This window comes from Bidens hawaiensis, unplaced genomic scaffold, assembly GCF_021521415.1.
Source record: "Bidens hawaiensis isolate Kalapana, Puna unplaced genomic scaffold, B.hawaiensis_p1.1 tig00041291_1, whole genome shotgun sequence".
Classification (NCBI taxonomy): Eukaryota; Viridiplantae; Streptophyta; class Magnoliopsida; order Asterales; family Asteraceae; genus Bidens; species Bidens hawaiensis.
Window position 1 is genome coordinate 73817 of NW_027497318.1, and position 72089 is coordinate 145905.

At 37.9% G+C, this 72089-nt stretch overlaps 1 pseudogene; it reads left to right on the forward strand.

Moving 5' to 3' along the window:
* The first annotated feature begins 14766 nt into the window (after nt 1-14766).
* Nucleotides 14767-25886, forward strand: LOC143592840 (glutamine synthetase leaf isozyme, chloroplastic-like; annotated as a pseudogene).
* Nucleotides 25887-72089: the final 46203 nt, after the last annotated feature.

A 72089-nucleotide genomic window follows, 5' to 3' on the forward strand; every position in this document is an offset into this window, starting at 1 on the left:
GAGAAAGGGGAGCCGGTGGACCAGCATGAATATAGGGCCAAGATAGGATCACTGTTGTATCTTACAGCATCAAGGCCAGATATTATGTTGTTGTGTGTGTATGTGCTAGATTCCAAGCTAACCCAAAAGTCTCACATATGCTAGCAGTTAAGAGGATCTTTAGATATCTAAAGGGAAAACCAGATTTGGGGATTTGGTATCCAAAGAACCCTTCCTTTGACTTGATGGCCTACACAGATAGTGACTATGATGGTTGCAACATGAGTAGAAAACCAACCTCTGGAGGATGCCAGTTTCGAGGGAACAGGCTGGTGTCTTGGCAATGCAAGAAGCAAACTACGGTGTCAATCTCTATTGCTGAAGCTGAGTACATTGCTGCTTCTGCCTGCTGTGCACAGGTTCTATGGATTCAGAATCAACAACTGGATTATGGTTTGAATTTCTTTCTTACACCTATTTTAATTGATAATACTGCTGCTATGTTCATTGTTTAGAATCCAGTCCAACATTCTAAGATTAAGCACATTGAAATTAGACATCATTCATTAAGGACAGTCAGGAAAAAGGCTTAATAGAAATGAAAAGGGTAGATACATCTGATAATTTGGCTGACTTATTCACCAAACCTTTAGATAAAACCAGGTTTCATTTTCTGTTAAAATGCATAGGAATGATAAATGCTGATGAAGTTTGATTTAGGATGTGTGCTTAAGTGAGGTGCTTCATGATTATCTTTGTTACTCACTTTGAATGTTTGCATGATGATTTGCTATGATTAATTGATCATTCTAAGTGCATGAATCATGTATGTGACTGTCCTTGTGTATAAATTTTGTTAAAACTGTTAATTATAACTTTTGGTACTTTGATATGTGCTTACATGATGTGTTTCTGTGATTTTAAGTACTTCGAGCATGAATCTGTGCTTGATATTGTGCTTGGTGTTCTTCGTGCACAAGCAGAAGGTACTTATAAGACTATTCTAAATCTTTCGAGCACAGATGTCATAGCTCAGATGCTCGAGCATAAGAATCTTGTCTTGAAAACTTTCCAAGTATTTTGAGCATGACTCTATTTTTAATGGTATGTTTGATGTTCTTCGAGCACAAACAAACCATACTTGAGAATTCTTATCACTGAAGACAAGGAAAAAACTCTTATCATCTTTAGAGATGATCTGAGAAAATTTTCAAAAGAACAATTAAAGAAGGTGGCTACCTGGATCTTCATGACTATCAAAACAGAAGTCAGATGGCATGGCAACAAAGAAACGATCTTTCTAAATTCATCAAAGAGCAAGCAGAAAAGGGCTTCCCATTTCTAAACCAAAAAAGAAAAGAGATACGGAGTCAGGAAGAGAGGGACAAAAGAAACAAAAGGATTAATGAAGTTCACACTCTTGAACTCTCTCTCTTTGACTCCAGAAGAAAGAAAACTCAAGCAAGCGGCTCACATGGCAAAAGGAAGACCTTAAAGGAGTGCTTAGCTATGAGGGAGGAGATGAAAGAACCAAATTCGGTGGTTCAGATTAATGGAAGAATTGCCTTCATCTCCTACAACCAGCACAATGACTCAATTTCTTTGAGAAATGAGTCGGGAATACCTATTGCTGTAATCAGGAATGATAGGGATCTTCAATTCATGCATCCTCAAGATCTCCAAGATTTAATTGATGCAGAATTTCAAATCGACTCCTCTAACGCTGTGGAGCTTGATATGATTAAACAAAAAGCAGCCCTTGTCAAAAGAATGAAAGAAAAATCTGACACAAGGAGCAGGAGGAGGAGATAGCAGAATGGAGCTTAATGATGATTAATTTTATTTCTGTTTATCTTTGTAATTTTGTTTTATTTTGTATTTGATGTAAAAATTTTAATGTGTAATGCCGAAGAGGCAGAATTCCTATTTATGTAATGAAATGACATGTTCTTGAATGATATATCTTTGATGTCTGATACATGTGTAACTCTATGCAGGTTTGTTTTGGTGCATCTGAGCTTGTTCCAATCTAGGGTGGAGATTGTTAGGTTAGATTTTTGATAAGGAAGATTGGAATCTTCTCAACCTTCTCAGAAAACGGCTAAATATGGATTTCGAGCAAGCTTAGACGATCGAGCATGGTCTTACTACTTCGAGCAAGGTCTTCAGAACCTTAAACTGTTGATTCTTCTAATTGTTAAGGCTTCGAGCAAGCTACACTTCAACGAGCAATAGTATTCCAATATCGAGCATGGATTGCCAATCGAGCAAACAGCTTGATCATACAAGTTTTAACCAAGTCTTATGAGCACAGGATGATTGAGCACATGGGGACAAGCATGGATGCAATAAGAAGATGTCACGTGATCAAAGCAAGGACTTCGAGCACAGTTCAGTTCCTCGAGCAAGATTTACAATCGAGCCTGATAAAGATTGATGAATAAGTCTAAGGACAAGACTGAAGACATCAAGAAGAATGAGCTTGCTCATGGACTAGTTCGAGCAAAGCATGGATTAATCAAGAAGAATGAAGCTTGCTGGAGGAGAATATCTTCACTGAAGATACTCTAAGTAAAGTATGCTCGAGGACAATCATCGAGCATACCTAGCGTAGTGAGTCTGCTCGAGCAGGATTGTTATCTTGCTCGAGGACTCAACACTTGTAGTATTTTGTCTTTCATTATGTAATGATTAGGAACTTCTAGAAGGAATGTCAAGGTCTATAAATAGGGTCCTAGGTTTCCATTTAGAAAGAGGATAACGACGACGCACGGAATACGAGAAACATTCTAAAAGAATATTCTATTTGTTTCCTCGTACAGTCGCCGCTTCCGTCACGCACGAAACCCTAGACATTCCTTTCACTGTTACATTAATGACTCATTTAATATAATGAATCTTTGTCTTTGAATGTGCTATTATTAACTATCTATTATCGTTTCGTGTTTGTTATTTTCACTCCTTCGTTCCCACTTGTCGAATATGTTGATTCCGCCGGGTTATTCAATTGGCCTTTGGGTTACAGAGTTGGTGTGTTCTTGTCAACCTTTTCTAAGGTTTCACCCGACTCACGGTCCTGACAGAATTAAAGACAAACAGCTGCTAAAAGACATGGGAAGCTTTGCTAAAGTAGAGTGTGATGCCAATGGACATCACACTGATTCATGTTGGATTGTGGAAGAGACATTTGAAATTCTTGATATTGTTTGTGGATTTAACATGAAAGGATACAAGCAAATGTATCAAAGATATTTGAATGGTGAAAAGAATCAATCTGATGATGAAGATCATAGACTGAAGATGGAGAATAGATTGAAGTCAGTTATGAAGATTAATGAAGCATCAAATGAATCAGACAAGACTGTCAATGGAAGAAGGTCAAGCATGAAAGGAAAAAGTAAACTGAGACCAGGAGTGTTGAATGGAGATGAAAAATTTCTCCTGAAGCAGGGTTTTGAACCAAGAGGCTTCAAATGGAAAACAAAAGAGAAGGTGATGATAGAAAAGGAAACTATGATTGAGCAAGTTGAAATTGAGAATGTCAAGGCACATGTTGTGTATGGATATGAATCTAATGATTCATGTGCAGTAGTGCATGAAGATCCAGTTCCTGACTCTCCAGTAGTGTCAAATGAGTCTGATGAGCAAACAGTTGATGTTTGCAAGTCAGACACCAACTAATCATCTTGTCTTGTGTATGTGCAGGGACAAACCACTGATTTGAATGATATATGGTACATGGACAGTGGATGTTTTAGCACATGACTTGTGACAGAAGTGCACTAGTCAATTATGATAGCAAATTTGAAGGACAGTAGCCTTTGGCAGTGATGAAACGGAGGGAAGATTGTAGGAAGAGGCACACTGACCAATGGCAAAGTAGCCTTTGAGAACGTGCTGCATGTTGAAGGACTACAATACAATCTGCTCAGCATCTCTCAGGTGTGTAATAAAGGATACAAGGTTGCCTTTAAAGGTGCACATTGTTTCATCCTGAATCCTAAATTCATAATACCACCAGAAATGATAATGATGATGGCTCTTAGAAATGGAAACCTCTATGAACTAAGAATGAAGAATGCTGTTTCTAGAGGAGGTGCATGTTTTTTTTCCAAGGCAATTGAAAATGAAACAAAGATGTGGCATAGAAAGATGTGCCATGTAAATCTCAAGAACATGAACAGATTGGTGAAAAGAGAGCATGTTATAGGACTTCCTACAAAAGAATTCAAGCTGGAAGAAAAGTGTTGTTCATGCATCAAAGGGAAGCAACACAAGTCCTCTCACAAAAGCAAAATGATTAACTCAACTGATGAGGTACTTGAACTGTTGCACATGGATCTGTTTGGACCTGTTAGTGTCCCAAGAATAGGCAAGAAGAGATTCACAAGGGTATTCTTCTTGGGAACAAAAGATGAAACACCTGAATTGATCAAAGGATGTGTAATCAGAATGGAAAATCTTCTTGATAAAAGGGTAAAGGTGATAAGAAGTGACAATGGAACAGAATTTAAGAATGGAATAATGGATGAATTCTGCACATCTAAAGGCATATTCCAGCAATACAGTGCACCAAGGACATCTGAACAGAATGGAGTTGCAGAGAGAAGAAATAGAACACTCATTGAAGCTGCAAGAACCATGATAGCTTATGCAAATATGCCAGTGACTTTTTGGGCTGAAGCAATTAATACTGCATGTTATGTTCAAAATAGGGTGCTATTGAACAAGACTCACAACAAGACCCCATATGAGATCATGTTCAAAAGAAAACCTTATGTCAAGTTCCTTAAGCCATTTGGATGCAAATGATCACTACTGAACACAAAAGACTATCTCAACAAGTTTCAATCCAAATCTTTGGAATGTTTCTTTATGGGATATTCATCTCAATCCAAGGCTTACAGAGTGTATTCTAAGGAGCATATGTGTGTCATTGAGTCTCTAGACATTGTTTTCAATGAAAACCACTTTAAAAATGTTGATGGACCACAGTGGTTGTTTGATTTAGAGAAGTTAATCAAGTCATTCAAGGTCTACTCTGAAGACATGGAAGAAAGCCTGTTCAGAACAAGTTTGGAAGAGAAAGGGAAGCAAAAACAGATTAATCTAGATAGACTATGGTCTAAGGTAGCTTCTGATGACAAAGAATTCAACTTTGAAAAGAACACACATAAGTCAGATGAAAGTGAACGTGCTGGACCTGATCCTGAGGTTGAAATTTCAAATGATGGTCCAAGTGCAGAAGAAAGGGATCAGATACAAAGTCATTCGGAAAAGACAAATACATTTGAAGACTGGTTTCAATCACTATTTGATTCTTTGCATATTGGAAATGCCGAAGCATCCACATTAGGAAATATCAACAACCAATCTGCTAAGAATGAAGAAGAAACTCAGGTTGTTGTTCCTGATGAAAACATCTCTAACTTGGATGCTAAAATTGTGGCACCTCAAATCATACAAAGCTCCTCAGTTGAAAGAAATCATCCTGCACAAAATAATTGGTGACTTGCATGAGAGAGTGACAAGAAGTTCATCTGAAAGAGCAAACATTTGTCTTTTTTCTTGCTTTCTTTCCCAAGTTGAACCTAAGAATATCAATCAGGCTTTGAAAGATAACAGCTAGGTGGAAGCAATGCAGGAAGAGTTAGCTCAATTCAGAGACTTACATGTTTGGGATTTTGTTGATAACCCAGAGAAAAATGTGCAATTGGCACCAAGTGGGTCTTCAGCAATAAGAAGGATGAAAGAGGGATTGTCGTTAAGAATAAAGCAAGACTGGTGGCTCTGGGATGCTTACAAGAAGAAGGAGTAGACTTTGATGAAGTGTTTGCTCCAGTAGCCAGATTAGAAGCCATCAGAATCTTCTTAGCATATGCTGCATCAATAAATATCAAAGTCTATCAACTGGATGTTAAGTCTGCCTTCCTGAATGGGAAGATAGATGAAGAAGTATATGTGAGTCAACCTCCAGGATTTGAAGACCCAAACTATCCAAACAAGGTGTACAAATTGAGCAAGGCATTGTATGGACTACATCAAGCTCCTAGAGCTTGGTATGATGAGCTCTTAAACCACCTTTTGGATAATGGTTTCATTAGAGGATCAATTGACAAAACCTCGTTCTACAAATGGAACAAAAGAGACATACTGCTAGTTCAAGTGTATGTTGATGACATCATATTTGGTTTACCAAATGAACAAATGTGCAAGGATTTTGAACAAGTGATGAAGTCAAAATACAAGATGAGCTCTATGGGAGAAATGAATTTCTTCCTTGGATTGCAAGTGCGGCAGAAGACAGATGGAATCTTCATTAATCAATCCAAGTATGTTCAATAAATTCTGACCAAATTCAAGTGCCAAGACTACAACACAGTGTCCACTCCAATGGACACACATGAGAAGATGATACCAGATGAAAAGGGGGAGCCAATGGACCAACATGAGTATAGGGCCAAGATAGGATCACCGATGTATCTAACAGCATCTAGGCCAGGTATTATGTTTGCTGTGTGTGTCTGTGCTAGATTCCAAGCAAATCCCAAGGTCTCTCATATGTTAGCAGTGAAGAGGATATTCAGATATCTAAAAGGCAAACCTGATTTGGGAAATTGGTATCCAAAGAACCCCTCATTTGACTTGATGGCCTACACAGATAGTGACTATGATGGTTGCAACATGAGCAGGAAGTCAACATCTGGAGGATGCCAATTTTTTGGAAATAGGCTGGCGTCATGGCAGTGCAAGAAGTAAACTACAGTGTCCATCTCAACTGCTAAAGCTGAGTACATTGCTGCATCTACTTACTGTGCACAGGGTTTATGGATTCAAAATCAACTGCTGGATTATGATTTGAATTTCTTACTTACTCCTATCTTAATTGATAACACTGCTGCTATGTTTATTGTCAAAAATCTTGTTCATCATTCTAAGACAAAGCACACTGAAATTAGGCATCATTTTATTAGGGACTGTAGTGAAAAGGGCTTAATAGAAATGAAAAGGGTAGAAACAACTGATACTTTGGCTGAGTTGTTCACCAAACTTTAGACAAAACCAGGTTTTATTATCTATTAAAATGCCTAGGAATGATAAATGCTGATGAAGTCTGATTGATGAAGTGTGCTTAAGTGAGATGCTAATTGACTATATGTTTGTTACTCACTATGTTTGATTGCATGATTTGTTGATAGATGCTTAAATGACTATCTGTTTGCATGATTCTTGCTTATTGGTTTTGTTTGTGTGAAATGTGAAGTTTGGTTACTGATTATGACTTGTATGTTAGATTGTTTGCTTGTTTGATCTATTTTGATTGATTTGAGTGCTTCGAGCATGAATCTGTGCTTGAAATTGATTTTGTTGCTCTTCGAGCACAAACAATATGTCTTGAAAACCTTTATAAGTATTTCGAGCACAGATAACATGTTTCTACTATTCGAGCACAGACATATGTATTGAAAACCTTTCTAAGTATTTCGAGCACAGGTTTGTTGCTCGAGCACAAAGAAATGTCTTGAAACTTTTTCTAAGTATTTCGAGTACATGCATTGAAATGATTGATTCTGATTATGATTGATAGGATTCATATGTGCTCGAGTGAAATATTCTTCATTTTGATGAATATGCTGATTATGTGAATCTTAGGTGCTGTTTGTAATTACATGTTCTTAAATGACAAAAATTGTTTTTCAAAATCAAGTGCAAAGTGAATTTTTCAAAGAAAGTGATTTTTGAAACAATTAATATGGTGTTTGATTTAACAAATAGTTTTTGGTGAACTCATTAGAGAAATGATAATACTATTCAGTTACAAGCTTTGTAGAAACTTAAATGTTTTTAAAAATAGGGATTGTATCCAACCAATGGGAAATGATATAAAATTGTTTAATCTCCTAACACATGGATTATAGGCTTAGAAGATTTCTGTTCAGTAATTGACAATTTGTATGGTACCTTTTCATGAGTGTAGTTTCCTATGTGATACAAATATAATGATCATGCAAAGTCTGATGTGGTGATATATTTGAAGATTAAGGTATGTTCCCTTACACATCTCTCCGAATGATGGGCAAAAAAAGTAATTATCCAGTCATACACGAGCCTATTGATGTTTTGGTAACACAAAAATTACTTTCTTTTGTATCTGAGCAGCAATAATAACAACTACTATATAATAGATTATTATTAAAAAAAAGAAAAAAGAAAAAAAAAATTTAATTACAAGCAAAGTATTATAACTATTATAAGTTTTAAAATAATCAGACTTAAAGGGGCACCAAGGGAACTATAGGGGTGGGGCATTCAAATAAGTCCTAAACACCCTGAATCTAAGGCATGTAAGTCCGGATGGCATGTAAGTCCAACGTTCAACCTTAAAGTCTGTCTTTTAAATAAACTGCTCAAATTATCAAAACTATTTTGACCAAGGCATCAGGGGGTTGAAGTCAAATTGACTTGGAATAAGTCTTGAGAAGAGATTAGGGACAACCCGAAGTCCATAGTGTTTACCATTTTGACCTTATGCATCAATTGAACTTTAAGTATATAACAGAAATCCATGATAATCATGATAGGTGCTAATACCTAATGTCAACCTGACTTAAGTCATCATAACGCCAACTATGAAATGGTGTGAAAGTTATTGAACAATATGATCCCATGTTGAGATCTCTCTAGAAATGTTTTGAAATGAATATCAACTGAATTTTGATCTCTTACTCACCTTAAACTTTTGTTTAAGTCAAAACAGTGTTCTTAAATGATATATCTTATTGATTTAAGCAAAGTTTGAGTGTGAAAGTTGTCTAGCTTGCTAGACTAATGATGTTATGTTTTGAAATGAAATCTGAAATGATACAAGTGTTTTCGAGTATGTTAGAGGTGATAGATTTATTCTCAAAAATGCTTCGAGAATGACCTTATACTTGAAATTGTTGTTTGCTGCTCTTCGAGCACACTGATATACTTTGAAAACTTTTCTATAAGTGTTTCGAGAATAGATGTCTCATTTGTTGCTCTTCAAGCATAATGATATGCCTTGAAAAACTTTTCTAAATATTGAGGTAATTGTAATATGTATTTGATTAGTTTTGATCCAACAAACAAAACCCCTAGTGTAATTTAAGCAAACACAATGTAAATTAAAGTTGTTAATCCTAGGGTTTGTTGTTGAAGAAGATGAATCAAAACTAATACTTATAAATAACCGGTTTCATATCTAATCTGAACATCAATGATAGCCCACTGGTTAACTCTGTAGCGTTGTAAACATCAGACCCAGGTTCGAAACCCGGGTCAAGCTCTTTATTTTTGGATTATGTTATTATTATTATTATTAAACCATATAAAACTAATGATATATATATTTATTAGAAACCATGTTCTTAACGAATGTCCTACCCAGAGCAGTTGGTTAACACCGTAAACCCGTATCACCGAGACCCGGGTTCGAAACCCCGGGTTAGAACCTTTTTTTGGTTATATATATGTTTTTATAAATTATTATTTATTAATTTACTCTAATCATTTAAAAAAAATCATTTAAAAATCAAAATAAATTTATAAAACCCTTTTTAAATTACATAAAAATTATGTAAATTAACTATAAAAAATATCTCACCATTTTACGCTTAAAAACCAAGTTTTTCGTTTTCGTAAACCATTATTAAAAATCGTTTACTTATCATAACGTAAACTTTAATTTACTAAAAATTGTTTCGTTAATGCAATAATTATATTTTCGACTTGTAAACAATAGTTCAAGTATTTCGAATGTTTAAACTTCATATCCTCACCGTTAAAATACTTAAAATCATATTAATAACCGATTCTCGTTAAAACATAAATAATAATTTAATAATCTAAGAGACATAAAATTTGTAATGAATTATAATAAAATGATAACTAACTTCTAAAGTTATTCATGCAATTAACCAACCTTAAAATCCCGTTATAATATTCGTTAAAAAGTCGTGTTTATTCTTGTTTATAGTTCGTACGGATTGACCGCTTTGGTTCCCTTTGACGCCTCCGAGTTATTCTTATTTCTTTTTCACTTCAATTACTAAGGTGAGTTTTTCACCACCCCTTTTTAATGTTTTAATGTTTTGGGGTAGCATATGTATCCTTATAAAAATTCAAGCATTGTTTCTTCTATTACAAAACTACAATTCGTATATGGACTTGTGTGCGACTTGTATTACTTGTACGATTGGGAAGCCTCATTAAGTATGATCATACGCCCCCCTTTGCACTCTGATCCATTTGTATCGAGTGGAAAAGGGCCTCATATCCAAGTACGTTGGTTGTTACCAATTGGAAAGGACCTTTCTTGCGCGATTATCCAAGTACGTTGGTTGTACCAACAGGAAAGGACTTACTTGCTCGTTTATCACATGTCTATGAATTGTATGGTTTTTAAGTACGTATTTAAACTGTGGAAACTCACCAGCTATATTTATAGCTGACCATATTTTATACATATGTTACAGGTACCGTGATTAGAGATTGAACTATTGAAGACACTTAGATAACTAGGTTATTTAAAAAACGAGACATTGGTTTTTATTATGATTTGACTTCAATTTGTATTCTTATTTGAACTTGTGTACTTGGAAATTTAATGAATTAATGTTATTATGGTCACTTAATAGTGCCACGTGTGTTTGGGCAATCTGTACGTCACACTCGGGCGTTTCCGCTTAAGCCGGGGTGTTACAATGACTGTAGCTATATTGTTTCGCCAATCATTCAATTTCTCAAGATTTATCTTCAATGGGTTGTTGAGCAATGCTGAGAAGGAAGGAAATCAGAAGTTGCTGATGTATGCTAGGTTCTTGCAAATAATCATTAATCGATCTTTGAACGGTCTGAATTTGGCTGGAGAACTGCTAAGGGTATAAGATCCAAACATATGCAAGAGAATCAAGGGAGCAAGAAGTCTATTTAATGAGAATGCTGAATGGGACATCCTTCCTTGGTTGCTTGATCCGAACATTGCAGTAATGGAAGTTCCTCTCTCACCGGATCAAAGTGAAGAAGAAGAAGAAGACGAAGAAGACGAGAGTGATTTTGATTCTGATGATAGTGATGACCAGGGTGATGACAATGATTGTGTTGATAATGATCTTGCAGTTATTGAACCACAGGCAGAACAAGTGTTAGATGAGCCTGCTGTAGAACAATTTGACCATGAAGCTCACAATGATGAAGAAATGGGTCATGATGATGAAGGAAATGAACCAGTTGTTGACCCGGTTGGTAATGAAGTGGTTGTGTTCGTGGGTCCTGATCCAGATGTTCATATGGAAAGTCTTGAGGGTGTTAATGAACCAACTGCAGAGGTTAAAGAACCAATTGAAGAACCAGCTGTGGGTTCTAGTGAAATGGCAACTGCACAACTAGATGAAGATGTTTTTGTTGCTAATGTGTTTTCAAATGTAACTGAAACTATCCAAAAGATCACACCACCAGACTCCGCGGATCCTGTTGAAGACATGGAAGATACATCCTCTCTTGGATCTGAACCTGCAGATGATACAGTTCCCTCATCCCCTGCCACTACTGAACCAATCTATTCAAGCCCTAAACCTATTCAAGATACATCATTTCCAACACCACCAATTTCACCAACACATGAACCTACTCAAGAACCAATCATTTCTTCACCACTCATATCACCAACCAAACAATCTACCCAAGAAACATATGTTCCTACACCACCAACTTCACCTTTAAATGAACCTATTCAATCTGAAACTATTCCTACATCCCAAGACATCCAACACGCAACAGAAGCATACACATTTCCATCACCTGAAACTTCTTCACCTGAACCATTTTCTGAACCTGAATTCAAGCCTACCCAAGAGACACCACCTTCAAGTCCAAATGTCTATGACCTCATATCTGAAATTGCAGAATTGGAATTTCAGAACATTATGCTTAATGATAAAAATGCATTTCTAGAGAGGAAGAATATGGCCCTAGAGCAAGCTCTGCAACATGCCCTTTAACAAATTCAAGCCCTAGAGCAGGCTGAGGTTGAGAAGACCTCAGATGCACCAAAACAGGGGGAATGATCAAGAAGCTAATGCTCTAAAACTAATCAATGAAACTTATATTGAGCCTAGTGATGAAGAGGCTGAAGTGGGAACCTCCAATGCTTTAAAGATGATTAATGAAGAGTATATGGGAGATGCTGGTGAAGAGGGGGGAGACTGAAATTGCAGAAGAAACCCCAGAGCAGATAGAGAAAAGAAAACAAAAGGGGAAAGGGGTTGCTTTGACTGAAGAAGATTTCCAACCAAAAGCCACTCCAAAAGTGACCTCTGGAGATGAAATACTCGAGAAAAATGAGGTGAATGACCCATATATAGCTGAAGTAGAATAAGTCAAAATAGTGATAGAAATGATGAACGAAGAAAGAGCTAGAGTTACTGTTGAAGAAGAAGAAGAGGAGATTGATTAGCAAGTCCTTAAAACCTTGATTGCTATGAAGAAGAAGGATGAAGAAGAAGAAAGATTGAAAAAGAATGGCTGATAAGGCTATAGGGACAGACATAGAGGAATTAAAAAGGAAACAATCTGAAGAACCAACTCCATTGGCACAAACTGAAGATGAGTCTGAGCTTGAGGCTCCATAAACAGAGTAGAACAAGCTTGAGTTAGTCCCAACAATTCCAGAATCAAGTGAACAACAATCTACAGGGCTTACTTATGGAATGCTTGTCAAATTGGTTGTATTAAAAACTCATCAAGATATTTTAAAGAACCCTGAAAGACATGCTCCTGATATTGTGACTGCTGCTAAAAAGTCACAAAAGGAAATACAACAAAGATGCAGTGAGCCACAAGCTGAAAACTAGAGCCTATATTTGAAGAAGTTGTTGATGATGAGCCTCACATTACATAGCCCAGAGTTGAAGAGATTATTGATGATGAACCGGCTGAAGTGGTTATTGAGCCTATGGTGACTGAACCAGTTATAAATGAGCCAGAGCCTGAGGTTAGAGAATCTGTGAAGAGAAAAGAAACATCAGAGATACAGATCCCAAAGGCCAAACGACAAAAGTCAATCAAGAAGTTCTACAAGAGAAGATTTAAGATCAAAGTTGTTGATGAGCTAGTTGTCACTCAAACTGAAGAACCGATGATAGAGGCTCTACATAACTTGGATGAATAGTTGGAAGTTGAAGAAGATGAAGAAAGGGCAAAAGACAAAGAAAATGAAGATAAAGCCTATCTGTTGAGCCTTAATTATGACCCAAAATATTTACAGAGGATGTCCAGAGAAAGCATTGCATAAGAGGCAGAAGGATGGAGGAGCAAAGAAACTAAAAGAGCCTTCTTGTTGAAAACTGGACATCGACCTTCTTTTCTTAATCTGCAATCGTTTGACACATTTGATAGAATGTACAGGAATGCACTAGTTGATGATAGAGCAAACTTTGTACAAAAGGTGAAAAGAAGAGAAGATGAAGGAAAGATTTTGTTTGAAGAGATGAAAATGAAACACAAGATATCAAGTATCTCAGAATGCATGGATACAAATATGACCACATCAAAGATTTATCCATTGAGGAATTAAAGGAGAGAGTCAATAAAATGGAAGAATCACATGAAGATAAAGAATGTCCCATGGGGTGCAACAAAAGGAAGAAAGAGAAGGAAAAACAAAGAAAGAAAGAAGATGAGGCAAATCAGAAACGTCAGGAAATGGCTGAAAAAGAGGCTCGTGACAAAAGAGATTATGAAGAAGTGAAAAGTAAACAGAAAGATATCAAGTTCCTGCAATTGCATGGATTCGATTATAAATCTCTCATCGACCTGACCCTTGAAGAATTAAAAAGAAAAGTGCAAATGGTGAAGGATTCACATAAAGATGCAAAATGCACTGAAGACTGTGAAAGGGAAAGGAAATTAAAGATGAAGATGGATAAAGAAAGAGAAGAAGCTGAGAAGAAGAAGAAAGCAGAAGCTGTGAAATGGTTTGAAGATCCAGCTAGAGTGCAGACCTTAAAAGCCATATTATTAGACAAAGGGATGCTGAAGCTGAGTTTGATAGCATGCCTCATGAGCAACTGATTGAAACATATAATAGAGGAGCAGAGGCTATTTTTGAAAACTCAAAGACAAGTATTGGCAGACAAATTGAGAAGAGAAGAAAAAGAAAGAGCTGAAATGATAAGCATACTGCACAAAAGAGGTGCAAACATGTTAAATTTGGTAGTACAAACTGGTGAAACAATCAGAAAATGGTTTGAAGAATCTGAAAGGAAGGTTGGGAAGAAAGTCATATCAACAAGAACTAGAGGACCTGTTATAAGATCTGAGATTGTAAGACCTGAGGTCCCACAAAGAAATCTAAACTTGCCAACAAATCTCTATTTCGACAAGAGATCAAAGACCTTGAGGGTAATAACTGAAGATGGTAAAGAGACTCATAACATATTCAGAGATGATTTCAGAAGTTTCTCAAAGGATCAGTTAGAGAAAATGGCTCAGCTGGACTTACATGACAATCAACAAAGAGATACATTTGCTGGCCAACAAAGGAATGATCTCTCTACGTTCTTAAAGGAATAATTTGAAAAAGGATTTCCATTCCTCAATCAAAAACGAAGAGAAGCTCACACTGAAGCAGAGAGGGAGAGAAGGAGGAAAAGGCTAAGTGATGTCAGATTATTTGAGCACTCCCTTTGGGAATCAGAGAAAGCAGCAACACTCAAAGCCAGCAGCTCAAGCTCAAAAGGACAAATATTAAGAGAGTGTTTGGCAATGAGAAGAGAGATGCAAGAGCTAAACTCACATTTTCAACAAGATGGACAAATTGTTCATCTTACATATAACAGGCAAAGTAACTCTGTATCACTCAGAAACTCCTTGGGAAGAACTATTGCTGTAATTGAAAATGATGATGAGTTGCAGTTTCTACACATCCAAGATCTTCAAGATATTGCAAATGTAGAAGTCCCTTTGGAATCTCAGGATGGTGTTGAACTTGAAATGTTTAAGCAAAGGGCTACCATAGTAAGACTCAGAAAGAAGAAAGCTGCTGAAAGGAGCCAGGGTAGGAGATAGCAGGATGGAGCCTATGGATGATCAAACTTTTTCTTGCTTATCATTTATGTTTTGTTCTTATTTTGTGTATTTTGATTTTTGACATTTAATTTGAATTTGATGTGTAATGCCCAAGTAGCATAATTCCCTTTATGTAATGTAGTGACTCTTTACCTAAGTTGACTATCTTTAGAAAATTGATACATTTGTAACTATATGCAGGTATGTTTTGGTGTATCTGAGCTTGTTCCAATCTAGGGGGTATTGTTGAGTCGGATATTTACAAGGAAGATTGGAATCTTCTCAACCTTCTCAACAAATCGGCTAAGTATGGACTTCAAGCAAGCTTGGACCATCGAACATGATTCTACTACCTCAAGCATGGTGTTTCAGACTTACTTTAGTGAATTCTTCTAAGTGTTGAAGGCTTCGAGCTAGCTACACTTCGCCGAGCAAACGTGTTCTTCATCTAGTATGGATTTCCAATCGAGCAAACAACTTGATCATCTAGCTTAAACTAAGTGCTCCAAGCACATTGGTGGGTCGAGCATGGATGCAATAAAGATGATGTCAAATGTTCTAAGTATAGACTTCGAGCATGGTTTAGTCCTGAGCAAGCTATACATCTGAGTATACTGAAGATTGTTCAATAAGTCTATAAGGCAGGATTGAAGACATCAAGAAGAATATGCTTGCTCGATGGATCTATTCGAGCAAAGCAAGGATTGGTCAAGAAGATTGAAGCGTGCTAGAGGAGAATATTTTCTATCTGAAAATATTCTAAGTAAAGTATGCTCGAAGTATTGCATCGAGCATGCTGGGCATATCAAGTCTTCTCGAACAAGATACATCATACTCGAACACTTGTTTTACACTTGTATTTATTCTGTCACTCATTATGTAACGATTAGGGTATTCTAGAAGGAATGTCGGGGCCTATAAATAGCATCCTAGGTTTCCATTATTATATGCATGGTTAGGCACGGAATACGAGAGCACAAACATTTCAGCGAATATTCCTTTTGTGTTTTTCTTGTACAACCGCCGCCGCCTTCACGAAACCCTAGACATTCCTTTCACTGTTACATTAATGATATATTCGATGCAGTGAATATTTGTCTCTGTTTATTGATATTACTGAATATCTATTATTGTTTCGTTTAAATTTCATACCTTCATTCCCATCCCCTGAATATACTGATTCCGCTAGGATATTCAGGAGGCCTTTGGGTTTATTAGATCTGTGTGTTCTTGTCAACCTACTAAGGTTTGTGCCAGGTCCAGTCCTGACAGTCCTAATCCAGGAGCTCCACATATTCCTACAAAGTTCAGCATTCCTCAACGAGTAGCTCCGGGAGGTCCTAATCCAGGAGCTCCACACATTCCTATAGAGTTTAGAGTTCCTCAATGAGTAGCTCTCGAAGGTCCTAATCCCGGTGCCCGACGCATTCCTACAAAGTTCAGCGTTCCTCAACGAGTAGCTCCCGGAGGTCTTAATCCAGGAGCTCCACACATTCCTACAAAGTTCAGCATTCCTCAACGAGTAGCTCCCGAAGGTCCTAACCCAGGAGCTCCACACATTCCTACAAAGTTTTTCGTTCCTCAACTAGATGTTCCATCAGGTCCTAGTCATAAAGGTCATGGTCGCTAATAGAATTTATTTTGTGTATCCTATTTTAATGAAAGTGAAATAAAGAATTATTCTTATGTTTTCCTTGTTATATCTAATTATTGTTCGTCGTGATAGATATAAACATATATAATCCAAGGTTCCTTTTATTCTCTTGATTTATCCGGTTGAGGTGGAAGGTGGATATATTCATCTCCGAACCCTATTTCCTCCACCACATCCATGTTTAACCATCTCTATAAAATTTTAAAGTATATGTCAAAAGACAATACTGAACAACTAGTTTTCTAATTGAGGTATATAGTTTTAAAGTGACCTTTTGAATCCAAACTTTTCGTTGTGTTTGACGGTTACGTAATGCCCAAGTACAATTTTTTTTTAAATTATCGCGTAATGGCTAGAAATTAAATTGGTTAACTAGTGATAAAATTAGAACTATTAGTAATAATATGATAAATTAATGGTTGAGCAGTGATCAAAACTATTAAAACAATCGTTTGTTAAGATCACAACATCAATAATAATAAAAAACACAACTAATTCGTGGTAAAATAAGTAACAAAAATAAAAAATGTATACTAATCATAAAATTAAACTATTAATAATAATAAATAATAATTTAATGCTCAAACAAAGACCATAACTATTATTAAAAGGATTTTAAATTAACATACTAGCGTTTCCCTAGTCACTTTTTTCATGGGAAGGTCGTTGATTTAAGTCTCATTCGTGACAAAATCTCTTAGGTGAGCCAATGATTTATAATAGTGGTCGAGTGGTGGGATGTTATGGAATGATAATGGGTCGGTTCACCACCGATGTCTATGATCGCAGGCATGGTAGCCTTTTTCTATTGGGCGTACCCGGCGGCCAAACTTAACTTTGTTGGTTGTAAAAAATAAGAACATGGTAATAAATTTGTGTTCAAGCAATGGTCAAATGAACAATAATAAAACAATAATATAATTAAGTATATGATCATAAACAAATCAATAAAGTTATAGTGTTATTGAAAACTTCTCAAGAGAGAGGTTTAGTAGGCGTCTGCGTCGCGCTAAATAACGCTTCAATCCAAACTGGTTATTTAGACAAGATAAAACGTAATGTACATGGGTGTGAGACCTATCCTAGAGGCTAGAGTGTAGGGCCCAGACCTCGTCACCCTCCATAACATTGGATTTACACATGAAATCTGTTTAAAACAGTGGAGAACATTCAATTTTCAAAGGGAACTAAAACTTTTACATTAACTCCTCTTTCTCTAACTAACTTTTAAATATGGATAGTCTTGTACGCCACTCAAGCTCCCCACGACATCGATGATACCTGCATGCATACTAAAAGTCAGCTATACCACGAAATCAATGAGTTATTCTTTTACATTCATTTCATAGAATACGACTAAGAATAAAATCACATCATTCAAACACTCATACATAACTTAACATTGGTCATTCATTATTTACTTATAGTATTTCTATCTATCAATCAATCCACAACTGGGTTCAGACATGCTTCCTCATAAACGATCCATTTGGGCTTGCCTATAGCCTATCTATATATGCTTGTTCATAACGAGCCATATATGCTTGCTCATAACCGAGCTTTCTATGCTTGCTAACAACCGAGCCATCTATGCTTGCCCATAACCAATCCTCCTATGCTTTCCCATATCCGATCCTCCTATGCTTGCTTATAACCAAGCCGTCTATGCTTGGTCATTACCAAGCCATCTATGCTTGGTCATAATGAGCCGTCTATGCTTGTTCATAATCGAGCCGTCTATGCTTGCTCATAACTGAGCCATTTAATGTTAGTGGGATTTGCTGTCCTAACTTGTTGTTGATATTCTTCATGTGAAAAAAATAAAAACAAAAATAAAACTAAATAAAAAAAGTCAATGTAATTAACATATGCAATAACGCTGTATTACATCTGTGCATTAGTGTGCATTGCGTATGTGAAATAGTGATGTTTTGTATATGTGGAATAGTTTGTATTGTACATGCATAATAGTGATGTATTGTATGTAAAAATAAAAACATATAAAAAAAGTCCATGTAGTGCATATGTACAAATGGTTATATCGCATAACAGCAATAATGAGTACTGCATATGCGAAATACTGTTCTACCATATGCAATACATACTATTGAACCCATGCACTACTCTAATGGGTTTGTTTTTTTTTTTTTTGGGAACATTATTAAGATATAAGAATAATGAAAGAAAAAAAATTATACTTTATTTTTTTAAAATTAAAACAAATTCCCTGTTAATTATAGAGTTCTCTCCTTAAGAGGTGCCTTCTCTTGATTACACCCTGATATACATCTGAGATATAACAAAATGTGAAATTTGTGTGACAAGTGTGTGAAAAGAAATTGGGCAACTAATCTCTTTAATTCAATTGTTAAGAAAAAGAGGGGACAAAGACATAAAAAGTAGTAAAAGTTTATTGGTTACCTTTTTTATATTTCTATCCAATATGACCACTTTTTATACTTACATAACCGTCGTAAATTGATTGGTGGTTTTATAACATAATATAAAAACATGAGAATTAAATAATTTAATTAAAGTACACTAATGATGGATATTTAAAGTGACTTTTATATATAAAAAAACAATGATTAAATTTTTATTATAATAGTGTGGAAGTATATAAATATAATTAAATGATTAGCTGCATAATTATATGTAAAACGAACCATTATATACACATGTTGTGTTATTATACACATAGTGATGCATTTTGCATGCCGCATTGTCATCATCCACATATGGTGCGTAATTATTTATGTATGTCATCTAGTTATATGTAACATGTATATACCTCACCTCGAAAACAAGTGTTGCGTTTGGAGTCTCGTTTGCTTCACGTGGAAAATTTAATTTTAGCAGATGCGTAAACTATAGGATTATTATTTTAAGACAAGTTTTATGACTAATATTTTTAGCAATACACATTTTACATATTTTTATTGTATTTTACAGCATTTATTAAACATATCAAAATGCTAATTCGCTTGTTTCAAATTAAAAGTACACAATTAAATTTTCATATTTAGTTCATGAGTTAGTTTAACTAACAACAAATGATTTACGTATATCGATGTTTTCAAACACCGTTACGTTAATATCATTCTAAAGTTTTATTGCTATATAAGACCTTGTCCAGCCTTCCTGTTTACCATAGACGCCATGGGTAGTTTTTATAGATCAATCCTCTGCTTGTTGCTAGTTTTATCGACCTGTTTATCAAAATCGGAAGCTGAACCATCTTCAAACTACTCGTCTCTTGATATAAAAACTAGTAATGATATATGTGGTACGCTAGAAAACTACGGGTTCATGACTTGGCATTAAAGTGTTATAAGAGGAGGGTCATGTCTGAAGTCGTTCCTCAACGAGTAGCTCTATCATGGAGCTCCACACATTCCTACAAAGTTCAGCGTTCCTCAACGAGTAGCTCCTGGAGGTCCTAATCCAGGAGCTCCACACATTCCTACAGAGTTCAGCATTCCTCAACGAGTAGCTCCCGGAGGTCCTAATCCTGGTGTACCACACATTTCTTCAAAGTTCAGCGTTCCTCAACGAGTAGCTCCCGGAGGTCCTAATCCTGGTGCACCACACATTCCTACAAAGTTCAGCGTTCCTCAACGAGTAGCTCCCGGAGGTCCTAACCCCGGAGCTCCACACATTCCTACAAAGTTTATTGTTCCTCAACGAGATGTTCCATCAGGTCCTAGTCATAAAGGTCATGGTCGCTAATAGAATTTATTTTGTGTATCTTATTTTAATGAAAGGGAAATAAAGATTTATTCTTATGTTTTCCTTGTTATATCTAATATTGTACATCATGATAGATAAAAACAAATATAATCCAAGGTTCCTTTTATTCTCTTGATTTATCCGGCTGAGGTGGAATGAGTGGATATGTTCATCTCCGAACCCCGTTTCCTCTACTACATCCATGCCTAACTATCTCTAAAAAATTTTAAAGTACATTTCAAAAGACAATATTGAACAACTAGCTTTCTAACTGAGGTATATAGATTTAAAGTGAGCTTTTGAATCCAAACTTTTCGTTGTGTTTGGCGGTTACGTAATGCCCGAGTAAAATTTGTTTGTTTTTAAAAATTATTGCGTAATGGTTAGTAATTAAATTGGTTAACTAATGATAAAAGTAGAACTATTAGTAATAGTATGATAAATTAATGGTCGAGTAGTTATCAGAACTATTAAAAAAATCGTTTGTTACGATCACAACAACAATAATATTAAAAAACACAACTAATTCGTGGTAAAGTAACAAAAATAAAAAATGTATACTAATCATAAAATTAAACTATTAATAATAATAAATAATAATTTAATGCTTAAACAATGAACATAACTATTATTAAAAGAATTTTTAATTAACACTAGTAGGTGTGCCCGCGCATTGCGGCGGTGCACGATGGGAATTCCATCCGTATGAGTTTGGTTTGCGATGCTACGGTGATGCAACAAGGACTCTGTCAATAACTGTTTAATTCCGTATGGTACCATAGCAATAGATTTACTGTTTACTTCATCTCTTGTACATTATTTCCTTGAGACCAAACACTAAATTAGCTGACATCTGCTAATTATATTTGTTGTCATACTAACTATGGGAACATGTTGCAATTGGTAGAGGATGCTTGTTTTTCTCAAATATAGATTACACTTCTTGTAACAATTTAATCGTAAGTCACAATTATCATGTAAGGTAATAAAGAGAATAGATCTTGATCAAATATTGTGGAACTTTATTTTTAACAAAAGGTATACGAAAAATATATCATATATGATGTATTGATGCAAGTGTCCTAAACTTTTCTATCCTAAACCAGTAACAATGTCAAATCTTTAGTTACCGACTTCGTTACGATGCCAAAAACAACATCAAATGCCCTTTTCATAATAACAACACACAAAAACACAAAACTACCCGTCAACGTTTAAATATCCGTTTCTTTTCATTATCATCAATAGACCGTTGACCACAAGAAGACCTTCTAGAAGCTTGAACAGGATTAATGAGGGATCATACTATTGTGATACCAAGTAATTAACAGCAGGGACCACATCAGCAAATGGAGGACCCATATTTTGACGTTCATGACAAGATGGACCTACCAACCCATGAACACAACCCATTTAAGAGTCAGCGAGTTACACTTCCTTTCATGATTAAATTAACAAAAAAAAAGTCTGAATAATTACATAGTAACAAAAAGTCAATGGGTAAAGTTGTATACCGTTATTTCTGTAGTTCAGTCTCCTAGCACAACCTGAGCACTAATTTCCTCATAAGCCTCTCAAGCACCTATGTTTTCATACCGTTTACTTCATCACCAAAACATGACCTGCTAATTAAAATGAAAGCTGGTTGCAAATATGTTTATTCACACAACATAAGTTATGGACAAACAAAAAAATTACATGTTACTTATAAAACTATATATTAGTAATTATTATGAAGGTGGAAAGCAACAAAAAAAGTGTTGCACCTTTTTATATTCTAAACGTTTATTCAACTTGGGTAGTTCTTTATCCATGGAGTCTTTTAGAAGAGTGTGTTCCCAATACCACATGTACCAACCATGCGCTGTCTTTTGGTGTTGTCCAGTTTCATCATTTCACATTTTTATTCACATGTTGCCACAAGATACGCATTAAACCATAAAAAGGGTCGTTGTTTTACTACATGTTCGGATGCCCAGAAAGTTCAACATGACAAACTTTATTGAATGAATACAACCAAATATTCAAATTTGCTTCAACTGTTCATGCAATATTGATCTAGAATAATCGAGCTAGAATTCAAGATTTCAAATAAAAATCTCAACATACCTTTGACCAGGTGAGAGGGCGTTATGAAAGAATATTGATTCTAAAAAATTGATGCAAGTATTAAGTTATAATTATATGCTTATATGCTTTTGGAAAAGTGTGATAAAGCATATAAGCTTTTTAAATAAGCAAATCCTAAACACCCTTTAAAAGTTGCTTTTCAAATATCATTTAGTTGTAAAGTTGTAAGCCTTACGAAGCTCCTTTTTTCTAGTTTCCCTTGTTCCTTCTTTGATTCTTCCTAACGTAATTTGGCATTTGAATAAACGAACATTGATCAAACAAACAACCTTCGTTATAAAACATTAATGCAAACAGCCTCTTGAATCTTCTAGTTTAAAGATACAAATTATTATATCAATAAAATTGTTTTTGAAATCCTAACTAACGCATTAGTTATCTACACAAAATCTTTTAAAATGCTTAAAAAAATGATTATGGGTCAACCCAAGCCATTGATCAGACCTGACCTATTTTGTCAGAGACTAATAAAGTGATTAGTGTTATAAGTTACATTTAAATTTAATATATTTTGTAACTATAATTATATATAAAGTTCTGTTGCTAAAATATTTAGTTACCTTCAAAAAGTCAAATATAACATGATATCTAGAAAATGCCCAGATCAACGATCAATCTTAAGTAACATGACAAAGTTGTCTTAAAAAGTAAAAATTGCCAAAAAACAGTTCTGACATTGGCCTCTAACATCCAAGATCATTGGACTTTAATTTAAACAGGCCAATAAACCAGCTAAACAAGCCAACGGGCCAAGCTAGCCTTGGCTAGGGCTCGGGTTGTTTACAAACTGAGCCGGATCGACGGGTAAATAAGTTTAAGCATTCAGGTTTTGAAAAGAAACCGTTTTAACCCAATAATTTTTAATAACTATTTCATTAAATAATAAATAAAAGAGTTTCAAAACAATAAATAAATAACAGTGGACAAAACCAAAATATATAATATATAATTCATTATATCACGTGCACACCTCTCATTCTAAAAATAAAAAATGAAAAAACGGGCACACCTCATTTGATTATCATTCTTCCTGGTCTTCGTATAATGAACATAATAGTTCGTTTCTAAAAATAGCCTTAAGAAATTTTTGACGGGCTTTAGTAAGCGTTAGGACTCTTTCCAACACACGCGTAATAGCTTTTTAATCCATGAGAAATTAGAGCATCCATTTGAACACATAAACAATAATATAATGTTTATTATAACTACACCTTAAAGCAAACAAAATAAAACGTTATATACTTTTGTTGACCGCAATAAGAAATATATACATTGTGCACTGCATATACCTTTTTTTTCGAAACATATCAGGTAGCCTCAAGTATAGAGTTAACTTGGGTGAGCCAGGGCAATGACCTAAAAAACACAGTCAATGCGTTACCCAAAAAAAAATATAATATGAATTGATGTGAGATCAAAAGTATTACTACCATTAGTAAAGGCGATATTGGGGATGGAGGAAAGACTTTTGCAATCAATTGCAGATTTTCCCATCGGGTTTGATAATCTATCATACAACCAATATATTATACTTGTGTGTATTATGTCATCTTCAGAACATTCTGTTTGATTTGGCTATGCTAAAACAACAGCCATCTCACAGAAAGAATATATTCCATCACTTATTCAGACAGAAGACTTCCATTCTAATCAACCACACTCTTAATTATTGGACTGTTATCAATAACAATTAGTGACAAATTATGACAAATTTTAATGAGAATTCCATTAAAATTTAATATTTCAGCCCGCAGGCGATCTTTAAGGATCCTTTCCGTGGCGGTAACAACATCTTGGTGAGTTTAATTATTTAGGTAACCTTTTAATATAAAAGTTGCAAAGTAAAATGGAATTATAGATTTGATTTGATTAACTCTAACGGGCAGTGGCGGACGGAAGTTATCGTCAGGGGGGGTATTAGCCCACTCAGGGTCCTATGAGATTGTGTATTTAATAGAATTTATAGTGTAAATGTGGATAAAAGCACATTTACTCCCCCTTTCTTTTTTATTAGGCCCTCATACTCTACAATCTTTCAAGTTTCAACCCACTGAACAAGATTTAAAGCCTAGCCCACGTGTATTCCTGCTGGTTAATGATTGATTAAAAGAAAGAGAACAAGAACCTAATGCTCGATTAAACGAAGAACACGGTTGTTTATATTTATGTTCATTTTATTTTTTTATTTATGAGATTTGAGTTTTTTAGAGTGAATATTGTTTCATAGAAGTTATATCAATGACAGAGGTCACATCTAAAACACAAAGATACAATATCTGCAATCAACATTAGTATAATTTTAATTGTTCTAACAAAATTGTCGATATGCTTATTAAGAGTTTGGTGAGCGTTTAAATGAGATTAACACAAAGTTATTTCAAAACATGATGGCTTTCATTCCGTATGACTTATTTTCTAAGTTTTATTCGTTGAAGTTAATGATATTGTGTGCAATTTTCAATATGAGGCTTGTGTAATTTGTAGCATATTCGTAATTAGTGTTACGAATGAAGCTGCAGTTGACCGTTTCCAAAAGATGTAATCACGAAGAGAACAATTGTAATAGGTATGTTGCGACGTAATATTTAATTAATGAAGTATGTATTTACATTTTTACGTAGTTTTTTATTGATTATTTTTTACCCCCACTGAGTTAAACTTCTGAATCCGCCATTGCTAACGGGTATCTTTTCTTAAAGGTTATATGTGACGCATACACACCACAAGGGCGTGGCGTTCCCTACAAACAAACGTGCTAAGGCTGCTGAAATTTTCAGAGATCCTAAAGTTGTAGCTCAAGTACCCTGGTATGTTTGACTTTATAAGTCAGCACACATCTCCTTTCAAAATAACTCATTTTATTAATAAAATTTGATTATAGGTTTGGGATTGAACAAGAGTACACTTTACCTAAGCCAAATGTTAACTGGCCTTTTGGTTGACCAACAGGAGGTTACCCTGGTCCACAGGTACTATCAATGAGATTAATATTGGTAACAACTATTATTATTTTAAATTATTTCAATTTTTTTTTAAAAACACATAGGGCCCATACTACTGTGGTGCTGGAGCGGATAAGTTGTTTGGAGGAGACATATCGGATGCACATTACAAGGCTTGCTTGTATGCTGGAATTAATATCAGTGGAACCAGTGGTAAAGTTATGCCCGGGCAGGTGTTTTTCCTACTAGTTTTCTTTAATTTTTATAAATTAAAAGAGAAATGTTATCACATAAACAGTTATTATTATTCACAGTGGGAATTCCAGGTTTATGCAGCTTGCAATGTGAGACTGCTGACTTGACATCTCGAGTATCATCACAAGTGCATATGTTTACAAATTCACCAGCTCAGCTTGTTTATCTTAGCGAGCTGAAATATTGCTCGTCTCGTTTACAAATGAACCGATTTCAAGCTAGCCATGAGCTTGTTTAACGCTCCATTCAAAACTTAAGAAATGTTTAATTGTTTATCTAAATAAATATATCAAGATGCTTCACTATAATTAGCTTGATGTCTAGAAAGAATGTGCTAGTTTGATAGTTAGCTTGCCCCTATTCTACTAACATTTCAAAGCATATAATTTGAATTGATTAAAAACTATTGGCTATAGCTTGTAGGGGTGAGCAGAAAACCGAATTAACCGAACCGAAACCGAATTAATCAAAAAAACCAAACCGAAAAAACCGAACCGAAGCATACGACGTTGTTTTTCTTGAAAAACCGAATTTTCGGTTTCGGTTCGGTTTTCCATTCTTAAAAAACTGAAAAAACCGAACCGATATGTATTTTTACTTAAATATTAACATAATTATATGCGTTTTCTTAGATTTATGACCAAAATCAAAACACCCAAAGGATCTACCGTTGATGGTGATGAAGCTTATGAAGATGATAAATATTTGGAGTAAACTTTGAAGATGAATAAGATGAAGAATGAATATTGGAACTAAGCTTTTAGTGTTTTTAAACTCTAGTACCCTTGCAAGTTTGTTGAATTTTAAACTCTAGTACCCTTGCAAAACTAAGATGATTATTAAGAATTTTATTGAATTTTAAACTCTAGTACCCTTGCAAGTTTGTTGTGTTTTGAATCTAATGTGCATTTTCATTCTTTAGGAATTCTTTTGCAATGTCTACACACACAAAAAAACCCGATTATAATCGAGCCGAAAGCCGATAGGTTTGTGAATTTGAAAAACCGACTTTTCGGTTTCACCTAAAAACCGAACCGAAACGAACCGTACTCAGCCCTAATAGCTTGAGGCTCCAGCATCCACCGTTTATACCCCTCCTATTTCATTTTTTTTCTTACCATCCTTCACATCAAACCTGTTAAAGAACAGCATAATGAATATTGGTAGTCATTCACACAGGGCTTCAACATAATGATAGTTATCAACCATTTGAACCATCTAATTATGATTTAATTATTCAAATTGCACTAATAACTTGGAAACACGCACCTAGATACCCTTAAAACAATGATAAACAATAAACAATTACTTCCGTCAATTTCCTTCCGCCCGTCGGAGACTATGGTGGCCGCGGGTATTTGCAATCATAAATATCAAAACAAATTAAACGAATACAATACAAATTACATAGCAGACGCGAAGAGGACTTACAGTGATATAGAAGGCACTGAGTTTGAAACTGCACAATTAGCTAAGTGAATCATCGTCATTGAAAATTCCAACCGACTACCACCATTGCACTTTAACTGTTGCACTGCTGGAATCCCTTCATACATCAAAACAACAGACAATGATTCAAAACAATTGCCGATTTATAAGTTACCTATGTATTTGTTTTCTTCAATTCAGAGAGAGGATTGCTTTTGATCTGTTGTAGAGAGTGAATTTAGAGAGAGAACAACGGAATATTGATGCTGACTTATCTCCAACTGAAGAGGTAGGTCCCAGCAGAGCCCAGTTGGACCCGCAAGACTCACCTTGAAGAGGGATGTCTGTGCAGAAACCAACTGGATCCGCAGGACCCACCATGCTTAGAGACGTGACGTCCTTACGCGCAATACGCAAGCTGTTCCCGCAGGAAATGCCTCCCAATGGTGAAGGACTCTGCCTGTTCCCGCAGCTGCGGATACAAGCCATCAGGGAAGGCCACCCGCGCAGCAAGGCTACACGCACAAGGCACTTAGCTCTCAATCACTCAGTGTCACCTGAAGGAATGAGCAAAGCCGGGAACAATCCCGCACAAGGGCGGGAGGGGGAATACTCCCGCCCAAATAAGCCAGTCCGTACGATACGGGAAGATCTTCTGTACTGTACCTGACGAGGTATGGGCAAAAGATCTGACTAAAGATACGACAGCTTATTGACAACAGTATGGCGAGCAGCATGCTCCTGTACTGTATTTCACTATTAGCCGCTGCCTACTCACCAACTCCTGTCATACCACGTGCATAGCCGGCAGTTGGTGGAAAAGGAATAGTACACAGTAGGCCTGGTCACTATCAGCCGCTGCCTACCCACCAACTACCAGCAGGGCACGTGCGTAGGCCACAGTTGGTAGAACAGGAATACTATTCAGCAGGCCACACCTCCTTGGAAACCTACCTTCGGCTATAAATACCCCAAATGGTATGACCATCACATTACTAACATATCTTATCATAATATACCTGATATCTGCTCTAGCAATCTCTTAATATACATTTATATTTAAAGAGCAATCTAGTCTGATTCTCACGCCGGAGGGTGGTCACAAGGAGGAACCCCCCCCCCTTCTCAGTGACAAGCTCACAGTGTCTGTTTTGCAGGTTATCAGAAGAACCATCTTTGCCGGGTCTAACCCCTCGTGGGAAACATCTATCTAACCCCCAGGTTACTCGTAATCTGCCCGGGGTCCGGTTAGTGTTTCTTCATTGGCGCCATCCGTGCATAAAGCTAGAACTTCACTTTTCTCCAGTTTTTTCAAACTTCTGGAAAGATGGTTAAAGAAACTCCGGTAACCACAACCCCAGCTACTGGGGGGAATACCGGCTACACAGTTTTTACAAACACTACCCCAGTTATCCAAGCTGGGGCAAGTGCAGTAAATAATCGCTCACTGGGATTCACCGATACCCAGTTAGAGAAACGAACAAGACTCCCCCGCCAAACACTCGATGAAGTTAAGGCATGGGCGGAGGCACGTCAAAAGGAATTCCAAGCTGAGTTGGACGAACGCTTGCGTTCCGTCCAACAGGCTGACGAATTCGAAGAATACTTGGACGATGACTCGGAGGAATCCGACACCGACGCGAACCCTCGCCATAGGGCAAAAGGGAAGCGTAAGGAAACGGACTCCCAACCGACAAGGCATTTTGGAGAAGCCTTCAAACCAAAAAACACAGGTGGAAGTCCACGTGACTTCTCCAAAACATTCAGACCAAACGTTGCAAATGCGGGAACGTCCAAATTTGCAAGGGACATTGCGGAAGCAATTGCCCCAAAAAGTGCCAAACAAATGTCCAGCATAGGCACATATGATGGTATATCTGACCCAGATGATCATTTGAACAGATTCATAGCGGGGGCAAACGTCAGTAGTTGGACGGAACCTACGTGGTGTTACATGTTCCAAATGACGCTTGTTGGGGCTGCTAGAGCGTGGTTCGATCGTCTACCGGTCAACCACATCTACGACTGGGCAGACTTCCAACAGAAGTTTAGCCAACACTTCAGCCAGCAAAAAAAGTATACCGAGGAGCAATGGACAATCCTCAAATGCATTCGAGAGGAAGATGAATCTTTGCTAGACTTCATCACTCGCTTCAACTCGAAGAAGCTAAGTCTGGGTAACATTAGCGAAGATCTTGTTCGCGCTGCTTTTATTCAGGGCTCGAACGACCCAGAGCTCATCCGCACCTTAACGGGTAAAGATGGCATGCCATCCACATGGGATGCCATCATGACAGCAGCTAAACGCTTTGCGGAAACGGAGAAGCAACTGGGTAGAGATCTCCCCCAGAGCACAAACCTCTACACCCAGAAAACAAGGGAAGACAATGTCCTTACCGCCCGATTAAACAAAAAGCGAAAGCTAGGCATTTTGCAGTCAAGGGTAAACTTTGACACCTCATCCGGCTTGCAACATCGGTTAGGCGGAAGGGATAACGTACGGTCGAACCAGAACTCCAGATGGACGCCGCTCACCAAAAGCGTGATATTCGCCACTGAGGAGCTCCCATGGCCAAAGCCTCCAATAATCCGACATCGTCACAATGCTGATCGGAGCAAATACTGTGACTTTCACAGGACAAAAGGACACAACACAGAAGAATGCATAGACGTAAAGGACATGGTCGAAGCATTTGTCAGAGATGGGACGCTCGCGCACCTCGTGGCGCAATGAACGCTGAGCAGACTGATGCGTGTAGAACCCCAGCTGGGGAAAACACGAATAAAATTCCAGCTTCAATATGGAGACTACATGCTGCGTAAATAACGAGATCCCGAACCAGGTGCGTATCGGCTCGATGGCACTCCCATCCCAACATGGAAGGGAGCTCAATTATACAGTTTGCATGTAGATCAATTCCAAATTTGTAAAGAAAAGGCCAAGAGCCACTTCTAATGGAAATGATTCTCCTTAGAACATCGACGCTGATGATTTTACATTTATACTTTATGAACTATCAACACTAATATGCCGGTTTTAACCGCATAATTACGTGGAAAGTCGTTGCATGGGGAAGGCGGCAAAACCCGCATAAACCCATAAAACGGCAAACCTTCACGCAGGTCAGTTGAAGGGGAAAAGTTCAGTCATCCCATTAAATGAAAGTGCCGGTCTATCCGCATGAATCATGATAGAGGAAACTGAACACTAACCTATTAACAACCGCGCGTCGAACGGTTAATTTATTCAACACTAATATGCCGGTTTTCACCGCATAATTACGTGGAAAGTCATTGGTTGGGGAAGGCGGCAAAACCCGCATAAACCCAAAAAACGGCAAACCTTCACGCAGGTCAGTTGAAGGGGAAAAGTTCAGTCATCCCACTAAATGAAAGTGCCGGTCTATCCGCATGAATCATGATAGAGGAATCTGAACACTAACCTATTAAAAACCGCGCGTCGAACGGTTAATTTATTCAACACGGATATGCCGGTTTTCACTGCATAATTACGTGAAAAGTCGTTGCATGGGGAAGGCGGCAAAACCCGCATAAACCCAAAAAAACGGCAAACCTTCACGCAGGTCAGTCGAAGGGGAAAAGTTCAGTCATCCCATTAAACGAAAGTGCCGGTCTATCCGCATGAATCATGATAGAGGAAACTGAACACTAACCTATTGACAACCGCGCGTCGAACGGTTAACTTATTCAAGAAAATTTCTAACAAAAGGATGAGGAAAACCTACACGCAGGTCAGATATAGGTAAAGTTTAGCCATCCTAAGTGCAAGTGACGGTCCTACCCGTACAATCACGAAAGAGGAAGCAAAACTTCACACCTATTATTTACCACGTTCAAAGGTTAACTTATCCTAAAGACTTAGAAATTTCAAAAAAGATGAGGAAAACCTCCACGCAGGTCAGATGGTAAAGTTTAGCCATCCTACTAAGTGCAAGTGACGGTCCTACCCGCACAATCACGAAAGAGGAAGCAAAACTTCAACCTATTATCTACCACGTTCAAAGGATCAGGCTTCAGGGCCACTTCCACTTGGACCAGCACCATCAGTAGAGCGTGGCAGTTCAAGGAAAGCTTTAAGGATAGCTAGCCCATCATCAGCAGCAGCAACTTCGTTTACCTTCTCCACCACCGGATGCGGGAAGGCGGCATACTGATTCACTGCTTGGTCGTATACAGCTTCAGTATCAACATTATACAAAGGGAAGTTGGAAGGCGGGATGCCTTTCTCAACGAACCCTTGACCAAGCAGGAAGCCGGCCTTTTCCCCATCCTCATGAGAAGCGTTGAGGGCTGCGCTCATAGCATCATCATAAGACGTCTCTGAGAAGACCCGATGCACAACCTACAAGAAAATATACAAGTATCAGAACCTTTTCTATTTACAAAGAAAAGCGTAAAGAAATAAAAAGCATACCTGAGACAACGCTTCTCGAAGAAGCCATTCCTTGGCAACCAGAGCTTCTTGGAGGGCAGCTTGAGCTTCGTTACGGGCGCGTTCGGCTTCACTCTTGTTGAGGTTGGCAAGCAACACTTCTTTAGCCGCAGCCTCTTCGACGCCCTTTAGCTTCCGCTCAGTGTGGTCAAGCACCCCCCTCTGGTCCAAGATCTCTTGGAGCTTTTTGGCGTCTTCCATCGCCAAGGCATCATGAGCCTGCTGGAGAGCCTCTAATTTGGCTTTAAGCTCTTCATTCTCCACGCGTAGAGGCTCAGCAACAGCTTCAGCCTTGGTGGCCCTCTCGGTTGCGTTCCTTGCAGTTTCCTTAGCCAGCCGAAGCTGTTCATTAACAGCTTGGGCAGCCTTGGAACGGGCCTCGAGCCGGGCCTGAACTTCAACCTCGAGGGCCTTGAAGGCCTTCTCCTTTTCCGCAGCAGCTGCGGTAAGCCTTTGGTTCTCCTCCCGGACAGCCCGCGCCTGAGCTACTTCTTTAATGCGAGCTGCTTTTAACTTGTCGTTTTCACGACAAAGCAGCTCGACGCGCGGCTGCATCCGGGCCAGGAGAACCCGAAGCTCATTGGTTAGCCTACCCTCCTGGTAGCTAGCCATGGCTTCCCCCAACGCACCACTGGGAGCAGCGTGACGAGCCCACTCCACGCACTCCACAGGGGTGCGAAGGGTTGTTCCTCGGCGAATGTTCCATCGTGGAACATACACTTCATTGGAATCCGACACTGCAAAAAACATAAAGCAGTTAGGAAAAGATGATAAAAAAATATATATATAAAATGGGCCAAAAGAACCCTACGCACCTGTAGGGTCAATAACAGGCCGATAGCCGCCAAACCCATCACCTGAACCCAACGGAAATCCATCCAAGAGGTCAGGCAGATGGGAAGGAGGAAGAGGTTGGCGATAAGCCCCATGCATACCTGAAGGTTCGGCCGTCGTTGCCGATGACGGAGGCATGGTAGAAGCTGCCGCGGTCGCCGCCGCGGAATCCGCAGCAAAAGTAACCGCCGGCTCGGTGAAAGATGCGGTAAAAATAGCACTCACAGCTGGCGGTGACGTCATCACAACTGGAACAGTCGGCTCAACGGAGCGAGCAACTGAACCAGTGGAAGCAGGCGCAGGCGCAGCCGCCTGGGTCGTCGCCTCAGGAAGGCTGACCGGGCCTACCGTCATTGGCGGGGAGGTACTCCTCTGCGCTCCACCCTGGAATGCGTCAACATCCACGCCTGCGTAAAGAAGATAAGTATTAATGATGGAAAACTATGAAGTTAAAAGATAAAGGAAGTTTGTACTTACGGGTTTTCTTGAGCCTAAAGGTACGGAGAGGCGGGGACGAACCCGATGGAGCCGGCCTCTTTGCGCCGCTCACCGTCCTCTTCTTGGGCTCTCCGGAGGTGACAGTCGCAGCCTCCGGAGCGGTGGTCTTATCACCACCGGGATTCCCCGCCACCTCTTCGCTCTCGGTCTCCGAATCAGACCGAGGCACCGGATCGGCAGTGGAGGCCACCTTCTCCTTCCCCTTCCCGCCGGCAGCCTTCTTCTTCCGCACCAACGGAGGACCATCTGCGGATTCCTCATCAGAACATACGATTAGAGGAATTCCAGCAGAGGTTTCAACATTGAGGGGTCGAGGGTTGAATAGCGCCTTACCTGGCCGCCTGGCGCTCAGGATCTCGTGGCCTAGCGGGTAGACCTCCACGAACCGATCCGCCGTTTGTTCTAGGATGGGCAACTCGTTCTCGTCTAGAGCGCGAGTACCCATCCGAGCGGGACCATCAGCCTCCCGCGGGTACAGGAGCGACTTCAAGTCGTTCCCCTCTGAAATAAACAGGAAAGAAGTTAGAAGAAATTCTAAATCAACAAAAAGAAACAAAGCATACCTTAAGGAACAGAGTTCGAACCGTATTCGAGGACGATTGGAATCTTATGCGCATCCGCATCCTTCCACACCAGGCTCATCCCCAGCATCACCATCCCGGACTCCGCAAACCGGTAAACCGGAGATTGGACTCGGGATATCTTCGCAAACCATTCCGCCTCCTGGTAATTGGAGGCGTGAAGGCTGGGAAGAGCTTGCCCGTTCTTAAATTTCATGGCAAGGGGGATGGCGCGGGTAGAGATGTAGAAGAACTCCCGCTTCCATGAGCGAAGACTGCGCTCGGTTGCGCAAATCTTCAAACACTTAATCCGGGTTATCAACGTGTACCACCCCTGGATGCACCTCCAGGAGTAGAAGGTCATCAGGCGGTCGACGAAGGGCTCAATGCCCAGTATCCGGCACACCCACTCGAAGTGGCGAATCTTGGCAATCGCCATCGGATGCACCTCGGTCAGGTGCACACCGTGCCTCTCAAGGACACGGTAAACAAAATTTGTCAATGGGAACCTAAGATTCCCATAAACAAAGAATGCAGCATATACCCCGATCTTGCCTCTGGGGGCATCGTACACCGTCTGATGGGGTTCAGGAAACTCAGGCTCGATAGACTCGAGCATGAACTTCCTGACGACGTACCGATACAGATCGACGGGCAGAGCACACTGGCACTCGCCAGCAGTACTCTTGTCATCGGCTGTAGATTCGAGATCATGAGAAGACATCTTACAAGATGAAAGAAGAAAACGATTTCAAGAGAATGCTTGCCTGAAAAGGTGAGTATTCGCCGGAAATCGTTTAGAAGATGAAGAGAAAAGTGAAAGGTGTGAATTACAAAGAAGCCTCTCCCCCTTTATATACTAATCGCAATTAATGCGATGAATTTAATGCGGAGGAGAGAGAAATCGAAGGTGCAATGAAACTATGACACGTGGCGAAAAGCAAGCTGGCAACAGCTGTTGAAAAGACGCGTCCATTAATTTCGCGGCCACGCACCCGAAAAATCGCGCCCACGCGCCTGAAAAAGCGTCTGGAATGACCATGTACTGTCATGTCACCATAACTTCCTGCACGCCCTAACACAGTCAGAAGAAACCGTCGCACGACGTTTCAGAGGTTTGGACTGTTCTTATCCTTTCACCAACCTTTCGAATTTCAAAATTCAAAAAGATTCAAAAGTAAGCGGGAAAATACCCCTTACCTTGGCAACCAAGTAACCGTAAGACGGATGCGGGTACAGTGTAAAGGCAAAACCCTTCACATACCTAGCACCTGCAGGGAATTGAAGCCAAGAATACCTTGGCAACCAAGTAACCATAAGACGGGTGCGGGTACAGTGTAAAGGCAAAACCCTTCACATACCTAGCACCCGCAGGGAATTGAAGCCAAGAATACCTTGGCAACCAAGTAACCATAAGACGGGTGCGGGTACAGTGTAAAGGCAAAACCCTTCACATACCTAGCACCCGCAGGGAATTGAAGCCAAGAATACCTCGGCAACCAACTATAAGACGGGTGCGGGTACAGTGTTAAGGCAAAACCCTTCACATACCTAGCACCCGCAGGGAATTGACGCCAGGAATACCTTGGAAGTAAAGTAACCGTAAGACGAGCGCGGGTGAGTGTCAAGGCAAAACCCTTCACATACCTAGCGCTCCGCTGGGAATTGAAACCAAGAAGGATCTTCTGGGCAATGCTTGCGGAAACGGAAATAACATCCCCGCATAGCGGGAACGTCGAGAACTACATTGTTTGAAGCTCCAGGATGGAATTGGTGGTTTTAACATAATTGATCACTATGTTCAAAACTACCAAAACCTCATGGAGAATCCACACAAGTGGGACTCAACGCTCCTGACTTGCGAGGAGGTTACAGACCTACCCGCATCATACCCAAAGATCAAGCAGGAAAGTCGGGAATTTCTGCAAGTGACAAGGACTTCCGCGGGAAGAATCCCCATGGAAAACCTTAAAAAACCCTTTTCAAAACCCTTTGCTTAAGTCCAAAAGTTCACCTCACTTTATTAAACACTCATGAGAAGAACATTGGACTGGGGGGACTTGAAGAGGTAGGTCCCAGCAGAGCCCAGTTGGACCCGCAAGACTCACCTTGAAGAGGGACGTCTGCGCAGAAACCAACTGGATCCGCAGGACCCACCATGCTCAGAGACGTGACGTCCTTACGCGCAGTACGCAAGCTGTTCCCGCAGGAAATGCCTCCCAATGGTGAAGGACTCTGCCTGTTCCCGCAGCTGCGGATACAAGCCATCAGGGAAGGCCACCCGCGCAGCAAGGCTACACGCACAAGGCACTTAGCTCTCAATCACTCAGTGTCACCTGAAGGAATGAGCAAAGCCGGGAACAATCCCGCACAAGGGCGGGAGGGGGAATACTCCCGCCCAAATAAGCCAGTCCGTACGATACGGGAAGATCTTCTGTACTGTACCTGACGAGGTATGGGCAAAAGATCTGACTAAAGATACGACAGCTTATTGACAACAGTATGGCGAGCAGCATGCTCATGTACTGTATTTCACTATTAGCCGCTGCCTACTCACCAACTCCTGTCATACCACGTGCATAGCCGGCAGTTGGTGGAAAAGGAATAGTACACAGTAGGCCTGGTCACTATCAGCCGCTGCCTACCCACCAACTACCAGCAGGGCACGTGCGTAGGCCACAGTTGGTAGAACAGGAATACTATTCAGCTGGCCACACCTCCTTGGAAACCTACCTTCGGCTATAAATACCCCAAATGGTATGACCATCACATTACTAACATATCTTATCATAATATACCTGATATCTGCTCTAGCAATCTCTTAATATACATTTATATTTAAAGAGCAATCTAGTCTGATTCTCACGCCGGAGGGTGGTCACAAGGAGGAACCCCCCCCCTTCTCAGTGACAAGCTCACGGTGTCTGTTTTGCAGGTTATCAGAAGAACCATCTTTGCCGGGTCTAACCCCTCGTGGGAAACATCTATCTAACCCCCAGGTTACTCGTAATCTGCCCGGGGTCCGGTTAGTGTTTCTTCACTTATCTCCAACCCTAAAATTGATGTTTGAGAATGTAACATATAATGAACGGTTGTAAGTTGTAACGGTTGCAATTAATGTAGGAAGGAGTGAAATTGATGTAGCCTGAAACGTAAGGATTGAAGTGGTCGGCGGTGAACCCATAATAAATATACAAGTGTCTAAAGGAGAGAGAGAGAGAGCGAGCGAGCGTAGAAGATATTTTATAAGATAATAAGTCACTTTTTTTCATGAGAAGACCGTTGATTCAAGTCTCATTTGTGACAAAATCTCTTACACTGTATTCTTGAGTTTTTTATTTAAGGGTTTAGAAAAGAAAAGATAAAAAAGTTTTTCTTGTTTCATTCTTGAATTTATTTTTTAAAAGAAAAGAAAGAGAATGGAAAGAAAAGTGAGGCTTCTTTTCCTCCAAAACTTTCCGGCCAAATATGGCCTGATTCTAAAGGAAAAGTTTATATATTACTAATTTACCCATCATTTTCCTTCCTAACTAACTCAAGAATGAGGATATAATTGTAAAGTTACAATTTTTTTCCCTGTCTTTTCCTTCTTATCTAACTCAAGAATGTAATTAACACTTTTTTTTCTTTTCTTTTTCTTTAATTCGAGAATGTCTTTTAAGTTTATAAGTTCTTTTCCTTTCTTTCTTTATCCAATCTTATCATTTCTTTTCCTTGTATTTTAAACCCGAGAATGCAGTGTTAGGTGAGCCAAGTATTTATAATAGTGGTCCTTCAAGTGGTGGGTTGTTATGGAACGGTAGTGGGTCGGTTCACCACCGATGTTTATGATCGCAGACATGGTAGCCTTTTTCTAATGGGCGTACCCGGCAGGCAAACTTTGTTGGTTGTAAAAAATAAGAACATGGTAATAAATTTGTGTTCAAGCAATGGTCAAATTGTCAATAATAAAACAACAATATTATCTATAATATATATAAACGGAGACCCTAAAATCCTATGTGTCGCGATGTGGTCGCTCCCCCCTTTTATGGAATCCACCAGATTGCTTGATTTTTAAATAGAGACCTCTTATTGATTCAACCCAAATTTTATGGTATGGGTCTTACCAAAACCAAATAGCTATTAAACGGGTTATAAGATCTCATTAAATTAAAAATTAATCTTACCAATTATTTGATATGAAAATCCTATAAAATAGGGATATACTAAAATTTAATATCCAATTTAAAAAGAAAAAGATATTATTTATAATTAACAAACAATTATATAGTAAAAAAAATAAGCGGGTCATGGGTCACAAACTCCAGATAGCTTTTAAATGGGTTATAGTATATCATTTATTTATGAAACCCTTTTATTATCAAACCCTTAGTATATTATTAACTTTCTTACAATAAAGAAAATTAAAATCCAAAAAATAAATATTAAAAAACAAAAAATATAAAACAACTATTCTCTCAAGCCATCAGACTGCTTTATTTGTAAATGAAGATTTCTCACGCATTTGACCCGAATTCACGGGTAAAGGTCTCACCAAACCCAGATAGCTCTTAAACGGGATATAACATCTTACTATATTAAAAATTAATCTTATCAAATATTTGATATGAAAATCCTATAAAATATGGATATACTAAAAATTAATATCCTATTTTATTTAAAAAAAGATATTATTTATAATTAAGAAACAATTTTATAATAAAGAAAATAAACGGGTAATGGGTATCACCAAACCCAGATGACTTTTAAACCGGATTATAACATATCATTTATTTGTGAAACCATTTTATCATTAAACTTTAGGTATATTAATTATTAACTTTCTTACAATAAATAAAATTAAAATCCAAATATACATATATAATTATTAAAGACGAATAATGTAAAACAACCCCCGTAATACAGGGGATAAAATCTAGTTAAGTATATGATCATAAATAAATAAATAAAGTTATAGTGTTATTGAAAATTTCTCAAGAGAGAGGTTTAGTAGGCATCTGCGCCGCGCTAGATAACGCTTCAATTCAAACTGGTCATTTAGACAAGATAAAATATAATGTACATGGATTTGAGACCCATCCTAGAGGCTAGAGTGTAGGGCCCAGACCCCAGCACCCTGCTTAACATTGGATTTACACATGAAATCTGTTTAAAACAGTGGAAGAACATTCAATTTTCAAAGGAAACTAAAACTTTTACATTAACAACTCTTTCTCTAACTAACTTTTAAATATGGATAGCCTTGTACGCTCCTCAAGCTCCCCACGACATCGACGATACATGCATACATACCAAAAGTCAACTATACCACGTAATCAATGAATTATTCTTTTACATTCATTTCATAAAATACGACTAAGAATAAAATCACATCATTTAAACATTCATACATAACTTAACATTGCTCCGTCATTATTTACTTATAGTATTTCTTTCTATCAATCAATCCACAACTTGGTTCATACATGCTTTCTCATAAACGATCCATTTGGGCTTGCTTATATCTTATCTATATATGTGTCACACCCCGACTAGCACAATGCGGAAGCGTAAAACGGGAATGTAACAGACACCTCTAGTATCAACACATTGTTTATAAAGAAACATTACAAACTAATTTACAATATATTACATTTCTTTGTTCTATCATTGTTTTACAGTCTAGGTGATACAAACAAAACTAGTTCGTTAACTATACATTCTTACTAATAACGCCCTTGCTTCTATTCACATAGCATCAACCACACACTTCAGGCAAGTAACAGATCACCCAATCATTCCGATTTAGGTACACCTGAAAAGCAGTTTAAAACGGGTCAACTACTAGAGTTGGTGAGTTTCACGAGTTTAAAGAAAACAGAAATGAGTGTTCACAAGTCAACACTTGTAATCATGAAATAAGTATGTATGTATGTAAATGATGTATGTGATGTAATTATGCTAAGCTACAGTGAAGCCTGGACTGTTCGTGCTACGTGCCTCCATTTCCCACGCTCAATCAACCACTGTGGCCCCTTTCCGCCCACAACATGCCCCGGTAGCTATGTCTAACACTACATAGCTGGTTCGTAGAAATTATGGTCAGGTGCAAACGGTTTTGGTGTCTCGGCAAACCGTGCCGGCTCCGTTTGGGTTTGTCAAACCAATAGTACTATTCACAAGCCACCGGCTCGAAGTTAATCACTGTGATCGTGGGGACTTTCGTGTGTTAGCACTTAGATAATTCACATCATCACATGTTTCAGATAAGTATATAGATAAATCAAACATGCTTTTCATCCCAAAAGTTCGTAAAACAGTTTAAAAGTAGGGTCATGAAACTCACGGTTTAGTCGATAATCAGTACTGTATCAGCTCGTGGTTCGTTTGGTCTGCTATCAGTAATCCCTATAATCAATATTATAATAATATTAATATTTTAATATTATTATAATCTCAATACTAATCTGGGCGGTATAACTAATCGGGGTGTAGTTGGAACGCCCAGAAAGTGGCAGTAGGCTTAGGTTGTGATGTTGTTCAATGCCTAATACTTAAAATCGAACTTGGCTCAGACTCCCGATTTCTCAGCTGGGCCAAGTTGTTCGTTTACGCGTTCAGAAAACAGTTATGGGAAAATAAGCTTGAGTAAATGTATTGGTTAATAAAATGATTAAATTATAAAGAAGGATCACATACTGGGGTCCCGGATTAGTCACGGGGCCCGTTTCCGTTTATTCAGTCTGATTTGAGAATAAACGCGCACAATCCACTCGGATTGTCCAGGTTTCTCATAGAAAAGTTCGTTTTTACTTAATTAGTCCAAAAATATGATTTTTGATCACTCTTGGTGTTCTGATTTTCCCGCAGGTTCACTAGTCGCGAACTTGCCGGTTTTTATTAAAACTGAATTTGTTTAATATTCAGATTAGCATAATTAATTAACCGTTAATCATTAAATTATGAAAATTTAACCACTTATCAATTAAAATATGTATATTTTTATAAAAATATTTCTGGAATTTATTTACTTATTTATTAATTTATAAAAATTCATTTTATCAGCTATATTTCGCCTGAAAATCGTCCGTTTACCCCAAACAATTTCCAAAAATCCACAAAATTTCGTGAATACTCAATTCATGTCCCAAAACAACCTGCATCAATTCCAGAATGTAGACAGCTCGTGCAGTATTCTTTTCGGCCCAAATTCGGCTGTAAAAATTCACACGAACGTAAATAAACAAAACACCTTTAAACTTCTCCAAATGATCCAAAACATCCTGTGTGATTAAAATACATCAAATATGAGTTCCTAGAAAAATTTCATAATTTTTGAAGTATTTTAGCTATTTTTCCCAAATAAACGTCCCAATTCGGTAATAAATTCGCCAAATATTCTTGGACGTTCGAAAAATTACCAAATTTGAACAGGGACTCACTGACATGATCCCTGATGTCCCTGCAAAATTTCAAGTCCTAAAAATATGAACATCACAACCTTAACCTAAATAGCCCGTGAGCGAGTGTTTCGGCATTACCTTAGCGGGTTTGGCTCGTTTCCGACCTTTTAATCAAGTTTTCAGGTTTTTGTGCTTTTAAGCAAGCTACAAGTCCTATATCACAAACCAAGCAATATTTCATCAACATAACAGCCCTTAAGTTAGGGTTTCGGCTAGTGTACAAAAACGAACTTTTGAACCGTAAAAACGTCGTTTCAACCCTTTAATCCGTGTTTATGGCCAAAAAAATTATCAAAACAGGTTCCTTACCATGTGTATGATCAAAACATGTTTATGGACCATTTTTAGGATTTTTACACGGTTAGGAATGATTTTTAGTAACCAAGACATGTTTTTATGGTATTAAACAAGTTTAAACAAGTGTAAAAGCTACTTATTTAAGCTCTTACCTTAGGGTTTTGGAAGTTTTCTGGCTGAAACAGAAGTGGTGTCCAGAGTTTTCCAAGAAATGATGTTAAAAATGGCTTGAATCTAGTTTAAATGTGAAAGAAAGACAAGGGGGGGGGCTGCTGATTGCGATCGGACCATCATGGGCCAACCTTGGGCCCATTTTGGCCCAAGTTTCTGATTTCTCAAGACCAAATACGAAAAGCCCGGTCCAAATTTAGTTCGGGTTCGGTTTTTGGCGCGAAAAACTTATCGGGTGCGTTAAACAACGCGAAAACGAGTGTTTTTCGGCTAGTTTTGTGTAAAATTATAAAAACATACTATATGTTTGTAAAAATCAAAAATATTTCCACGGATCACTTAAAAAATTTCAAATAAGTGTTTGGTAAGTCTTTTTCGGCTTAACGGATGATACAATGCTTGGTTTGTAACTATCTTTCGCGTTTAAATATATAGCTGGTGGTTAAACGAGCATGTTTTCGTTTAACTTGTTTGCTATCAAACTAAGACCATATTTCTAATATTTTAGCTTGTATAGATCGTATATCACTTATAAATGGCCCCCTGAGATATCTGGGTCATAACCCGACCCGTTCTGTTGATCGTTCGTTTGTTACGCAACAGGCGTTTATTTGCTTAATCGGTAAATACGTACTGAGGTGTACCTTATTTTGGCTCAAATGTCACATTCTCCCCCCGTTAGAAAATTTCATCCCCAAAATTCTATTATTCAAATTTGTCTTTGTTTGGAAACAGGTGCGGGTATTTCTTTTTGAATTCAGATTTCCGCTCCCACGTGAATTCGGGTCCCCTTTGTGAATTCCCCCGAACTTTTACTAGAGAGATTTTGTTGTTTCTTAATTGTTTTATTTTTCCCTCGAATATTTCCACCGGTTCTTCAACGAAATTCAGTTTTTCGTTTGTATTTAAGTCTTTTAATGGCACGATTTCGGTTTCGTCAGTAAGACACTTTTTCAGGTTCGAAACATGAAAGACATCGTGAATAGAGCTCAACTCCACAGGAAGTTTCAGTCGGTAAGCTACCGGACCTATCTTAGAAATGATTTCATATGGCCCAATGTATCGCGGGGCTAGTTTACCGGTTTTTCCGAATCGAATGACGCCTTTCCACGGGGATACTTTGAGAAAAACTTTGTCGCCTATTTCAAAGGATAACGGCTTTCTACGAACATCAGCGTAGCTTTTCTGTCGATCTCGGGCGATTTTCAATTTGCTTGTGATTTTACGGATTTTGTCAGGGGTTTCTTGAATCAAGTCAGATCGTGTAATTTGGGTATCCCCAACCTCAGTCCAACACAAGGGTGATCTATATTTCCGTCCGTACAACGCTTCATACGGTGCCGCTTGAATGCTACTGTGATAGCTGTTATTGTATGAGAATTCAACTAGTGGAAGATGTTGATCCCAATTTCCACCAAAGTCTAGTACACAAGCGCGAAGCAGATCTTCTAAGGTTTGAATGGTTCGTTCAGATTAACCGTCAGTTTGGGGATGGTAGGCGGGTACTTAGGTCAATTCGGGTTCCCAAAGCTTCTTGTACGGCTTGCCAGAAACGAGAAGTGAAATGGCTATCGCGATAAGAAATAATTGAAACGGGTACGCCGTGTCGGGATACGATTTCATTGATGTAGATGTGGGCAAGTTTTTCGGTTGTGAACGTGGTTCGGATTGGAAGGAAGTGTGCGGATTTGGTTAGTCGGTCAACTATTACCCATATTGCATCGTTTCCTCTGGAGGTTTTTGGGAGATGTGTTACAAAATCCATGGTAATCTGTTCCCATTTCCATTGTGGTATTTCCGGTTGGTGCAACATTCCCGAAGGTTTTTGATATTCAGCCTTAACTCTCGCACACGTTAAACATTCACTGACGTACGTGGCTATATCCTTCTTCATACCGGGCCACCAATAATACTCCTTCAAGTCCTTGTACATCTTATCCATTCCAGGATGAATGGAGTATTTGGACTTATGGGCTTCGTCCATGATCAAGTCACGCAGATTATTGAAAGTGGGAATCCAAACTCGATTTTTGTAGTATAGAATTTTGTCAGTTCTTTCTTCAAAGTTTTGTTCGGTTCCATGCAAGTTTTCATTTCCCAAGTGATCTCCTTTCAGAGTTTCGTTTTGAGCAATACGAATTTGCTCGGCGAGGCTGGTTTGGACGATCATTCCAAGTGCTCGGACCCGTAGTGGTTTGATTTTGTCCTTTCTACTCAAAGCATCTGCCACTATATTAGCCTTGCCCGGGTGGTATCGAATCTCACAGTTGTAATCATTCAACAATTCTATCCATCTTCTCTGCCTCATATTTAGTTATTTCTGGTCGAAAATATGCTGTAGGCTTTTGTTGTCGGTGTATACTGTACACTTGGTGCCATACAAATAGTGCCTCCAGATCTTGAGTGCAAAAATAATCGCGCCTAATTCCAAATCATGGGTGGTATAATTCTTCTCGTGCACCTTTAATTGTCGAGAAGCATATGCTATGACTTTGATTCTTTGCATAAGTACGCACCCTAAACCTTTCCGGGACACATCACAATAAACTACCAGATCATCAGTTCCCTCTGGAAGACTCAGTATCGGGGCTTGGCATAGTTTCTGTTTCAGCAATTGAAAAGCCGCTTCTTGTTCTTCTCCCCAAACGTAAGCACGATCTTTTTGAGTCAAAAGAGTTAAAGGTTGGGCTATGCTGGAAAAATTAGCAATAAAACGCCGATAATACCCAGCTAAACCCAAAAATTGGCGGATCTCTTTTGGTGATTTTGGAGCTTGCCAGTTTTTGATGGCTTCAATCTTGCTCGGGTCTACATGGATACCGTGTCGATTAACAACGTGTCCTAGAAATTGTACTTCTTGTAGCCAAAATTCACATTTTGACAGCTTGGCATACAACCTTTCCTGCTTCAATAGCTCCAAGATAGTTCGTAAATGCTGCTCGTGTTCCTCCTTGGTTTTCGAATATATCAAAATGTCATCAATAAACACGATAACGAATTTGTCGAGGTACGGTTTACAAACTCGATTCATAAGGTCCATGAAAACTGCGGGAGCATTAGTCAGTCCGAACGGCATAACTAAGAATTCGTAGTGGCCATAACGAGTTCGGAACGCCGTTTTAGACACGTCTTCCTCTTGGATTTTAACTTGATGGTAACCAGATCGAAGGTCAATTTTCGAGAAATAGTTTGCCCCTTGGAGTTGGTCAAACAAGTCATCTATTCGTGGATGAGGGTATCGGTTCTTGATGGTAACTTTGTTTAATTCCCGGTAATCGATGCACATTCTAAAACTTCCATCTTTCTTCTTCACAAATAATACCGGTGCTCCCCAAGGAGAATAACTAGGACGAATGAAACCCTTATCTAACAATTCTTGTAACTGGTTGGATAATTCTTGCATTTCAGAAGGTGCCAACCGGTAAGGTGCCTTAGCAATAGGGGCTGATCCTGGGATTAAGTCAATACGAAATTCAACCTGTCGGTTCGGTGGTAATCCAGGTAACTCGTCAGGAAAGACATCGGGGTATTCACGTACAACGGGAATTTCTTCTATGTGTTTCTCATCAGGGTTCTTTATAGTCACGTTTGCCAAAAATGCCCTACAACCTTGGCGTAAACATTTCAATACTTTTAGATGAGACACGAGAGGTAACATCGAACCAGACTTCTCTCCCTGTACTACAATCACCTCACCATTCGAAAAGGGAATTTTAACTGTCTTGTCGTTACACACAATCTCTGCCTTATTCTTGGTTAACCAGTCCATGCCGATAATAACATCAAAACTTCCTAACTCTACCGGGAGTAGGTCAATAAAGAATGGGTGGTCATTAAGAATAATGGGACAATTTTGGATTATTTGGTTGACAGTTATAGAGTTACCGTTAGCGAGTTCTATAGTATAGGGATTTGTTAGTTCTCTAACTGGCATGTTACCCAGGGACACATAACTAGTGGAAACAAAGCTTCTATCGGCACCAGTATCAAATAACACAGAAGCATATTGATCAGAAACAACAAATGTACCTGTTACTACGTTCGGGTCTTGTCGTGCTTCTCCTGACCCAATAACAAACGCGCGTCCCCGAGACGCACCTGAAGTCGATGCTTGGTTTCGACCGGTGACTATTCCTCGATTCAGCTTGGGGTAGTCCCTTCTAAAGTGTTCCGTGCTCCCACATTCAAAACAAGCACGGCGATTCACTACAGTTGAGTTTTGCTGAGCTGGTTGCTGACGAATTGGTTGTGGTTTCGGTAGTTGGGGATGACGGGGTTGGGTTGTCTGGGCTGGTCGGTTTACAATCTCCATACCGATTCGGCAATTGGGACCACCATTGTGTCCAGTCCTTCCACACCTTTGACATATTATCGGTCTACACTCGCCCACATGATGAAAATTACACTTATCACATTTTGGCCACGGTCCCTTGTACCGATTTCGTTTCACCTCAGAACTACTCATGACATAATTCTGTACTGTTGGGCGTGCACGTTTATTTGCTGGCCTTCCTTGTGATCTTGATCCATAATTGGTTCGCTTCATACCTAATGATTCCCCGGCCATTCTCAACACTCCGCTTCTTACCAAGTCGAAAGTCACAATGCCGGCTTGAGTCACGGCATTCTCGAACGAAGTGTGACCCACAGAGTTCACCAAACTCCTCACTTCCGGGGCTAAACCCCAAATATAACGTTCCACTCGTTTATTTTCAGGAGTTACTAACCATGGTACTAAGCGGGCCAATTCATTGAAGCGGTTCGTGTATCCCAAATGATCCGCTCCTTTCATCTCCAAGCTCCAAAGTTCGTGTTCTAATCTTTGAATTTCGTTCCTTGGGCAGAAATGTTCCAGCATTAGTGTTTTGAGTTCAGCCCATGTCATGCGATTCACCGTATCTTGACCTTTTATCTGTACCGTAGTGTTCCACCACATTAATGCGTGATCAGTAAAAGTAGAAGCAACATACTTGACTATGTTTTCCGGTGGACAATTGCTGATATTGAGGACAGATTCAGTCTTTTCGATTCATTTAGTCAGTCCGTTTGGCCCTTCAGTGCCCTTGAAGTCAATCGGTTTGCAGGCCATAAAGTTTTTGATCGAATATTCCCTTCGTGGGGGATTAGGGTTGTTAATGTTATTGTTTGGGTTTGGTGGGGGATTATTTGCATTGGTAGGGGTATTTACATTAGGTGGGGGATTGTTATTTGCAACTGTTTCATTGTTGGTTGGTGGAGCATTATTGTTTTGTTGTTGATTTGTTTGCTATTTCTGCCTCAGTCATAGGGTTTGCTTTCTTTGGGGCCATTCTATAATGATAAACAAATATGAGCCAATTAGTACTAATTCCAGTATACGGCACTGTGTAATAATAATCATAATAAATGTTGCACAGGTAAACCAAATAACATACTGACATTTCACGAATTGTTCTGTACATTGATATCAAAAGTACATAGACTTAGCCTGTTAAAGGCCAGTGCTTGCATGTATATATCAAAATCTGTCACTAAGTGACTGTTAGACTTAACCCTATAAGGGTCAGTGCTTGTAATAATGTACAAAATTGTGCTTCACGTTAACATAACATACTGCTATATACATACATGGAGTATCAAAAGATCATGTACACATAATTGTAATATTCTGCATCTATCCATACTGACGATAGGCTAGCCACAAACATAAAAATAACAGCACCGTAATCACCCAGTAACAGTTCCACAGCCGAACTGTCACCCTATCCAAACAACAGTGGTGGTAGGCATCTGACTGCTGTAAGTTCAGTACTATCTGATGTAACGTCGATAAGTACTGGGTCACATCCCTCCTTTCCTGGTTAATGTTAGCTATGGCTATCGAGTGGTCTATCAACGGTCAGTCAGGACAGCCATCCAAGAGTTGTTTCCTGCATTTGGGAGGTCAGGGCGAGGGGTAGGTATACTCAATGAACGGGAAGATGAAGTATCTACCCTAAGGCGTGAAGGTCCTCCCCGGTCATGGGTAGATCTGAATGGAATCGAGGTAGGGTCAATCGGGGTTACCCTAATACGAGCAGTCTGCCGGACTCGCGCAGTAGCTAAAGTCGTCGGTGACAGGTGAATGGTGGAGTGGGTAATATGGCTATTCTAGCAGGTGAACGATACTGATTGTTAACTTCGTCTTGATCCCTGCGTGGTGACCTGGGTGGATAACTATCGCATCTGTAACCAGATAGATCAGGCACATTCCTGGGTAGCTCTCTACAAATAATTTCTTCTTCCACCTCTTCCTCTTCTTCCTCTGGTTCCTCTTCTGGGTCCTCCTTTTCTGGATCCTCCTCTGATTCTTCCTCGGGATCCTCCTCTACAGATATTACCGGTTCTTCTTCCGGTACGTAGTCGTTATTCCTTGACATGACTCTGCACAAAGGTTAGTTATAAGAATGATAACTATTGCTATCGCTAACTATTGTCGAGGAGATTAATTAACTAAACCAAATTCAATATTAATTACATCATAATATAATATTAGTTTTATTAAAATTTTAATTATTATTATTATTTAAATCAATACTGAATATAAATGAATATAATATTCATAGTAAAATTTACCGTCATCAACAGTATCGTACGTACACGTATTCATACACCTTGTTCCATATAAACACGTATGAGTGTTACATATATATATATATATATATATATATACTTTCCCATTACCTTTTATACACATATGTTGCCACTTTTACCTAACCACACGTTCCGCGACTTCTCCCAGAATTCCCTCGTACAAGCAAGTCTGTTATTATGTTCTGGACCACAATTACTCATTTGCTCTACAAGTTCATCCTGACATCCATCAGTATATAATATTAATTTATTATTTAATTATTTTCCCAGAGTTAATCGAGCCTACGGTTATATTTTAGGTACCCTAAGGGATAACCTAATCCTTTATAACCAATGGCTCTGATACCAACTTCTGTCACACCCCGACTAGCACAATGCGGAAGCGTAAAACGGGAATGTAACAGACACCTCTAGTATCAACACATTGTTTATAAAGAAACATTACAAACTAATTTACAATATATTACATTTCTTTGTTCTATCATTGTTTTACAGTCTAGGTGATACAAACAAAACTAGTTCGTTAACTATACATTCTTACTAATAACGCCCTTGCTTCTATTCACATAGCATCAACCACACACTTCAGGCAAGTAACAGATCACCCAATTATTCCGATTTAGGTACACCTGAAAAGCAGTTTAAAACGGGTCAACTACTAGAGTTGGTGAGTTTCACGAGTTTTAAGAAAACAGTAATGAGTGTTCACAAGTCAACACTTGTAATCATGAAATAAGTATGTATGTATGTAAATGATGTATGTGATGTAATTATGCTAAGCTACAGTGAAGCCTGGACTGTTCGTGCTGCGTGCCTCCATTTCCCACGCTCAATCAACCACTGTGGCCCCTTTCCGCCCACAACATGCCCCGGTAGCTATGTCTAACACTACATAGCTGGTTCGTAAAAATTATGGTCAGGTGCAAACGGTTTTGGTGTCTCGGCAAACCGTGCCGGCTCCGTTTGGGTTTGTCAAACCAATAGTACTATTCACAAGCCACCTGCTCGAAGTTAATCACTGTGATCGTGGGGACATTCGTGTGTTAGCACTTAGATAATTCACATCATCACATGTATCAGATAAGTATATAGATATAATCAAACATGCTTTTCACCCCAAAAGTTCGTAAAACAGTTTAAAATTGGGGTCATGAAACTCACGGTTTAGTCGATAATCAGTACTGTATCAGCTCGTGGTTCGTTTGGTCTGCTATCAGTAATCCCTATAATCAATATTATAATAATATTAATATTTTAATATTATTATAATCTCAATACTAATATGGGCGGTATAACTAATCGGGGTGTAGTTGGAACGCCCAGAAAGTGGCAGTAGGCTTAGGTTGTGATGTTGTTCAATGCCTAATACTTAAAATCGAACTTGGCTCAGACTCCCGATTTCTCAGATGGGCCAAGTTGTTCGTTTACGCGTTCAGAAAACAGTTATGGGAAAATAAGTTTGAGTAAATGTATTGGTTAATAAAATGATTAAATTATAAAGAAGGATCACATACTGGGGTCCCGGATTAGTCACGGGGCCCGTTTCCGTTTATTCAGTCTGATTTGAGATGAAACGCGCACAATCCACCCGGGTTGTCCAGGTTTCTCATAGAAAAGTTCATTTTTACTTAATTAGTCCAAAAATATGATTTTTGATCACTCTTGGTGTTCTGATTTTCCCGCAGGTTCACTAGTCGCGAACTTGCCGGTTTTTATAAAAACTGAATTTGTTTAATATTCAGATTAGCATAATTAATTAACCGTTAATCATGAAATTATGAAAATTTAACCAATTATCAATTAAAATATGTAGATTTTTATAAAAATATTTCTGAAATTTATTTACTGATTTATTAATTTATAAAAATTCATTTTATCAGCTATATTTCGCCTGAAAATAGTCCGTTTACCCCAAACAATTTCCAAAAATCCACAAAAATTCCTGAATACTGAATTCATGTCCCAAAACAACCTGCATCAATTCCAGAATGTAGAAAGCTCGTGCAGTATTCTTTTCGGCCCAAATTTGGCTGTAAAAATTCACACGAACGTAAATAAACAAAACACCTTTAAACTTCTCCAAATGATCCAAAAATCCATATGTGATCAAAATACATAAAATCCGAGTTTCCAGAAAAAGTTCATAATTTTTGAAGTATTTTAGCTATTTTTCCCAAATAAACGTCCCAATTCGGTAATAAATTCGCCAAATATTCTTGGACGGTCGAAAAATTACCAAATTTGAACAGGGACTCACTGACATGATCCCTGATGTTCCTGCAAAATTTCAAGTCCTAACAATATGCACATCACAACCTTAACCTAAATAGCCCGTGAGCGAGTGTTTCGGCATTACCTTAGCGGGTTTGGCTCGTTTCCGACCTTTTAATCAAGTTTTCAGGTTCTTGTGCTTTTAAGCAAGCTAGGTACAAGTCCTATATCACAAACCAAGCAATATTTCATCAACATAACAGCCCTTAAGTTAGGGTTTCGGCTAGTGTACAAAAACGAACTTTTGAACCGTAAAAACGTCGTTTCAACCCTTTAATCCGTGTTTATGGCCAAAAAAATTATCAAAACAGGTTCCTTACCATGTGTATGATCAAAACATATTTATGGACCATTTTTAGGATTTTTACACGGTTAGGAATGATTTTTAGTAACCAAGACATGTTTTTATGGTATTAAACAAGTTTAAACAAGTGTAAAAGCTACTTATTTAAGCTCTTACCTTAGGATTTTGGAAGTTTTCTAACTGAAACAGAAGTGGTGTCCAGAGTTTTCCAATAAATGATGTTAAAAATGACTTGAATCTAGTTTAAATGTGAAAGAAAAACAAGGGGGGGCTGCTGATTGCGATCGGACCATCATGGGCCCACCTTGGGCCCATTTTGGCCCAAGTTTCTGATTTCTCAAGCCCAAATACGAAAAGCCCGGTCCAAATTTAGTTCGGGTTCGGTTTTTGGCGCGAAAAACTTATCGGGTGCGTTAAACAACGCGAAAACGAGTGTTTTTCGGCTAGTTTTGTGTAAAATTATAAAAACATACTATATGTTTGTAAAAATAAAAAATATTTCCACGGATCGCTTAAAACATTTCAAATAAGTGTTTGGTAAGTCTTTTTCGGCTTAACGGATGATACAATGCTTGGTTTGTAACTATCTTTCGCGTTTAAATCTATAGCGGGTGGTTAAACGAGCATGTTTTCGTTTAACTTTTTTGCTATCAAACTAAGACCATATTTCTAATATTTTAGCTTGTATAGATCGTATATCACTTATAAATGGCCCCCCCGAGATATCTGGGTCATAACCCGACCCGTTCGGTTGATCGTTCGTTTGTTACGTAACATGCGTTTATTTGCTTAATCGGTAAATACGTACTGAGGTGTACCTTATTTTGGCTCAAATGTCACAATATGCTTGCTCATAACCGAGCTTTCTATGCTTGCTTATAATCGAGCCATCTATGCTTGCCTATAACCAATCCTCCTATGCTTTCCCATATCCAATCTTCCTATGCTTGCTCATAATCAAGCCGTCTATGCTTGCTCATAACCAAGCCGTCTTTGCTTGGTCATAATGAGCCGTCTATGCTTGTTCATAATCGAGCCGTCTATGCTTGCTCATAACTGAGCCATTTAATGTTAGTGGGATTTGCTGTCCTAACTTGTTGTTGATATTCTTCATCTGAAAAAAATAAAAATAAAACTAAATAAAAAAAGTCAATGTAGTTCACATATGCAATAACTGTTGTATTACATATGTGCATTAGTGTGCATTGCGTATGTGAAATAGTGATGTGTTGTATATTTGCAATAGTTTATATTGTACATGTACAATAGTGATGTATTGTATGCAAAAATAAAAACATATAAAAAAAGTCCATGTAGTGCATATGTACAAATGTGTTATATCGCATAACAACAATAATGAGTACTGCATATGCGAAATACTGTTCCACCATATGCAATACATACTATTGAACCCATGCACTACTTTAACGGGTTGTTTTTATTATTATTTTTGGAACATTATTAAGTTATAAGAATAAAGAAAGGAAAAAATTAAACTTTAATTTTTTTAAATTAAAACTAATTCCCTATAAGTTATCGAGTTCTCTCCTTAAGAGGTGCTTTCTCTTGATTCCACCCCGATACACAGCTGAGATATAAAAAAAGTGAAATTTGCATGACAAGTGTGTTAAAAGAAATTGGGCCACTAATTTCTTTAATTCAGTTGTTAAGAAAAAGAGGGGACAAAGACATAAAAAGTAGTAAATGTTTCTTGGTTACCTTTTCTATATGTTTATCTAATATGACCATTTTTTATACTTACATAACCGTCGTAAATTTATTGGCGGTTTTGTAACATAATATAAACACATGAGAATTAAATAATTTAATTAAATACGCTAATGATGGATATTTAAAGTGACTTTTTTATATAAAAAAACAATGATTAAATTTTTATTATAAAAGTGTGCAAGTATATAAATATAATTAAATGATTTGCTGCATAATTATAGATAAAACGATCCATAAGTATATACACATGTAGTGTTATTATACACATAGCGACGCATTTTGCATGCCGCATTGTCATCATCCACGTATGGTGTGTAATTATTTATGTATGTCATCTAGTTATATGTAACATGTATATACCTCGCCATGAAAACAAGTGTTGCGTTTGGAGTCTCGTTTGCTTCGCGTGGAAAATTTAATTTTAGCAGATGCGTAAACTATATGATTATTATTTTAAGACAAGTTTTATGACTAATATTTTTAGCAATACACATTTTACATATTTTTATTGTATTTTACAGCATTTAATAAACATATCAAAATGCTTATTCGCTTGTTTCAAATTAAAAGTACACCATTAAATGTAACGCCCGGAAATTTTGTGAATCGGCTTGATCATTTATATGAGTTTGTCTAAAAGGCGGGGTTTCATCTTTCTAATTTAGGAGCCTTGTAGTACAATGTAAAAGTCCATTTATTCATCCCTTTGCCCAAAACATCGCCTCTTATAACTTAAAGTGTTAGATTAGTATGTAGGACCCGTCATTTATATTATCTGCATGAGACATTTGTAGAGTTTGTATAAGTTTCCGGGATTGATATGGCATTCTTCGGGGACCTCCTTGTCATTTTCGTAAGTCAAAATATCTAACCTTTCATCCAGGTTTTCATAATTTACAAGTTTGGGGGCCTAACTGTAACTTTTATATTAATAAACCCTAACTCTCTCTCTTCTCTTCCTTCTGCCGATCGCAAGCATCCAGCAACCTCCCCTTCACGTTTTTCTCACCTCTCCAACCATTCTCAAGTGATTTTCATCCAATTCAAGGTTAGTTTTACATCAAGGATGGTCTTTTTCACCATTAAAATGTTTATTGAACCCTATAGATGTCATAAACATGTTAGGGTTTGAGTTTTGATTAAAACAGTTGCTGACAGATTCGTACTCGTTTATTGTTCGGTCTGTAAGTCAATGAAAATTTATTTTTTTTGATCGATTATTGTTTCCATGATATTCTACATTGAGTCTAGTTTCCAGAAAGGTATAATATGTAATTTTTGGACGAGATTTGAATAGTTTTTATGATTTTATAAGATCGAGTGTCAAAGCTGATGCGGGATGACTGATTCTGGTCTGTCTTCCCGACATCATAACTCTTTTTCTAAAAGTCCAAATTGGTTGGTTCCAATTCTGGTAGATAATATTTTGAGTTAGGAACCAAACCCAATTGGAATCGTTTAATTTGGTTGGGTAATAAGTTTTATAAAAATAAAACCATTTTGTTGCGCACTGAAATAGCTGCACATACTTTCTGTGTTGGAGGAATTTTTATGATTTTTGTGTCCACTAGAAAAATATAATAAAAATATTTTTATAAACCGAAGACATTTATTAAATTCTGGTAAAAATTTAACAATTCATTTCAAAGGTTATCCTATGTAATTAAATGCATCTTCCCATGCTAAAATCTGCATGTTTTACTTGTTATTGATCGATAAGTTCGTTTTAGGCTTAACTGGTGGATGTTCAATTGTGTTCTTGTCGGGGCTGTTTGAAGTGAGATTTTGCACCAACATCTTCCTAGGTATGTCTAGTATTACATACTTCAAAATTATGTTCATAGGTGTTCGTTAAGTTGATCAACCAGTTGTAGTTTGATTGTTATGTTCGGTTGACTAGAATTGTAGTTTGGCGCGTTTAACGCGAGGGTTGAAGTGATTAACAACCAATTCAGCTTGGGGATACTTGGTTTGATGTACGGGCTGTTGAAAAATCATTTTTATAAGTTACGGGGCTGAATTGGTTGTCCGTTACTCCTACGGGTCGGTACAACGCGCAATTTCGTTTATTGAGTAGTTGGTGCGTTGTACTTGTGAATTACCGACCCATTTGACTCGTGTAGTGTCGTGTGGACTTGTTGGCTGTGATTTTATCATGTTGGGTCCACACGGGTCTGAGTTGGATGTTAATGGCCTAACCAACTCTTAAACGCGCGTATTCGATAAAACCAACAACTTTCGGGTGTAGTTTGGAAATCCTTTGTCTCCGGAATTAACTAAGGGTGGTTTTGATAAATACATGGCCTCGGGGGCTGATGTAATTGAATTTGGTAACATCAAGACTCTAGGTCACTCAAATCAAGTCGGAACGTCTCGTAGGATAAACGAGTCGGTACGTTTAGTTAGTAATCTTTGTGTGCAATCCGACAGGTTTGTAAACTGTGGATTGGCTTTGAAGTTCTCAAACTCTTTGGTGTTTGCGTGGCTCGTTTCAGGTGAGTTCATGATGCCCTTTTTACTCTTTTTACGTTTTGGGCTAGCATATACACCGAAATACAAATTTTATACGATTTTACTCGTTACAACGATTTGAATGGTATTACATGGTCTTACTCGTGATTGTGCATTTTGAAAGCTATATTCGAGTTATTTGCTACGCTTTAGGATATTATAGACTCGTTTATGGTCTTATATCCTTTAAGGTTACTTACGTCGTTGATGGTCTAGACTCGAGGAAGTTAACAGGCTTGGTAGAAATTGAATACGAGTAGACCTATTTACTTAGTTCACATTGAGATGATATATATATATATATATATATATATATATATATATATATATATGTATGGAGGTATGTATGTATGAGTATGTGTTACCTTATAGCTTACGGTTGTGTGATGATATTTAGTTCCTCGTGACTAAGAGTGATGTGAGTAGGCTTATTGATGTATGTGTGCATGGTGATCACGGCCGGGTTAAATATATTACTCGGGTTTTCAAATCCCGTGGTGGAGAGGCCCGTGTGGCGTGATCATCATTTTGGCGGGTCAAATATATTACTCGGGTTTTAAAATCCCGTGGTGAGGAGGCCCGTTGTATGTTGAGCTGTGATCGGGTCAAATATATTACTCGGGTTGTACTCATGGTGGAGAGGCCCGTATCACGTGCTTGGATGTGTAAGCTGTGAACGAGTCAAATATATTACTCGGGTTTGACCCGTGGTGGAGAGGCTCGTGTCACATGCTTAGGTCTTACCGCGTCCGGGTCAAATATATTACTCGAGTGTTGACTCGTGGTGGAGAGGCCCGTGTACGTGTGTTCGACGATGAATGTATTATTTGGTGAATTATATTAATTATTTTATTATTATCCTCTCTATTGTTTAGAATTATAAGTTATGAAATAAAGTATGAAATATTGTGTATGAAAACCTGAACTCACTCAGCTCTAGCTGACTTTGTGTGTATGTTAGTTTGACTTTCAGGTTAAGGATTGGAGGTTACCGCTTGGACATGCTGGAGACTACTCGGAAGGTTGAAGACATTTTTGGTCAAGGATTTCAAATAAAACGGATATTTTATTTACATTCGATTTTGGACACTTGTACCCGTGTTTGTGACTTTTAATACTTCAACTTTTCCGCTGTTATTTACTTTGAACTAGTTTTAAATACAAAGAACGTTTGGTTTTAAATTTTTGTGAAATTGTGGATGTGATTACCAACTATAGGATTCCTGGGATTCGGAGTCTTACATTAAATTTTCATATTGAGTTCATGAATTAGTTTAACTAACAATAAATGATTTACGTATATCGATGTTTTCACACACCATTCCTAATCCCGGTGCACCACACATTCCTACAAAGTTCAGCGTTCCTCAACGAGTAGCTCCTGGAGGTCCTAATCCAGGAGCTCCACACATTCCCACAAAGTTCAGTGTTCTTCAACTAGTAGCTCCCAGAGGTCCTAACCCAGGAGCCCCACACATTCCTACAAAGTTTGTCGTTCCTCAACGAGATGTTCCATCCGGTCCTAGTCATAAAGGTCATGCTCGCTAATAGAATTTATTTTGTGTATCTTATTTTAATGAAAGTGAAATAAAGAATTATTCTTATGTTTACCTTGTTATATCTAATTATTGTATGTCATGATAGATATAAACAAATATAATCCAAGGTTCCTTTTATTCTCTTGATTTATCCGATTGAGGTGGAAGGAGTGGATATATTCATCTCCGAACCCCATTTCCTCCACCACATCCATGTCTAACTATCTCTATAAAATTTTAAAGTGCATTTCAAAAGACAATACTGAACAACTAGCTTTCTAATTGAGGTATATAGATTTAAAGTGAGCATTTGAATCCAAACTTTTCTTTGTGTTTGACGGTTACGTAATGCCCGAGTAAAATTTGTTTGTTTTTAAAAATTATTGCGTAATGGTTAGAAATTAAATTGGTTAACTAATGATAAAAGTAGAACTATTAGTAATAGTATGATAAACTAATGGTGGAGCAGTGATCAAAACTATTAAAACAATCGTTTGTTAAGATCATAACAACAATAATAATAAAAAACCCAACTAATTCGTGGTAAATTAAGTAACAAAAATAAAAAATGTATACTAATCATAAAATTAAACTATTAATAATAATAAATAATAATTTAATGCTCAAACAATGACCATAACTATTATTAAAAGGATTTTTAATTAATATACTAGCGTTTCCCCAATCACTTCTTTCATGGGAAGGTCGTTGATTCAAGTCTTATTCGTGACAAAATCTCTTAGGTGAGCCAAGGATTTATAATAGTGGTCCTTCGAGTGGTCGGTTGTTATGGAATGGTAGTGGGTCGGTTCACCACCAATGTCTATGATCGCTGACATGGTAGCCATTTTCTAATGGGCGTACCCGGCGGCCAAACTTTTTTGTTTGTAAAAAATAAGAACGTGGTAATAAATTTGTGTTCAAGCAATGGTCAAATGGTCAATAATAAAACAATAATATTATTAAGTATATAATCGTTCATAAATATATCAATAAAGTTATAGTGTTACTGAAAACTTCTCAAGAGAGAGGTTTAGTAGGCATCTGCGCCGCGCTAGATAATGCTTCAATCCAAACTGGTTATTTAGACAGGATAAAACATAATGTACATGAGTGTGAGACCCATCCTAGAGGTAAGAGTGTAGGGCCAGACCCGGGCACCCTACTTAACATTGGATTTACACATGAAATATGTTTAAACAGTGGAAGAACATTCAATTTTCAAAGGAAACTAAAACTTTTACATTAACACCTCTTTCTCTAACTTTTAAATATGGATAGCCTTGCAGCACCTCAAGCTTCCTACGACATCGACAATACCTGCATGTATACGAAAAGTCAGCTATACAAAGTAATCCATGAGTTATTCTTTTACATTCATTTCATAAAATACGACTAAGAATAGAATCACATCATTCAAACACTCATACATAACTTAACATTGCTCATTCATTATTTACTTATACTATTTTTATCTATCAATCAATCCATAACTGGTTTCATACATGCTTCCTCATAAATGATCCATTTGTGCTCGCCTATAGCCTATCAATCTATGCTTGCTCATAACCGAGCTTTCTTTTCTTGTTCATAATCGAGCCTTCTATGCTTGCCCATATCCGATCCTCCTATGATTTCTCATAACCAAGCGTCTATGCTTACTCATAACCAAGCCGTCTATGCCTGGTCATAATCAGCCGTCTATGCTTGTTCATAATCGAGCCGTCTGTGCTTGCTCATAACTGAGCCATTTAATATTAGTGGGATTTGCTGTCCTAACTTGTTGTGGATTTTCTTCATGTGAAAAAAATAAAAATATAACTAAATTAAAAAAGTCAATGTAATTCATGTATGCATTAGTGTTGTATTACATCTGTTTATTAGTGTGCATTGCGTATGTGAAATAGTGATGCATTGTATATGTGCAATAGTTTGTATTGTACATGTACAATAGTGATGTATTGTATGCAAAAATAAAAACATATAAAAAAAAGTCCATGTAGTGCATATGTACAAATGTGTTATATCGCGTAACAGCAATAATGAGTACGGCATATGCGAAATAGTGTTCTACCATATGCAATACATACTATTGAACCCATGCACTAATCTAACGGGTTGCTTTTATTTTTTTTAGAACATTATTAAGATATAAGAATAATGAAAGGAAAAATTATACATTACTTTTTTAAAATTAAAACTAATTCAATATTAGTTATCGAGTTCTCTTCTTAAGAGGTGCTTTCTCTTGATTCCACCCCGATATACAGCTGAGATATAACAAAAAGTGAAATTTGCGTGACAAGTGTGTGAAAAGAAATTGGACCACTAATCTCTTTAATTCAGTTGTTAAGAAAAAGAGGTGACAATGAAATAAAAAGTAGTAAAAGTTTATTGGTTATCTTTTTTATATTCTTATATAGTATGACCACTTTTATACTTACATAACCGTCGTAAATTTATTGGCGGTTTTGTAACATATTATAAAAACATGAGAATTAAATAATTTAATTAAAGTACGCTAATGATGGATAAATAAAGTGACTTTTTTATATAAAAAAAACAATGATTAAATTTTTATTATAATAGTGTGGAAGCATATAAATATAACTAAATGATTTGCTGCATAATTATAGGTAAAACGATCCATAAATATATACACATGTTGTGTTATTATACACATAGCGATGCATTTTGCATGCCGCATTGTCATCATCCACATACGGTGTGTAATTATTTATGTACGTCATCTAGTTATATGTAAGATGTATATACCTTGCCATGAAAACAAGTGTTGTGTTTGGAGTCTCGTTTGCTTTGCGTGGAAAATTTAATTTTAGCAGATGCGTAAACTATATGACTATTATTTTAAGACAAGTTTTATGACTATTATTTTTACATATTTTTATTGTATTTTATAGCATTTAATAAACATATCAAAATGCTAATTCGCTTGTTTCAAATTAAAAATACACCATTAAATTTTCATATTGAGTTCATGAATTAGTTTAACTAACAACAAATGATTTACGTATATCGATGTTTTCACACTCCATTACGTTAATATCATTCTAAAGTTTTATTGCTATATAAGTCCTTGTCCAGCCTTCCTGTTTACCATAGACGCCATGTGTAGTTTTTATACATCAATCCTCTGCTTGTTGCTAGATTTATCGACCTGTTTATCTAAATCGGAAGCTGAACCATCTTCAACTACCCGTCTCTTGATATAAAAACTAGTAATGATATATATGGTACGCTAGAAAATTACGGGTTTCTTGACTTGGCATTAAAGTCTTATAAGAGGAGGGTCATGTCTGAAGTCGTTCCTCAACGAGTAGCTCCTTGAGGTCCTAATCAAGGAGCTCCACACATTCCTACAAAGTTCAGCGTTCCTCAACGAGTAGCTCCTGGAGGTCCTAATCCAGGAGCTCCACACGTTCCTACAGTGTTCAGCATTCCTCAACGAGTAGCTCTGGGAGGTCCTAATCCAGGAGCACCACACATTCCTACAGAGTTTAGCGTTCCTCAATGAGTAGCTTCCGGTGGTCCTAATCCCGGTGCACCACACATTCCTACAAAGTTCAGCGTTCCCCAACAAGTAGGTCCCGGAGGTCCTAATCCAGGAGCTCCACACATTCCTACAAAGTTTGTCGTTCCTCAACGAGATGTTCCATCAGGTCCTAGTCATAAAGGTCATGGTCGCTAATAGAATTTATTTTGTGTATTTTATTTTAATGAAAGTGAAATAAAGAATTATTCTTATGTTTTCCTTGTTATATCTAATTATTGTACATCGTGATAGATATAAATAAATATAATCCAAGGTTCCTTTTATTCTCTTGATTAATCCGGTTGAGGTGGAAGGAGTGTATATATTCATCTTCGAACCCCATTTCCTCCACCACATCCATGTCTAACCATCTCTATAAAATGTTTAAGTACATTTTTAAAGACAGTCTTGAACAACTAGCTTTCTAATTGAGGTATATAGATTTTAAGTGAGATTTTAAATCCTAACTTTTCGTTGTGTTCGACGGTTACGTAATGCCCGTGTATAATTTGTTTGTTATTAAAAATTATCGCGTAATGGTTAGATATTAAATTGGTTAACTAATGTTAAAAGTAAAATTATTATTAATAATATAATAAATTAACAGTGGAGCAGTGATCAAAACTATTAAAACAATTGTTTGTTAAGATCAGAATAACAATAATATAAAAAATACAACTAATTCATGGTAAACTAAGTAACAAAAAAAATGTATACTAATCATAAAATTAAACTATTGATAATAATAAATAATAATTTTATGCTCAAACAATGAACATAACTATTATTAAAATTGTTTTTGAGTAACACACTAGGGTTTCCCCAGTCACTTTTTTCATGGGAAGGTTGTTGATTCAAGTCTCATTCGTGAGAAAATCTCTTCGGTGAGTCAAGGATTTATAATAGTGGTCCTTCGAGTGGTCAGTTGTTGTGGAATGGTAGTGGGTCAGGTCACCACCGATGTCTATGATCGCAGACATGGTAGCCATTTTCTAATGAGCGTACCGGGCGGCCAAACTTTTTTGTTTGTAAAAAATAAGAACGTGGTAATAAATTTGTGTTCAAGCAATGGTCAAATGGTCAATAATAAAACAATAATATTATTAAGAATATGATCATAAATAAATCAATAAAGTTATAGTGTTTGAAAACTTCTAAAGAGAGAGGTTTAGTTGGCGTCTGCACCGCGCTAGATAACATTTCAATCCAAATTGGTTATTTAGACAAGATAAAACATAATATACATGGGTGTGAGACCCATCCTAGAGGCAAGAGTGTAGGGCCAGACCCAGGCACCCTTCTTAACATTGGATTTACACATGAAATCTATTTAAAACAGTGGAAGAACATTCAATTTTCAAAGGAAACTAAAACTTTTACATTAACACCTCTTTCTCTAACTAACTTTTAAATATGGATAGCCTTGTACGCACCTCAAGCTCCCCACGACATCGACAATACCTGCATGCACACTAAAAGTCAGTTATACAACGTAATCATTGAGTTATTCTTTTACATTCATTTCAAAAAATACGACTAAGAATAGAATCAAAACATTCAAACATTCATACATAACTTAACGTTGCTCATTCATTATTTACTTATACTATTTTTATCTATCAATCAATCCATAACTGGGTTCATACATGCTTCCTCATAAACGATCCATTTGTGCTTTCCTATACCCTATCTATCTGTGCTTGCTCATAACGAGCCATATATGCTTGCCCATAACCGAGCTTTCTATGCTTGCTCATAATAACCGATGCTCCTATGCTTTCCCATATCCGATCCTCCTATGCCTGCTCATAACCAAGCCGTCTATGCTTGCTCATAACCAAGCCGTCTATGCTTAACATCCGATCCTCCTATCCCATATCCCATTCCCCAGTCACTATTGTTAAAAGGATTTATAATAATGGTCCTTTGAGTGGTAGGTTGTTAGGGAATGGTAGTGGGTCGGTTCACCACCGATGTCTATGATCACAGACATGGTAGCCATTTTCTAATGGACGTACCTGGCGGCCAAACTTTGTTGGTTGTAAAAAATAGGAACATGATAATAAATTTGTGTTCAAGCAATGGTCAATAATAAAACAATAATATTATTAAGTATATGATCATAAATAAATCAATAAAGTTATAGTGTTATTGAAAACTTCTCAAGAGAGAGGTTTAGTAGGCGTCTGCGCCGCGCTAGATAACGCTTCAATCCAAACTGGGTATTTAGACAGGATAAAACATAATGTACATGGGTGTGATACCATTTCCTAGAGGCAAGAGCGTAGGGCCAGACCCGGTCACCCTGCTTAACATTGGATTTACACATGAAATCTGTTTAAACAGAGGAAGAACATTCAATTTTCAAAGGAAACTAAAACTTTTACATTAACACCTTTTTCTCTAACTAACTTATAAATATGGGTAGCCTTGTACGCACCTCATGCTCCCCACGACATCGACAATACCTGTGAGTCTCATGACGGATCTTTCAATGTGATATCAATATGCTCGATGATTAGGCAGAAACTAATCACCATGCCGATTCCATAAAGCAACCAAAAACACAAGCTAAACAACGAAGAAACTTCAAAACACACATATATTATACGTTGGGTGCTTAAGCCCTTAACAACTTACACGGTTAAATGATAATGAAAGAACAACTAGCCAACCCCGACGACCAACCCTACAATGATTTACATACGCCATATATATAGACTACCAACCTAGGCCCAATACATGCAAAGCCCACCGAAATCCTTGATTTCGGTTTACATAGTGTAGCCCAACACTAAGCCCAATATTCAAAGCATAAACCACAAAATATAACCCAACAATCTCCCCCTTGGTTTATTGCTTTATTCGTGCTCGAGAATATCTTCAAAAATCTGTTCTTAAGTTTGTTGAGCAGCATTAGATGGGCCTTGAGTTGTCTGAGCTTCAACAGTAACGGGCTCAGCAACACTTGGTTGAGTAGTTGGTATCACATCACTAGCCCGCACACCCGGTCTCGGATATTTCTTTCATCGTTTGCGTGGAATGAGATCGGTGGCTGGCTCTTTGTCAATATCATCTTCAACATATGTCTCAGTGACTGATTGAGGAGGCTTCAACGCAGTCAACTGGAGCTTTTTCTTGAATGCTTAGAACTCTTTAACTTGTTCAGCAGTAGGTACTGACTGTTGTACCTTTGAGCAGAAACCACAAGTTCCTCAGCTACAGCTGCACCAGCAGCATCAACATCTGCCTCGATCTTAGCAAATCTTCCAAACTTAATCAAATCTGTAAACAAAACCATTTGAACTTCTGAGATACCCCTCTGGGCCGAGAGCCCGGATGAGCCGAGAACACCAAACAACTTGGGCCATACTACTGGGCCGAAAACAACTGACATATGAATCCGTTGGACTAAACAGACTGGCGCACTAATCAAGACCATCAGTTGTCAAAGATTCATGATCAAAACAAATTCTGATTCAAGTAAAAAATTGATTTCTTAAAGACATTTGTTTCGAAACGAGTAAATATGAGGTAAATAGAATAAAAAAAAATTAAGATTAGAGTAAAAACAAAACTAAAACAAAAATAATTTACCCATCTGGCCTTTAGTAGATTTAGCATATTTTTGGGATCAAATTTCAGCTTTTTAAAACAATCAACACCCTTTTATGAAAAGATCTGAACATGAAATCATATTAATTAAGTTACTTTCACAATGATTCATTTCCAGCATTATTGTGACATAGTGAAGAGGTTGATAGCAGGTAAAAACTTAGCATGATTTTCATTGCGCCAGTGATATGATTAGGTTCAATTAGGCATAAAGTTAATATGCACATCACTTATGGACCCATGATGCCTCTAAATTCTTCTCAAAGCGTATTTGGCTTTCCCCAGATGACCCCAATTTGACTCCAACCCCCTAGTGCTTGATCAAAGAATTTTCTCTATACAAATTAAATTTTTAAGCTTTAAGGTTGAACGTTGGACTTACATGCCGTCCAGACTTACAAACCTTACATTCAGGGTGTTTACGACTTACTTGTATGCCCCACCCCTGTAGTTCCATGGTGCCCCTTTAAGCCTATATGAAATACTTGAATGATCCAAATTTTATATTTTTTATTTTTGAGCCTTTTTTATTTTTTTTATTTTTTTATTTTCCTATTAAGATATATAATATTTTTGACTATCAAGACACTAACGGGCTCGTGTATAACTGGGTAATTACTGTTCTGCCTATCATTCGGAGATATGTATCTAGATACATGCACACATCTTCAAAATAACTCTCCACAAAAAGTTTAGCAGATTTAGCTTATATCTCTTTAAACTTTTACTTATCATAGAAAGCTACCATACACATCAATGACTTATCAAAAGCCTTTTTAGCTTAATAACTTCACACGTTAGGCACACAGAATCAATTTATCAATCATTTTTCAAAGATTAGATCAATTTTCATTTGAAAAATATTTTAAGCTTCTAATAAGCTTAGCTGAATAATAATATCACTTACCAGATGATAACCCCGAAGACAATTTTAAATTCAATTATCACAGTTACCTTCAGTTTTCAGGTGAATGGCTATCCTATGTGTCTACAGGTAGACGATAGGACCAAACACATAATAATATGTGTCCCTCAAACTTAGGCCAACCGACATAATTTTTAGTGAAAGAACTTAAACGGATAGTTAAACTAAAAAGTAATTTTTTATGTATGTTCACTCGCCCCGGTCACTTTCGGTCCTAAGGTTAATGGCTATCCCGTGAGTTAAGAATTGATGACGGGACCAAACATATGAAATATGTCCATTGAACTTGAGTAACCGGCGTGATTTTAAGCAACCGAACAAAACGTTTTTGATTTTTTTTTATATTTTTTAATTTTTTTATTAAGCACACACACACACACACGCTCTTTTTGTATTTTTCTTTTTCTCCCCCTAAATTTGTAAAGAAATTATGATAATAGAAAAAAATATTTATGTACACAATTTAAACCTCAAAAATACTCGGTCTTAAAAACGTAACATCTTAAGAAACCCTACGATCACATTGAATCTGGCTGTTACGACCAGTTTCGTAAATAGGTCCGTCACATTATTATCAGTGTGGACCTGTTCAAGATGGATTAGCTTCCGGTCATAACTGTCACGGATAAAATGAATTTTGATATTGATGTGTTTGGTTTTGGAATGCTGAACTGGGTTTTTAACAATAGCAATTGCAACATCATTATCACAGAAAATAGGAGTATCAAGAAATTCCAAACCGTAGTCCAGCAGTTGATGTTGCATCCATATAACCTGAGAATAGCAGTCTCTTACACCCTTTTGTGTAATCTTTCCCTTCTCTCCTCTCGCAAAGGAAACATACCCTCCATTAAATATTTGAAAGTCGTGCAACTGAGAGATGTTTCCTGTCATGTGCCTGGAACAACCACTATCAACATACCACTGTCTGATGATATTCCTCCATAGCTGTTCATGCTCGATGTGCGAGATTAGTTAGTCTTAGGTACCCAGTCCATAGTCGTTCTGGGTAGACATGACTTGTTCAAATGTGTCACGGGTTGCCATGACATATCCTCATTGTTATCAAAGGTCGATCAGAGGACAAAAAGGACTTTGTTACCGGAGACTTGGGCAACCACTTGTATTTTTGTTTTAAAACTTTGTGAGTTGAGTAGTGGTTGACTTGGCATCCGGTTTGCAGACGGAAGACTCGATCGCCTTTGACCTTTTGACTGTTTTCGGTTTTGAGACTCACTTCGGTCTTGGAACCAAAATCGAGTTTCCATTTCCCCTTTGATTCACAACGAGCCTGGTCTTTTGAGAGTTTAACCTGTCAGCCTTGCCCCTTCTCCAATTGCCATCAGAGAGCCTTGCTTCATAATGCCTTGTTATATTAGAATGAATGTTTTTGTAGGCATTTTGAGGCATGGTCCTCTGATGTCGTCTATAATAAGGGATATACGAGAGATGAGAGCAATTTCTAGCAATGTGATCGGGAATGCCAAAGTTGAAACAGGTTTGCCTTTTAACAAAAGAATATTTGTGGCCGATTCCCGGTCTTGCTCTGTTGTGTGAGTCTGTTTGTCCACCTTTGGACTTAGCACTGGATTTCTCACAGTTACAAGTACATGAACTTCCTTCTTTAACAAACTAGGGTGATGAATATTTATGAAAATTCTTATTTTTATCAAGTTTTTTAGAAAGCAGATGACTGTTTTTAGAAGTTTTACAGAAATCAACCACACGATTGTCTTTGCTCTTTAAAACAGAGCCCACACAAACATCAGTAGCAATAGAATTCAAAACAGGCAAATTTAAAGAAACATGAGAATTAGTAGGTGAATCATCATCCTCATCAGTCTAATCGTCAACTATTACTTCATCTGCATGTTAAGTAAATATATTAGAATTGTTCACCCCCGGATGTTGATTTAGATGCTGTGTCTGAACCAACTATACCCTTGTCGGTTGCAGTTGACTTACCATACTTAAAACATTTTTCTTTTTCTTCTTCTTCTTCTTCTTCCTTGGTAAGAGGAAGACCAGTATAGTTATCATTGTATGGAGGGGGAACCATGTTGTACCCAATACCCACACCCTTTTTCTCTTTCCATTTCAACTGGTTTTCTATCATTGACTCAACAACAGCGCTAGAGACATCAAATTTTTTAAAACTGAATTCAACATTTTCAAATTTATTAGTTAATTTAGCTATCTCCAACTTGGATGCATCTAACTCGGCGGTTACTTCGGAAATTTTCTTTTTAGCATCTAGGTGGTGACAACATTTTATGCTGAAATCGGATTGAAGTTTTTAGAAATCCTTTTGTTTTGCCTCTAGTTTTTCTTTTAATGCCTTTTCCAGTTTCTTAAGGGTAGCATTTTCATATTTAATTCCCTCCATCTCTCTAAGCATATTACTATAGTGAATTTTATACAGACCTACTTTATCGATACATGATTGAGAGCACAATATAGGAATTACCTCAGAGGATTTGGTGGTGGTGAAAGCCATGAAATTATCCCGGATGACTGGCCCAATGAATCAGAAGCCCACTTGAGCAAAATCCAATGCCCAACTAAGTGAGCCCGATGCTTTCAAAATCTCGAGAACCTTGAACGGTACCGAGAACTTCGAAAGAGAGGCCGAGAACCTTGAACAGTAACCGAGAACACTGAAAGTTGGCCGAGAGTGATCAAAAATGTCTGAGAACTCGAGAACAAACAAGACTAGCCGAAAGTAATCAAATATTCCCGAAAACCCAATAACTCCACCGAGAACGATCAATTCTTCCCGAGAATTCAATACGATCACCGAAAACAATCAATTCTTTCCAAAAACGTCGAAATCTTCCCGAAAACCTTGAAATCTTTCCGAGAACCCAACAAAGTCACCAAGAACTAATAAAAGCTCAAGATATGGTAATATTTGAATATACAACTAAATCCCGAGAATGATGGGATTTGAATTAAAATCATGATTTACCACAATCTATTCTGTAAACTCTCACCAGCCCGAATAAGGAAAGTACTTGATTTGGCAAACTTAAAGATAGAATCAAATCCCTAGAATGAAGGGATTTGAATTTAATTCAAAGATTAACTCAAATCATTTCAAAAAAAAAATATCAAGAACCCGAAGAACACGAAGAACAGTTCTTCAAGATCCAGAAATCTTCAACCAAAAGCACACCCGTAAATCACCGGTAGAATCCTTGATATCACCAATAACCGAGCCTAGAACAGGCCAATTGTAAGTCCCGTGACGGATCTTTCAATGTGATATCAATATGCTCGATGATTAGGCAGAAACTAATCACCAAGCCGATCCCATAAAGCAACCAAAAAAACAAGCAAAACAACGAGGAAACTTCAAAACACACGTATATTATATGTCGGGTACTTAATCCCTTAACAACTTACACGGTTAAATGATAATGAACGAACAACTAGCCAACCCTGACGACCCTACTTTGGCGTTGGGTTTACTCATAAACACAGTTCTAAAATTAGAGTTAATTAAAACTTTCGCGGAATAATTAAACATTCACCATCACATTACAAAAACAATAATTATTGTCTTAAACAAAAGTTGAATTTTCTTAACATAACATCACATTTCATAACACTTCTATTCCAAGATGCCAGTTTCTCCAGTCCCTGCCATGTGTCCCTCCTCAAGCCAGCTGCCTCAACCTATTTGCCTGCGTGCATACTAAAAGTCAGCTATGCTAAGTGAGTTCTAGTTTAACAGTTTACAGAATTATTCTTACACATTCCTTCATTTACATACAAATTTTATCTGTACTACTCTTACATTGTTCTTACACACTCTTACAACATACAATTATACATGCATTCTTGCACAGATATTATAAGGGTCTGCCACCCGACTTCTTGCACAGATATTATAGGGGTCTGCCACCCGAATTCTTGCACCGATATCGTAGAGTCGGCCACTCTATTCTTGCCCAGGTATTAGAAGGGCCTGCCACCCTGACTCTTACTATTCTTGACCAGGTATTAGAAGGGCCTGCCACTCTGACTCTTACTATTCTTTCTAAATTCTTATAATCATGTTTAAGTTAAACAACTAACATATACAAGTTCTAACACCTTTCTTTCATTCATACATTAATCATTGGCATTAATCACATAAATATATATATGTATATATCTTTCTTTCATTCTTGCATTAATCATTCACGTTAAGCACATGGGTACATATGTTACTATTCTTACAAGTATGCACACAGCCCCGAAAACATCTCAAGAGGACGATTTCTCAAACCTGGAGACGATTTCTCTCACCGTCAATGGCAATGCCCTTCCTTAGCTGCGCACGGCTAACTGTTCAATACATTACGCGCGTCAATTAACCATTACTAATACTTCTTACATCTAAGTTAATGAAACCTCAACTAATGGGGTCCGGGGGCAGCGTTTCGCTTCGCATGGGAGTGTTTTGCTTCGCATGGGAGCATTTCACTTCGCATGGGCATGCAATGCAAAATTTCTGCCTTTCTTCGTTTTTACCATTTTAAAGCCATTTTCCTCCGAGACTCATCCTTAGGACCCGATTTTACCCTTTTTATGGGTTTTGGGTTGTACCAACTTTGTGTACACGCGTTTATGAGGTCCGGACATCACCTTTTTGTCATTCGACACACCCGTGAGGTTATAACTCACCAAGTTTATGTTGTTCTTACATTTCACAACCTGGTCTATCATCATAACTGGTTGCATGCAAGTTCTAACCGTAAAACTTAACCATTTGAACCGAAACCTGCCTTTTTGTTTCGGGTTCGAGTTCTGATCTGGACAACACGCAGGACCTTCCAAGCGTTTCTTGTTGCTTGATGACGTTGGACACGAGATTCACCTTTCTTTTGCTCGGATTTGGATCCGGGTGTTTGAGAGAAGAAGTGTGTGTGTTTCTTGTGTGTGGGGAGTGAGACAAAATGGTGAAATGGTGGGTGGGTGGGTTGGGTTTATATAGTGGGTTACGGGTCCCACCACCCACTCTCCATTCGCATTCCAATCCTTATCCAAACATTGCACACACAATTAAACTAACGACACACGATTAATAATAAACTCTCTGTTATTTAAACTATCAGAAATGCGGATGTTACAAGTCTACTCTCCTTAAAAGAGGTTTCGGGTTTCGTCCCCGAAACCTATCTATTACTACTAAACAATTGTGGGTAAAACTTGCGCATCTCTTCTTCGGCTTCCCAAGTAGCATCTGATCCCTTACGATGCTTCCATAATACATTCACTAAGGGGATAACCTTATGACGAAGCTGCTTTTCCTTGCGGTCAACTATCTCAACAGGCTGCTCGACATAATTTAGCTGCTCGTCTACCTCAATGTCTAGAGGAGGTACGTGAGACGTATCATCAGCTAGACACTTCCTCAGGTGGGAAACATGGAAGGTAGAGTGAATCCCTTCCAGCTCCTCAGGTAGATCCAGCTTATAAGCCACTTCACCCACTCGGGCTAAAATTCTGAACGGTCCAATGTACCTCGGACTCAACTTTCCTCTCTTCCTGAAACGAATAATCCCTTTCCAAGGCGAGACTTTAAGCATCACATTGTCACCAACTTTAAACTCGATCGGCCGTCTTCGCTTATCCGCGTACGACTTTTGACGGTCTTGAGCAGCTTTCATTCTTGCCTTGATCTGATCGAATCTTGAGGGGGTTTCTTGCACAACTTCCAGACTACCAATCTCCTTCTGACCAATTTCTCCCCAACATACAGGAGTTCTACAACGTCTTCCATACAACATTTCAAAAGGAGGCATGCCAATACTCGAATGATAACTGTTGATGTAAGAGAATTCTGCCAAGTGCAGATGATCACCCCAGCTTCCTCCAAAGTCTAACACACAAGCACGTAGCATATCCTCAAGGATTTGGATAGTCCTCTTGGACTGTCCGTCTGTTTGAGGATGATACACCGTGCTGATGTTCAGTCTTGTTCCCATGGCTTCATGGAACTTCTTCCAAAATCTTGAAGTAAAGCGGGTATCCCCGTCTGACACAATCGATAACGGCACCTCATGTTTAGTCACCACTTCTTTAACAAACATATTGGCTAACGTTTTTGACGACATGGCCTCTCGTATAGGCAGAAAGTGAGCACTCATCTTCAAGCGGTCCACAATCACCCATATGGTATCATGACTTCTAGCTGTACGCGGTAGCTTAGTTATGAAATCCATGGTGATGTGTTCCCACTTCCATTCTGGTATCTCTAACGGCTGCATCTTTCCATATGGTTTCTGGTGTTCGGCCTTAACCTGTAGGCAAGTTAAACACTTACCTACATAATCTACTACTTCATTCTTTATACCCGGCCACCAGTAGTCCTTCTTCAAGTCTTGGTACATCTTAGTAGATCCTGGATGAATCGAGTATCGAGACTTATGGGCCTCGTCTAGGACTCGATTTCTAAGATTTCCATGTCGAGGGATCCACATTCTATCAAATCTGGTCTTTACCTCATGAGTATTATCCATCAGCTTGGTCTGTTGCCTAAAAATTCTTTCTTTCTTCATCAACCCTTCATCGGCTAACACTTTCATCTGCACTTTGCTGATTTCTTCGAAGAAATCTGAGTTGATGATCAACTTATAAGACTTGATTGTCGCGATAACTTCTGCATTCTTCCGGCTCAAGGCGTTGGCGACCACGTTAGCCTTTCCCGGATAATACTTGATCTCACAGTCATAATCCTTAGTTCTAACCACCTTCTTTGCCTCATATTTAACTCTTTCTGCTCGAAGAAGTACTTCAAACTCTTATGATCTGTATAGATAGTACACTTAGTACCATACAAGTAATGCCTCCAGATCTTGAGAGCATGCACTACAACTGCTAATTCTAGATCATGCGTTGGGTATGTATTTTCGTGAACTTTCAACTGTCTAGACGCATAGGCTATAACCTTCCCTCGTTGCATCAACACACAACCCAACCCTTGATGTGAAACATCAGTGCAAACTACCAAATTTTCTTCCCCATCAGGCAGAACAAGGATTGGAGCTTGCATGAACCTCTTCTTTAGTTCTTCAAACGCCTCTTTTTGCCACCTACCCCAATCGAACACCACAGTCCTTCAGGTCATACCTTTCAACGGTGCGGCTATCTTAGAGAAGCCCAGAATGAATCTACTATAATAGCCAGCTAACCCTAGGAAACTGCATATCTCGGCCGTGTTTCGCGGAGTCTTCCAATTCTTTATCGCTTCGATCTTGGCTGGGTCCACAGTAATCCCCTCTGAATTAATTATATGACCTACACCTCTCATAACCAAAATGCGCACTTTGAGAACTTTGCATACAATTTCTCCTTCTTCAAAACTTCCAATACTTCCCTCAGGTGCTCAGCATGGGTCAGACTTTCTCTTCGAATAAATCTATATATCGTCTATAAAAACGATAACCGACTTGTCTAACATCGGCCGACATACCCGGTTCATCATGTCCATAAATGCTGCAAGAGCATTGGTTAGTCCAAACGAAATCATGAGGAACTCGTAGTGCCCATACCGCGTCCGAAACGCTGTCTTAGG